The 68,062-nt window shown below is 50.4% G+C and overlaps 6 protein-coding genes across 7 annotated transcripts in view; 3 read left to right on the top strand and 3 right to left on the bottom strand.

The window, feature by feature from the left end:
* LOC146272001 (midnolin-like) overlaps positions 1-4,339 on the bottom strand; it is a 6,681-nt gene extending 2,342 nt beyond the window's left edge. The window contains exons 1-6 of the mRNA XM_084707224.1: positions 3,798-4,339; positions 3,472-3,559; positions 3,061-3,123; positions 2,318-2,455; positions 406-511; positions 1-44 (exon numbers count right to left, since the gene is read on the bottom strand). The exon at positions 1-44 is cut by the window's left edge and continues 241 nt beyond it. Of these exons, the coding sequence (XP_084563350.1) occupies positions 1-44; positions 406-511; positions 2,318-2,455; positions 3,061-3,123; positions 3,472-3,559; positions 3,798-4,021 (663 nt within the window). The 5' untranslated portion in view covers positions 4,022-4,339. The remainder of the gene's footprint in view (positions 45-405; positions 512-2,317; positions 2,456-3,060; positions 3,124-3,471; positions 3,560-3,797) is intronic.
* A 4,425-nt stretch (positions 4,340-8,764) lies between these two features.
* Positions 8,765-20,514, top strand: cbarpa (CACN subunit beta associated regulatory protein a). The gene is made up of 14 exons (XM_084707654.1): positions 8,765-8,838; positions 10,724-10,795; positions 13,768-13,913; positions 14,799-14,860; positions 14,944-15,106; positions 15,275-15,455; positions 15,670-15,792; positions 16,270-16,480; positions 16,620-16,795; positions 17,132-17,191; positions 17,348-18,097; positions 18,529-19,271; positions 19,326-19,420; positions 19,541-20,514. Exons 2-14 carry the CDS (start codon positions 10,748-10,750, stop codon positions 19,708-19,710), a joined length of 2,928 nt encoding a protein of 975 aa, XP_084563780.1. The 5' UTR covers positions 8,765-8,838; positions 10,724-10,747; the 3' UTR covers positions 19,711-20,514.
* A 2,140-nt stretch (positions 20,515-22,654) lies between these two features.
* stk11 (serine/threonine kinase 11) lies at positions 22,655-38,468 on the bottom strand. 2 transcript variants are annotated; one of them, XR_014767075.1, is made up of 11 exons: positions 38,285-38,468; positions 35,818-37,041; positions 31,401-31,484; positions 30,393-30,482; positions 29,303-29,435; positions 28,987-29,123; positions 28,566-28,693; positions 26,895-26,952; positions 25,470-25,666; positions 24,362-24,620; positions 22,655-23,300 (listed from the first exon to the last, which is right to left on the bottom strand). XR_014767075.1 is itself a non-coding variant. In XM_084706552.1 (11 exons), exons 2-10 carry the CDS (start codon positions 36,093-36,095, stop codon positions 24,418-24,420), a joined length of 1,308 nt encoding a protein of 435 aa, XP_084562678.1. In that variant the 5' UTR covers positions 36,096-37,041; positions 38,285-38,467; the 3' UTR covers positions 22,655-23,300; positions 24,399-24,417. The 2 variants fall into 2 exon arrangements, 1 of the variants encoding a protein (XP_084562678.1); XM_084706552.1 differs by having other exon boundaries at positions 24,399-24,620; positions 38,285-38,467.
* A 1,188-nt stretch (positions 38,469-39,656) lies between these two features.
* On the bottom strand, positions 39,657-47,012 carry sugp1 (SURP and G patch domain containing 1). Its single transcript, XM_084706551.1, has 14 exons — positions 46,856-47,012; positions 46,171-46,339; positions 45,807-45,913; positions 45,227-45,467; positions 44,669-44,791; positions 44,451-44,554; positions 43,787-43,904; positions 43,280-43,602; positions 42,857-42,963; positions 42,017-42,194; positions 41,481-41,587; positions 41,225-41,370; positions 40,626-40,755; positions 39,657-40,270 (listed from the first exon to the last, which is right to left on the bottom strand). The coding sequence occupies exons 1-14, from the start codon at positions 46,872-46,874 to the stop codon at positions 40,244-40,246; spliced, it is 1,899 nt and encodes a 632-aa protein (XP_084562677.1). The 5' UTR covers positions 46,875-47,012; the 3' UTR covers positions 39,657-40,243.
* rnf126 (ring finger protein 126) lies at positions 46,901-52,199 on the top strand. The gene is made up of 9 exons (XM_084706550.1): positions 46,901-47,149; positions 48,245-48,303; positions 48,550-48,610; positions 48,926-49,164; positions 49,284-49,352; positions 49,457-49,526; positions 49,861-49,954; positions 50,163-50,278; positions 50,455-52,199. Exons 1-9 carry the CDS (start codon positions 47,075-47,077, stop codon positions 50,614-50,616), a joined length of 945 nt encoding a protein of 314 aa, XP_084562676.1. The 5' UTR covers positions 46,901-47,074; the 3' UTR covers positions 50,617-52,199.
* A 3,206-nt stretch (positions 52,200-55,405) lies between these two features.
* The window catches only part of LOC146271996 (potassium/sodium hyperpolarization-activated cyclic nucleotide-gated channel 2), a 28,155-nt gene continuing 15,498 nt past the window's right edge, over positions 55,406-68,062 (top strand). The window contains exons 1-3 of the mRNA XM_084707902.1: positions 55,406-56,592; positions 59,011-59,434; positions 63,597-63,758. Of these exons, the coding sequence (XP_084564028.1) occupies positions 55,406-56,592; positions 59,011-59,434; positions 63,597-63,758 (1,773 nt within the window). The remainder of the gene's footprint in view (positions 56,593-59,010; positions 59,435-63,596; positions 63,759-68,062) is intronic.

Raw genomic sequence — 68,062 nt, 5'->3', positions numbered from 1 at the left:
CCTTGGGTGGGAGATGCCGCTCTGACTGACCGGAGGCAGGGTGCCTGGGGGGAGGAGGGGGAGGAGAGGAGGGGTGGAGGGGGAGGAGATGGAGGAGAGGAGGGGTGGAGAGGAGGGGTGGAGAGGAGGGGTGGAGAGAGGGAGAACAGACGGAAAGTAGGCAAACGAGAGGGAAGGACAGAAGGACAGAAAAAGAGAGGGACAGAAGGACAGAGGGAGAGAGGGACAGAGGGACAGAGGGACAGAGGGAGAGAGGGAGGCATGAGAGAATCCCAAGATGGGAAGAGGGAGAGAGAGAGAAAAAGGAAGTGAGAACACATTCAACACGCGACTGTGACAATCCCATTCTGTCTCAGTGGAACACCCTCTGGTTCTCCTGTTTTCTTAACCAGTCTGGAGGCTCACCTGAGAAGGTTCCAGAGAAGACCCCGGGAGAGTGACTGACGAAGCTCTCGATGACCGCTCCAGGTTCTCTGCCAGGAGTCAGAGGAGAGGCGGAAGAACAAGACTCCTGCAACACAGGGTCCAAAACAACTGGTCAGCTATGACTGATACAATTGTCAATTGTACAAAAGTGCCATTTAATGAGCACATACTGTATATTGTTGTTTTTACAGTCAGGGTCAAAAAAAGGATTCAAATACAAGAGTTGTAGTTGACTGGTCAGATGAGGTGTGATTTAATCATCCCAACGTGATCACATTTAATTAGCTTGACCCTTTTTTTTTTTTTACAAGCGAAAGCACAGAGAACTTTACATTCGCCAATTTGTGTGTGTTTCCCTGTATTTACATTTACATCAATGCATTTAGCAGACGCTTTTATCCAAAGCGACTTCCGAGAGATGTATGTCTGCATGTGTCTGTGTATGTGCATACATCTGTGTGTGTGTGTGTGTGCGCGCCTGTGTGTGTGTGCGCGCCTGTGTGTGTGTGGCGGGTGGGTTGCAACAAATGTCAGTTTGTGGGGGTGAGAAAACCAGGGAAACATGAGATCCTAGTTTCTGTTTAGGCCTCCTGTGTTCCTGTTTCTGTTCAGTTACAAACCATCCTTCCTCCTAACGCCATGCTACGCGCTATGCTTTACCCATTAATACACATTCACTCTATACTAAAGCACCTGTACTCCTTCCTGAGAAATTACTGTATTGTCATAGGCAGTACTATCCAGTACCATCCAGTACCATCCAGTACTATCCAGTACTATCCAGTACCATCCAGTACCATCCAGTACCATCCAGTACTATCCAGTGCTATCCAGTGCTATCCAGTGCTATCCAGTACTATCCAGTACTATCCAGTACTATCATGCTATCCAGTACTATCCAGTACTATCTGGTACTATCCAGTACTATCCAGTACTATCTGGTACTATCTGGTACTATCCAGTGCTATCCAGTGCTATCCAGTACCATCCAGTACTATCCAGTACTATCCAGTACTATCATGCTATCCAGTACTATCCAGTACTATCTGGTACTATCCAGTACTATCCAGCACTATCCAGTACTATCCGGTACCATCCAGTACTATCCGGTACCATCCAGTACTATCCAGTACTATCTGGTACTATCCAGTACTATCCAGTACTATCCAGTACTATCTGGTACTATCCAGTACTATCCGGTACTATCCAGTACTATCCAGTACTATCCAGTGCTATCCAGTACTATCTGGTACTATCCAGTACTATCCAGTACTATCCAGTACTATCCAGTACTATCCGGTACTATCCAGTACTATCCAGTACTATCCAGTACTATCCAGTAGTATCCAGTACCATCCAGTACTATCCAGTACAATCCGGTACTATCCAGTACTATCTGGTACTATCCAGTACTATCCAGTACTATACAGTAGTAGCCAGTACCATCCAGTACTATCCAGTACTATCCGGTACTATCCAGTACAGTATTAGAGCAGATCCTCAGGTGTCCTCACCTCTGGGTATGGAGCAGCTGGTGTTGGGCTGGGGGGCGCGGGGCTGGAGCCGATGACATGAGGGGGGCAGAGAGGGGCGTTGGCGGGGGAGGGAGGAAGACAGGGAGGGGGGCCGTGTGAGGAGAGAGGGGAGGGGGCCGGGGAGGACGTGTGGGGGTGGGGGGAGGCCTGGGGTTGGGGTGTGTGAGGGGGAGAGAAGTCGCGGAGGGCGGGGCCTGGGTGAGGGCGACGGATGACAGGGGTCCTGTGGAAGGGGGGGAGGTGGTGGGCACCTGGGAGGTCCCAGTGGGAGACAGGGGGTGGGAGACGCATGAGGGGTGCGTAGGGGACGGGTACGGCCGGGCAACCCTGGAGGACCCAGACTTCCCAGAATGCACCTTGCCCCCGTTGCGGTTGCCATGGTGCTGTTGCCCAACGGCGTTCTGCGAGGCCAGCTGGAGCTGCACGTACATCAGGTGAGCTCCGATTCCCAGCGCCAGGGTCAGAGGGGAGCGTCCGGACAGGAAGTCACTGACCTGCAGGCAGAGACAGGAGGAGGTTTGGTTTCAGCGGGTCGTCTTAACAACTCAGGAAGTGGCCGTGGGTGTATTGTGTGTGTGTACACGCTCATGCAGGCTAACCAAAGTGTGAACTGACAGTGGGGCATTTCTAAGAAAACAGCTCCCGTCAGCTCAACCACACACCCACACACACACATTCACTGAAACACACACACACCGAAACACACACACAGCTTTATAGCTCACACAGAAGTGAAATGAAGAACTGGGTACACACACACCTGCACACACGCAAACACACAAACACACTGACTGATACAAACACACACACACACGCACACATCACGGCCACACAGGAAGCAAGCTCCTTCGCTCTTTCAAAATAGCCCCCTGATGTTGTACGAGACAAGACAACTGACCTAGAAAGTCTGCAGCAAAGCATCGCTACAAGACGGGCATCCGTTAAACGTACACAAACAAAACACTCAACACATAGAACCATCTCACCGCCGAGGTGAAATAAAAAACATTGACAGAAAGACTACAATGCAGCTGTGGAGGGGGGGGGGGGCTGCACCCAACATGCAGCTGTGGGGGGGGGGGGTGGTGCACCCACTCACCTGAGTTTCTGTGAGGTTCTCCAGAGCCTGGATCATGGTGTGGTCTGTCCTGGGAGGCTGTGGCTGGAACAGACAAGTGTGGAGGAAAGCACAGATCACCCAGACTGAACTGTGTGTGAACAGACTGCACCCTGCTCTGGGACACTGTCAGAGAGAGAGGCCCTGCACAGCCCAGAGCGGCAGGGTCAGAGAGGCTGTGCCCAGGCCCTGCACAGCCTAGAACGGCAGGGTCACCAGGACTCAGGTCTGACACAGACACCATGTGTATATGTATATGTAGAATACAATTAATAGTCAAATCAATATCCTTTAAACTGTTTGTTTTGTTTTACTGCCTGCCTACCTGCCTGCCTGCCTGCCTGTCAATCCAACCATGCATCCATCCATGAAGTTGTGTGTGGTTCTGTTTACCGTTAAGCCCGCTTCCACGGCAAGCACCAGTGTCAGCTTGCTCCCATCTGAGACTCCCTGGTCCACGAGCTTCCCAGCATTCATCTGCCTGCACGCGCCAGAGAGGAGGGGGAGAACCAGGATTAATAAAATAGCGCCTTACTAGGCGACCACCCCTGCTCGCTGACCAGTCCATTCTCACCACGTCGAGACTGGCGTAGATGTGTGGAAAATACGTGAGGATGTAGTATGTGTAGGTTTGAGTCTCGGATGGGATTGGTATAAAGCGGGTCAGAATTCCCGTCCATACGGCAAGCAGACGGTGATTAATAACGGGGGTAACTCACGTTTCCTTGTGCAGGAACACGAGCCTGTCCTTGGGTACTCTAAGTCTTTGAGAGAGACGTCTCCTCAAGCCCTCGAGCGTCTCTCCTTGCGGCACGGACAGTTCGAACCGGCTGCCGGTGGTCGAGCAGATAGATAGCCTCATCGGGGACTCGCAAGGGACCGATCCGAAAACCGGAGACCTTTGGGGAATGAAGCTCCGAGTGCTGGGTTGGTGACGGTCCATTCGCGGCGCGGGGATACCGGCAGACGGGCTAACAGAGCGGGCGGTACCTAGAATCGTATCTGATTATGAACGACCAGTCGATGGTCCCAGTTTAATGTCTTCTTTTAGGCTACGCTGAAAGACACGGAAGATAATCCTTTCGTCTTCCAGATCGCTGAGGCTATAGCAGGCGAGTGCCTAAACGTTGAACAACGCAATACGATATTTTGCAAGAGGCTTTAATTGAGGATAGTTCACAGATACACAGTGAAAAGGATAGCCATAGACTGCAATACTGTGCCTCTACGTGGCTACCTCTCCCTTCTGTCTCCGAACAATGTAAACTGCACTGCACTGTACAATGCGTAAATGTCCTTATTTAATGATAGTGAATTCAGCCCTCCTACCTAAGTAGCCAATCAGTGAAATACATGAGTAGAGCTGGTGAACTCTGTCCAATCGAAAGCCTCTGTTTGCTTCCCACATGCGGAATGGTATCCGCCCCGTTTTCTGTACCTTGGGGCTCTTTACCATTCATAAAGTATGGTGACGTAATTGGTCGAGCAACGATGTTGTATATTTTATTACATAGCAGATTCAATGCTGCAAATCATTTACAACTACACAATAAGACAGCCTGTCTACATTATGGCAACATCACACATGCTAGCGTCATCCGATGTCGTTTTTGATGTCTAATGTAGGCTATACATTAGTATTAGGGTTAATGTCGTGTTAGATCGTTCATATTCCGTTGGTAAAATCTACCAATCGTGAGGCAAATCCCAATGACAGTACATCAACCATTTATATTCTATTCCATTCTATTCTAGTGTTGTAACCCGTGTCTGCCCGTCTCTGTGATGTTTAGTATGCCGATCACTGGACATCACTGCAACAACCCAGCATCACAGCAGCAGCGGTCACGTGGCGAGAGCGAGCGGCTCGTCAGCGTAGTGTAGGTGACGTAGGCGGCAGAGAATCGCTGCTAGATCCTGTCTCCCATCCTCTACTAAATATAGCTACACCCCCGCCACCCCCGCCACATCCAGACTGCGTCATCCTTCAGTCCCTTCCTACCTGCCTCTCTCCCTCCCTTACAACCATTCACTCACTCTTCTCTCTCTCTCTCTCTCTCTCTCTCTCTCTCTCTCTCTCTCTCTCTCTCTCTCTCTCTCCCCGACACATCTCTATTAGTCTCTCTATCACATCTATTTTCCTCACCTCTTCATCCCTCCAACTTCCTTTGTTATATTTAAACCAACAGGCCCTGTCCTTTTCTGAATCCACTTTCAGTCTGTTTTGGTTTGCTGCCAGGGGTCGTTCTGTGTCTGAGAGTGTCTCTCTCTCTGTTGGAGTCTGGCTATCTTGATCTGATTTCATATCTGTTTCTCTCTCTCTCCCCCTCTATTGTTATCTCTCTCTCTTCATTGAAGCAGGTGATTAAACCAGACATCTCTCTCCCTCTCTCTCTCTCTCTCTCTCTCTCTCTCTCTCTCTCTCTCTCTCTCTCTCTCCCTCTTTCTCAGTGCTATAGAACTGTTTTTTTTGTAACAGGAACAAAGTGTTCTCTGCTTCATCACAATGGTGGGTTATTTCAGTCAGAACAGGGATGGTGGTGGAAATATTTCATAGATGGCGAAATAAGGAACAGACCCCAAATGAAGAAACTAAGCCCTCCTCTTCCTGGTTACAGTACATACTGTGTAAGGCTGGGCCGCATGGGGGAACACCACATTCCAGTCCACCAAGTCTGAGGAATTCAGCAAGAACGAATGCTGAGTCTCGAAAAGGCTGGAGTCTCTTCCTCTCGAGTCATCTCAAGTCGCCTCGCCCTCAGGATAGGTCCTGGACGGGGGGGTTCCAGAGGTATGGGATGTGAATGCCGACAACTGCTCACCTGCACCCTCCCTCCCTCCCCTCCCCCCCCCCCCTCCCTCCCCCTCCAAACCCCCCCCCCACCCTCCCTCCCCCCCCCCCTCCCCACACCTGAAGCTTCGCTGCACCCGACACGGAATGAGCTGGTGTCCGGAGGGCAGGAGGAGACGGAGGCGCGCCCAGAGCGGTTGTCCGCAGGATGTCCTGTTCCCTGGGGCGCGTGAGGACGCTGCTCTGACGTCAGGAGAGACAGAACACACTCCGCACTCCCCCGTCATTCCTCCCATCAGACTCTAACTCCCACAACCCCCCACCCCAACCCACCCCCACACACACACAGCCCCCTTCCCGCCCCTCCCTCTCTCTCTAGCTCTCCCTCCCTCTCTCTTGCTTTCTCTTCCCAGTTTTCCGAACGCCTCATCCCTCAGGAATGTTTCACCTCTTCCCTGGGAATTCCAGAGGGTTCCCGGCAAAACTCAGAGGAATTTTTGTTTGCGTACGAGTCTCTGGTGCTGCAGGCTAACAGCCAGACCGGGAGCTTCAGAGCGTCAGCTAACACGATACCTCAAGGCTTCCACTCTGGATGGAATGGAACTGTGAGAATGTACAGACAAAGAGGTTCTGGAATGTTCTGGAACCTCTGTGCTTATTGTTTACTTTAGCATGCAAACCTGACACTGTCGACCTAGCTTCCTCACTGCGCGGGGAAGACTGAATCAGGGGCCTACACCAGGGGTAAATAGTCTATGACCATAGATGAGTTGAGTACAAATGAAGATGTTAGGTGGCTCATTATTCTGTGTTTCCCTGAAGGGTCAACACAGTTTATAAATACGTTTTTTTTTTTTTTTTTTTCATCAAATGTATTTATAATCTGTCCACTGGGTTCAACCATCTGCTGTGAGTCACGTGCTGTTCACACTACACAGGCCGCAGACCCCAAAATACCACACACACACACACACACACACACGCCTGCAAACTCACTCCCATGGTCATACGCCCACACACGCACACACAACGGTACTACATCGATGTTTGGATTGACACTGACACTTAGTAGGTTGGGAGACGGGTAGTAGCTAGTTGTTACCAGAAAGCATGACTAACAAGTCTGTGGAACAGGAAGTGAAAGTTCATAAAACACACTTGTGAAAATGTGAAAAGTTTTCCTTTTTTTTTTACAATCTCTCAAATTTCACATTGGTTCCCACAAAAATGAGCGTGTGTTCTCTCACACGACCAGCTTCCAGCTGGTGTCTACTCAATGGGCTTTAATTGTTCTATTCTAGAAAGTCTAAAATGTCCTTCTATTAATAGACCTGTAGGAAGCCGAACATTCACGGTGTTTAAATAGGGCACTTGGTGGATGGGGAGGGCGATATCAGATCTAATTCTTCTCTCACAGCTATTTCTGTTCTTATGCTAATTCACGAATGTGTCTATTCTGGTCAAATATATTAGGCTACTGTGATTTTTGGTTCAGCCAAAGGGAACAGTAATCTCAATTGAAAACTGATGACTGCTTTGAGACAAACAAGTCTTATCTAGGCAATGGCGAGCAAACGTGTTCCCATCGAGCAGTGAATCAGTTTGAATATGGGTCTTCACATCTAGATTGTTACAAACCACCGAGACCGAATGTAAACGTAGCCTATACGATTAATCTTTAAATTCAATGATAGACTTGTGTTGGGTTTAGCCTAAACGTAAGAAAATACCCCAACTGGAGCGATTGTAGAACATTGTTTGTGTACGTCACGCTATTAACACGGAGAGGCATGTCTTAGTTTTATCCAACGCACAAAACACCCAAACATTAGATGCAGGCTATCGTAAACATCTCAACAGACTTTGTACACATAATAATTTTCCTTAACTCTGGGTTACGTTTTGTTCCAGCGACACAATACTGACACCGTGTGGCTGTGGGTCAGGATTACATCAAACACTCAGCAACATCCGAGCATCCTCGTGGCGTTGATGAACAGATGCTTGGATGTTGCTGAGCAATAACGAGGATAGACAACGGTGACGAGAAATTATTATTTTTGATAGAAAATGTTGGCACTGTAAACGATCAAGATAGAAAATGTGAATGAAGAAGGCCTACCCATCAAATCTCGCCCCCCGCACCCTACGCCCCCATTCCCTCTCTCTCTGTGCCGCTGTCATATCCACCGTCAAGTTCGGTCAGCATCACGTGGTTTCTCGGTGGCTGGCAGTAGGTGTGTCCTATCGCGTGCAGTTTCATTCATAACTACGATCGGCATTTAAAGCCCAAATCAATGCGGACGAAGGCTTTTGCTATCGGCTCCTGATCCAGCCCCCATCGGCTCCAAATGGACTGTGAAGTGGCCGACAATCAGGTGAGTCTTCCTCTCTCCCTCCGACTTTGTTAACCTACAGCCTCAACGCAGACAACGAACGTTTTGATGTTCTTATAAATTATGATTCTATGGATTAGTTACTAATCTTGCCATGACATCACTGCTTCTCACCGCTGGTAGGCTAACAACACGCTTAGTGTGACACTGTAGTCTACTGTAGCCTACACTGTAAAACACGTTTCCCTTAATCATACACCCTCCAGGTCAGCAGTTGTCGGTAATAACCGAGCGGACGGCAGATACCGCCGCGGCCAAGTTTAACTCATGAATACAGTGCTTACTAAGCGCAAGGAAAATAAGTATTTTAATTAGACTACAGTTAAATGATGACATTTATATTGTTTTCCAACTACAAGTCTTTGCCATTTCTTGTGTAGGGTATCTCTTGTGGAGTGCGCAAAAATGGGACGGTTGTTTTGTGGATCAGCGGTTTATAGAAAGAACGGAAGGATGGTGAGGCGCAACACCGCCTTGAGCGCGACGCTGTAGTCAGCATCTTCAGAACCGGAGGAGAGAGCGAGCTTGCGCCCACGTTAAAGGTGCACCGATTCCAAGACTAACCTGAAGACAGTAAGAAACTTGTCTATGCTGATGACTTTACTTTGACATGCCCTTTTTATTACAATCTGTCCTCGGTTCCGTTATGGTATAGCGCACGTCGTCACCAGTGTCCACAAGGAAAATAGAATGTGCTAGAATTCGAGGAAAGCTTTGACGGTTGCGCTGACTGTCTCGGTGCCAACGGCGCTGCGTCGCCAAACCCCAGGGAACACACACCCAACGTCAGATGTGTCACAACTGGCAGGTTCTATAAAAGCACCAAACGCAGAGGTGTAGGTTCTCTAGCGGCTTTTGGTGTGTTAAAAAAATAAATACAACTATTTTAGTGTGTGTTGATATGAGTAAAAATACGCTAGACAGCCAGTACATTGTCATGGATGAGACTGCGGACTGTTTTAAGAAACCTTCTGTCACAGAGGGGCGGTTTCAGGGCTATGCTTGGGGTGTGGGCCAGTGAGTGGAGGAATCTGATTAAACCTTGTGATTAAAACTCCAGGCTCCACTCTGCTGTTGAACTGGCTCAGAGTTAGAACTCCTACCCCAGGACAAGCTGTCCTGGGGCTGTCCTACCCCCCCCCCCCCCCCCCCCCCCCCCACACACACATACACATACATATACACAGACTCTGCTCTCCATGAATACAGAATGACTTACAGTGGTTAAGCATGTGGTGAAACATCACAGGAAGTCATTAAATGTGTGTAATGTGCCTAATGAGGGGTGCATGCATGAGAAACAACGCTCTGTGTGTGTGTGTGTGTGTGTTTCAGACTGTGTGAGCATGTGTAGGTGTTTGTGTCTGTGTGTGTGTGTCAACGTGAGCGTTTGGCTATGTGTGTTTGTGTGTGTGTTTGTGTGTGTGTATGCGTGCGTGTCCTCCATTCAGCAGTGGGTTTTAGCTTGGCAGCAGCTTATATGAATGAAATAGACGCATGCTAGATGCATGGTTATGTGGGGGTCTGTGAGAGGTGTTACATAAAAGGTGATTCTCACATGGGGTGGGAATGTGGGGCGCTGATTTGAGCATGATTCTGACTGCTGTAAGATTAGAACTGTACGCTGCTTATTAAGGGCAGCTGTCTGTCTGTCTGTCTGTCTGTCTATCTGTCTGTCTATATCTGTCTGTCTCTATCTGTCTGTCTCTCTATTGGTCTGTCTGTCTGTCTCTGTCTGTCTCTCTATTTTTATCGGTCTGTCGGTCTGTCTGTCTGTCTGTATTTATCTGTCTGTCTCTATCTGTCTCTGTCTGTTTCTCTCTCTCTCTATCTGTCTCTGTCTGTCTGTCTGTCTGTCTCTATCTGTCTCTCTCTCTGTCTCTGTCTCTCTGTCTCTGTCTATCTGTCTGTCTCTATCTGTCTGTCTCTCTGTCTCTGTCTGTCTCTATCTGTCTGTCTCTCTGTCTCTATATGTATGTCTTTATCTGTCTCTGTCTGTCTCTCTCTCTGTCTCTCTCTGTCTGTCTGTCTCTGTCTCTATCTGTCTCTCTCTCTGTCTCTGTCTGTCTCTCTCTGTCTCTGTCTGTCAGTCTCTCTGTCTCTTTGTGTCTCTCCCTCCCTCTCTCTCTCAAACACACAAAGCGACACACACACTCACACAATAGCCTATTTCTGATCACTCAGGCAGATTATTTGATGTGAGTGCAGTAGTGTATGGGCCAGATTACTGTAGGCTGTACTGTAGTCATATAAGCAGCACCAGGAGAGATGGTTGCTGTCACAGACACACCAGGCTTACTGCCTCTCTTCCTGGGGAGGCCTCCACACACACTGGCCTGCCTCAGGGAGGCTTTGTGGAAAATGTTGGACCACAGGAAATCAGATTTTAATCCTGTCTCCTCTCATCCTCTCCACTCCTCTCCTCTTTCTCCCTCCCCTTCCCTCCTTTCCTCTATAGAGTTGACTCACCCTGTGCTGGACCATGAGCAATGACTCGCCTGTACTGACAAGTCTGACCAGGAACTCCACTGTGAGTACCAACGCTTCCTCCATACTCATCCATACACCCCTCAACAACTCATCCATACACCCTCTCTCTCTCTCTCTCTCTCTCTCTCTCTCTCTCTCTCTCTCTCTCTCTCTCTCTCTCTCTCTCTCTCTCTCTACCTACACTCACCCTTACACCCTTTATCACCCTCTTTCTACTCATCCATGGCATCTGTAGCTTTTAGGCTTGCAGCTACCTGGCTAGCAGCGTCCTGGCTAGCTGAGTCCTGGCTAGCAGCTACCTGGCAAGCTACATCCTGGCTAGCAGCTACCTGGCTAGCAGCGTCCTGGCTAGCTACATCCTGGCTAGCAGCGTCCTGGCTAGCTACATCCTGACTAGCAGCTTCCTGGCTAGCAGCTACGTGGATAGCAGTTACCTGGCTAGCAACTACCTGGCTAGCAGCTACCTGGCTAGCAGCTACCTGGCTAGCAGTTACCTGGCTAGCCGCTTTCTGGTTAGCAACGTCCTATCTTTCAGCATGTAGGCTAGTAGCTTCCTAGCTATCAGACTGTAGACTAGCCTGCAAGGCTGAACTGCTCACACTGATTACATGTATTGTTCTTACTGTTCAGCTGAGCTGGTAGAAACTGCAGATTGAATCGTAACGCGCGCGTGTATTCTTGTGTGTGTGCATGTATGTGTGTGTATGTGTGTGTGTGTGTGTGTGTGTTCGTGTGTGTGGGGGGGTGTTCCTGGTGTGATAAAAACAAGAGCTCTATAGGATAGATTGTTATTGTTGTTCCATTGTGATTAACGTTGACTGGTTTATACTTATTACACACACACACATACACGTACACACACGTACACACATTCACACACAACCCCTGAGGGCTCAGACTGGGCCAGGCTCTATATAGGCCGCATGTGAACATGACAGGTTACTAATTAAAACTCTTTCACCACCTGAGGTCAGAAGAAGCAAGATCAGGGAGAGGTGTGTGTGTTTGTGTGTTAATGTCCACCACATCATTCAGTGAGGCATCCTCTCGTAGTTAAAGAATAACGACCTGACCTGACTTATGTTCCATTCAAGATATTATCTCAGAGCAGCATGTTGAAGGCAGCTAACCTTTGTCAGCATCAGAAAATGTAGTTTTAAAATGTTTTCCCATCTCTACAGCGCACTAGAACGTGTGTGTGTGTGTGTGTTCCTATCAATGTTGTTGTCCTAGTGTAGCCCTGCTACAGGGCTGGTACTGGAGAGTGTGTCACGGTTTTTCATAATTCAAGCAGCTCTGTGTGTGATTGAAGTTGACAGTTGCCATGGGGTTAAATTGACGAGTCATGTTCTGGAACTCAAAACGTCCTGTTCAAAGCTTGTTGTAAAAGTTTAAGCAAGAGTCCAGAATGCATAATTTTTCTTTGCGCCTTTCTCTCTCTCTTTTAAACACAAAAGATGAGTAAACCGGAACCTGTTGGGTGACACAGATGTCCCAGTATTGAACAAGATATCTGAAAAGAATAAATATTGTTTATAGTATATATGTGTTTCCTTGTCATGTGCTAATATTCACCTATTGGAAAATGACAGATCTCTATTCTCTTTAGCAGTCAAAACATACCAACAGCTGTGCGTTGCGTGGTTAAAAAAGTTACATGAGCCATCTGGTGTCATTTCTTAAGATAACGGTCATTCTTTATCAAGACGGTGTGGAGAGATGGAAGGACACAGGCCAAATATAGGTCGTTATTTCCCCCAAGCGAAGGAAGCCGAAAAGTGTCTTTTTAACCGATAATTCCCTTACGTCTTCATCCTTCCTACGTCATCCCTGCCCTCCTCCTCCCCTCCTCCATATTTAGCCTGTGGAGGCACATTTCCCCTCATTGAGGAGAGCAGGGAAATTGAATTAGGAGTCTCATTGACGTTTAGATAAGCTTTCCCAGGCTCACTTAGCACAGACAGAGCTTATTTATCAGACAGAGCAGAGAGCAGAAATGTAACGTGTGCGTTCATGTGTGTCTGTGCGTCTAGATGTGTGTGTGCGTGTGTGTCTGTGTGTGTGTGTGTGTGTGCTTACAGATGTGTGTGTGAGTGAGGAAACGGGCTCAGATCGTTTCTATGTTAAAGTGGCGTCTTATTAAATACCTTCATGCTGAGCTGACAGTGTGGTGTGAGTGAGGCATCCTTCATCATCCCTCCCACCTCCTCCTTCTACTCATTTTCCTCCTCCTCCTCCTCCTCCTCCTCCTCCTCCTCCTCCTCCTCCTCCTCCTCCTCCTCCTCCTCCACCTCCTCCTCCTCCTCCTCCTCCTCCTCCACCTCCTCCTCCTCCTCCTCCTCCTCCTCCTCCTCCTCCTCCTCCTCCACCTCCTCCTCCTCCTCCTCCTCCTCCTCCTCCTCCACCTCCTCCTCCTCCTCCTCCTCCACCTCCTCCTCCTCCTCCTCCTCCTCCTCCTCCTCCACCTCCTCCTCCTCCTCCTCCTCCACCTCCTCCTCCTCCTCCTCCTCCTCCTCCTCCTCCTCCTCCTCCACCTCCTCCTCCTCCTCCTCCTCCTCCTCCTCCTCCTCCTCCTCCTCCTCCACCTCCTCCTCCTCCTCCTCCTCCTCCTCCTCCACCTCCACCTCCTCCTCCTCCTCCTCCTCCTCCTCCTCCTCCTCCTCCACCTCCTCCTCCTCCTCCACCTCCTCCTCCTCCTCCTCCTCCTCCTCCTCCTCCACCTCCTCCTCCTCCTCCTCCTCCACCTCCTCCTCCTCCTCCTCCTCCTCCTCCTCCTCCTCCTCCTCCACCCCCCCCCCCCCCCCCTACTCTTCCCAGCACATTCCTATGTCCTCTATCTCCAATTAAAACACAAACAGGAGAGATCAGGTGACCTATCACTCCTATCATCATCTAGCTAGCTGGTAAAACCCCCCCCCACAAAAAAAATGTACTTCAGAACGGAGTCACAACACATTACAACCCGTCTTGAACCAGGTCCCTGACTCCCTGTCTACTTGTTTCGAACCCCAGGACTTGCCTGTGTCTGCGGGCCGGGTGGAGAACTATGTGCTGCTGCTGGTCATGCTGTGCGTGTTCGCAGGCGGGACGTTGGTCCTCCTGTCGCTGGTGCTCCTCTTCTGTCATCGCTGCTGCGTGGGCGGGCGGCGCTACTCCAGGTAGGAGGAACAATGTCAGACGAGCACTTAACAACATCGACACAGGAGACACAGTTCTGGTCCTAGCACACCCCCCCCCCGGGAGTGGAAATCGGGGTGCCGCCCCCCCAACCACAACACGGACATATGACGTGGCGCGGTTGGCGCCCTTTGCCGGTAGTGCGGGAGGGTTAATTAATGGATGCACTTGGGAAAATGCCGCCCCCCTCTTCATGCTTCCCCAGACGGCTGCCTATGTCGCCTGTAGGAAGGACCGGCCCTGCACACAGCTAAGATCCAACAGTTAGAGTACAGATTCAACAGGGATCACGAGTAGTCACTAGACCCACACAGCTAAACCCCTCACCCCTGGAAATGTGAGTCCCAAACAGCTCAGTGTGTATGGGCTCAGCCCGGCTAAGTCTGGGAGTCACACAGCATTTCTGTGGGCATTTTCATGAGCATGTAATTTTGATTAATGGAGTCTGCGGAACTGTACGCTCGTTTCCTCGTCTCAGTCCTAATTGAGCTAGTGTTCTTCCACCGGAGGCCTTACAACATTAGCTGGAATGAGCGAGTCTGTGTGAAGGAAGGGATTAAACCCTTGCGGTATTGAAGTGATTATGATAGATCTGGATTAGCGCCCGGGGTAGGAGCACTCTAAAACTGATGTAAGTGGAAAAGGTTTTTTTTTTTTTTTTAAAGGGGAAGGAAACATAGGAGACAGTTGGAAGGAATTCATTTTCAGACCCTTCTCTCTTTCTTCCTCCATCTCCTCCCCCTTTCTCTCTCTCTCCTCCCCCCTTTCTTTCTCTCCCCCTCCTCTTTCTTTCTCGCCCCCCTTTCTCTCTCTCTCTCTCTCCCACTCTCTCGCTCCCCCCCCCCATCCCCTTCCTCTCCACTCAGGGCCAGTGATGACCCTGAGAAGACAAACACAACCTATGTGGAGGACTCCCAGCCTACTCAAGGTAGTGATGGCCTCTGGAGCGGTTCACATCATCACGGGGGAACACGCACATTCCCACACAAACACCTTTTCTTCTTCTCTCAGAAATCACGATACGGCTGGACGAGTCCGACGCGCTCTCGGTCTCCAGTTGCCATGACGGCGAGAGCGAGCGCTTCCTGTCTGCCGGGCTGACGGGACGACGCGTCTCGTTCAACGAGTCGGCGCTCTACGAACAGGAGAAGAAGGAGCAGGACAAGGGACGAAGGTACGGGATGATGACATCATCATAGGGGGACCACATGGCCGGGGTGACTGGATGAATCGATCAACCAATCAATGGATGGATGGATGGATGAATTGACGAATGAGTGAATGAATAAACTACTGGGTGAACTGATGAATGAGTGAGTGACTCATCTTCTTACCGTCCCAGGTACACCCTCACCGAGGGGGACTTCCACCACCTGAAGAAGGCCCGCCTCACCCACCTCCACCTGGCCGCGCCCCCCTCCGCCCTGAAGATCCTCACCATCATGGAGTGCGAGTCTGCAGGCAGCAGCACCGTCAGCATCACCCAGACCCCTCCTCCCAAGCCCCACCTGGACATCTACCAGGTAGCCCAGCTCACTGCTCTCTGTGCAGGGGTTCTCATGGGTAGTCTGTGGGCTGGCATCTCTGTGCAGGTTTCTGTAGGGGGTCTGGGAGTAGCTTGGTGGAGTGTTTGCTTGCAGAGGAAGAGACTCCTGGTGCAGTCTTCAGGGAGGAACAGAGGACTCATTTTCTTGTTCCCCCACCTCTCCCCCGCCCCCTGTGTCCCCCCCCCCCCAGCCCACTGAGAGGGGACTGTTGTGGAAAGGCCAAAGTCCTAGTGGAGGCCTGCCTGGAGACCCCCACCACTCCATCATCATGGGCCCCACAGCCCTCAGACCACAGGCACCTTGCTCCAGAACTGTGAGTCTGTCTCTCTCTCATACACACAAAGTGTGCAAGCGCTTTCACAAAACACACACATTCCACGACAGCCGTCTGCTGCAGTGGTTCCACTGAGTGGCAGCTGGTTGATTGATGCGGCCCCTAACACCTGTGGTCTCCTAGCATCTGCCTCCTCTACCCTCCCTCCCTCCCTCCCTCCCTCCCTCCCTCCCTCCCTCCCTCCCTCCCTCCCTCCCTCCCTCCCTCCCTCCCTCCCTCCCTCCCTCCCTCCCTCCCTCCCTCCCTCCCTCCCTCCCTCCCTCCCTCCCTCCCCTCTCCTCTCCTCTCCTCCCCTCCCCTCCCCTCCCCTCCCCTCCCCTCCCCTCCCCTCCCCTCCCCTCCCCTCCATCATATCTCCCACCTGCCGTCTTTCCTCTTTTTATTTTTACATTGGATCTTCCTCCCACCTCCTCTCGTCTCTAAATCGACTCCATGTCCCCTGATCTCTTCTGACAGTTGGGGACCGTTGGGGCCAGCAGGGTGGTAGAGGGGGAGAGGGAGAGGGGAATGAGAGGAGTGAGAGGGACGCCTCTCGCCCCCGGCCAGACGTCCGTCCTTCAGTTCTTCTCCAAACTGCGGCGCCACGCCAGCCTGGAGGGGGCGGGGCCTTACTTCAGGAAGTGGAAGTTTGACAGCAGTCATCGTGCCGCCAGCCTGGACGCCAAAGGTCAGGAAGTGTCCTGTCTGCTCAGTTTGTCTGAGGCGGCGAGGGGGTGGCGGGTGTCTCATGTAATGTGCATAATGCATCTGACAGGATGAATATTTAATTATTTGTGTGTGTACATGTGTGTGTGTGTTTCTCCCAGGCTCTCCTAAAAGGAAGCCGTTCCACAGACAGAGAGCAGCCAGCGACACAACGGAGCAGACTGGGGAAGACTCCTCACCCCTGGGGGAGACGAGGCCCCTCCCCCCTCCCCTGCCCTCCAGGCTGGGTCCAGCTGTCGCCCCCCGCCACCCCGCCCTCACCCTCTATCTCCAGCAGGTACCACACACACACACACACACACACACACACACAGTCTGCCTCTCTGCCTTTCATCTGGGCTCTGGAGCTCTGTCTGAGTAACAGAGTTCTGAGTTCTAAATCTTACTTTTCAGTCTTTTACTGACCTAGCGTTTGAACTGGGTTCTAGTTCTAGAGTGCTGTAATCTATTAAATCCAGTGGTAGAATGAACTGGGAGCTCCTTAGAGATGTTTGATTGATGTCTCTCTCCCTCTCTCCCTCACTCCCTCCCTCTCTCTCTCTCTCTCTCTCTCTCTCTCTCTCTCTCTCTCTCTCTCTCTCTCTCTCTCTCTCTCTCTCTCTCTCTCTCTCTCTCTCTCTGCAGGGTGGAGGTGGAGGCGGTGGTGGAGGCCGAGAGCAGCTTATCCAGAGCAGTGAGAGAGGGCCCCCCTCCAGGGCTGGGGGGAGAGGTTGGGGCAGGGGCTGGGGGAGAGGCTGGGGCCAGGATAGAGCTGGGGGGAGAGACTGAGACAGACACAGCAACAGACCCTTCAGACACTGTAGAAGTCTGGGTGGGGCCTGGAGAGAAGGGGGTAGAGGAGGACGGGGCCACGGCCGGGCTGGAAGGCAGGATGGAGACCAGCAGGAGGACGGAGGAGAAGCCAGCGGAGGCCCTGGGGGCAGGATGGAGGTCTGAGCCAGGGCCAGAGCCAGGGGCAGCCGGGGGTATTTCTGACTCCGGGGCTGGGGCTCCCGCTGGGCTGGAGGAGCCCAGGACGGGGGCCAACCGAGGGGAGGACGGGGGAGCGGAGGGGGGCCTGGGGGCCGAGGCCAGGAGGGGGTCGGATTCCTTCTGTCTCAGTCGTCAGGAGAGCTCGTCGCTATACCGGGACATCTGGAGCCTGCGGGCCTCTCTGGAGCAATACGCCTCCTCGGACCAGAGCAGCACCGACAGGGAGTCGGTCCGCAGCGACGCAGACAGCATCTGCTCGCTAGGGGGCGCCGGAGCGCGGGCCGGCCTGGACAGCTGCCTCTCCCAGGACCTGGACGACGAACCCGAGGGGGAGCCGGGAGACGGGGGAGACAGAGGGGCTGATGGCAGGGAGGGGGAGGCAGGGAACGGGGGAGGGGGAGGGGGGGGGGAGGGCGAGGGAGGTGGCAGGAAACTTCTTCAGATGGACAGTGGCTACGCCTCCATCGAGGCGCCGTCGAGGGCCCCGGAGGAGATGAGGTTGTTCGGGGCCCCGGGGGGCCCTCGGGGGAAGACGGCGTCCGAGGGGGGCCCTCGGGGGAAGACGGCGTCCGAGAGGAGGCTGTTCTTCACCAGCTCCGGCAGGAAGGTAGAGCTACGTCTGTTACTGTGCCTCCCTCTTCCTCCTGCTTCTCTTCCTGCTCCTCCTCCTCCTGCTTCTCCTCCTCCTCCTGCTTCTCCTACTTTTCCTCTTCCTGCTTCTCCTCCTCCCGCTTCTCCTCCTCCTCCTGCTTCTCCTCCTCCTCTTGCTTCTTCTCCTCTTCCTTCCACTCCTTCTCCTTCTCCCCCCCCCTTCCTTCTCCCCCCCGTCCTTCTCCTCCTTCCCTCTCCTCCTGTAACTGTACCAAACTCTACTGTCGCACTTTCATCACTGCACAGACTGTCACAGTGTTTTGTATTTAATCTTACAATTCAACAACGCAAAAAGTTATGCCAGTGAGCGCTGCCTTGTAGTGTGTCCCAGCGCGTGTGAAAACACGCGGGATCTGACGGACCGACGTGATGTGTTTTGTCCTGAAGGGTTCGGTGTGTGAGAGCTTCGAGACGCGGTTTTTCCAGGAGGAGCTGGAGGACGAGATCTCCCTGGGGGAGGGAGCCCAGATCCCCCCCAGGGAGGGAGCCTCTGAGCGGGGAGACCAGCCAGGGACGAGGCCCCCTCCTGGTTCTGGACAACAGACCCTCACTCTCCACACCCCCTCTCCCCCTCCTCTCGGACAACCCCAGCAGGCTCAACCTCAGCTGGCCCCCCCCTCTCTGATCAAGCCCCTCTCCCCGGCCTCCCCTCACCGCCCCCGTCTGCGTCGCCGCGACTACAGCATCGACGAGAAGACGGACGCGCTCTTCAACGAGTTCCTCCGCCACGACCCTCGCTTCGACCAGCCCGACTCGCCGCTGCGCTCACGCCATCGCTCCCGCGTGCACCTGAGGAAGCAGTGGCAGAGACACAAGCAGTACAGCGACCCCGGGGCGGGGGCCGGGGGGCCGGGGGCCGGGGGGGGCAGGTACTCCCCCTCTCTGGAGAGGCAGCGGTTCACCCCACTCCGGAGGGGGGAGAGCGCAGGGTACCCCCTGGACACGCGCTACCACAGCACCCTCTCACGGATCGCCTCCGCCGCCGATGAGGAGGCCAATGAGGGGGGGGCTGGCGAGGGGGCAGCCAATGAGGGCGAGGAGGGAAAATCGCTAGCCAGTGAGAGAGCGACGGGCGAGGCCACAGGAAGTAAAGGCTTGGAGGGTGAGGGTGTTTCAAAAGATGGTCGTGAGTCAACCAATGAGGACAGAGACCTTGGGATTTCAACCAATGACGACCGAGCCAGGGGGCCACCCGAGACATTCATTGGACAGGCTGGTGGGATGGACCCCAGAGTGGACAACAGAAACAACAACAGCAGCCAAGCCATCCTATCAGAGAAGGCCTTTACCCCGACCCGTCCAATCACACAGAGCCTCCCTAGAGCCCTCTCTCCAACAGACACTCATTGTCACTCTACCAGGCTCCCTCACCTCCCAGGGGGCAACCGCAGGCCAGGCTTCCTCATTCAGCGCCAGAGCAGCCTGGAAGACAAGCTGGCTGGTACCCTGGAGGACAGGCTCTACGCTGGGCTGAGGAGAACAGGCCAGAACCAGGCTCCGGGCCTAGGCCAGCGGGAGTGCGTAGGGGTTGTGACCATCTCCTCCTCCCCAGACCACAGCCCCGTGTGACCGACACCTCTCCCCTCAACCCTCTCTCCTCCCACCTCTCCTCTCAACCCTCTCTCCTCCCACCTCGACCCTGCCCCCTCAGCCTTCCCCTCAATTCAAGATGTTTTGTTTTTCTACGGCATTTGAAACTCGTCCACAGTGAGACCGTAGCCTTGTGGTGTTCCAATAGACCGTAGAAGCAGCAGAGACAGTACACTGACTGTGTGGTTCATAGAACAGCATAGGACTCCCCCACCTTCATCACTGCCCTGCACCGACCACCTCTCTCCCCAACCCTTCTCTCTATCTTGCATCTTCCAGTGTGTTCCATACAGACTTTTGATTTCACTGTGACGCCAGGGAGAGATGCCAGCCTTCTCTTCTGGATGTTGAGGATTCTTTACCGTCGACTTTTGTCTGCTAACGCTACAGTTACTCTTCATAAGACAGGGAAACCAGCCCATGCTGGCTATCCCCCTGGAGATTTCTATGAGATGTAGAGAATGTTTTGTTGGGCTTCTTCTTTCCCTGCTTATGACAGTCTGAGTTCTCTCCTTTTTGCACCCCACCCCCTCCCCCGCCGCACTAGCGTACTTATACGGCATGCTGTGTGTAAACCATGTGAGTGACTACTGTACAGTTTTAATCAAGCAAAACAAAGCACTTTGATGGGATTGAAGGTTACGTGACATTTGTCTCATTCGTTCTCCTGATTTCTCATCCTTTTGTCGTCATCCTCAAGTGTCCTTCAACACCTCAATCATCATTCATGAGTATCCTCATCCATGAAGTACAAAAAATGATTAAATAAAAACATGTTCAGTCATACAACTGTGGTTCCTGGGTTGTAGGTAGCTTGTCTCCTTGTCTTTCTTTCCTCCTTCCTAGTCTTGTTTCTGTGTTTCACTATCTTAGAATATCAAATATATAAATTGTATGTTTATTTTGTACTTTTATTATCCAGCCTGCAGGCTGTTGAAGTCTTTAAAGGACTGAGGACTGTGGTAAACAGTTGGTCCTTGGAGATGGCCTCAGGTAAATGCAGATAAGATCCAGCCTAATAACAAAGATATTAATCAGTTTTGGTTTGATATTCACATATTAATTTTGGAGCTTCGTCATTCACCTCTTTCTTGATAGTTATGTTATTGTGTTTTATAACGTGGCCTCTTTGGCCTCTTCAGCTGCGCTGAGAGGCATGTCAGCTCTGATTTGTGCTGGTCCACTTACCACCATACCCAGGGGTTCTCCTCGTGCTGCAACTCCTGCTCGTGGAGGAGGGGAACTCCGGAAGCTTCCATCAGCCTTGTGTGTGTGTGTCTGAAGTCTGATGTCACTCCAGTAGGCTACGTCAACGACACCCCCACCACCACCTCCAGATCGATAAACACATGACGACACTGCGTGGACAGGGAGTTTGCACACGCGATCCCCCATGAAGTGAGAAATGAGAGTTGGGTTTAAAAATCATTTAATTGATTGGTTGAGGCAATTTATCGATCTTCCGTGCAGTGCACCAGTTTTTATGGTTTTATTCTCTGTTTCATTCTTTTCTGACTGGAACTTTAATGAGCAGATGTTTTATAGCCTAGGCCTAATTGTAAACGAATGTAGCTTAGGTCCTACTTAACTTTTTTGTTGCGTATCCAATTAATAGGGTTGAAATGGTAGGCTACAAGGTTCATTAATGTCTTATTTGAATTTAAAAAGCGTTTCATGCAAATATTGTATTCAATGTTAAACCTCTACATATTCCTGTGTGACTTCGCTTTGGAGTTGTGCTCGTTGTTATTTTACCAAATTTAGATTCTGTCGTGTTTCCTCTGTTCAAGGTGTCGGCCTTGAACTGTCATACATCAAAAATAGGCTATCTCATATAAAATCTTCAGAATAAAAACACCTTACAGTTGCTTGAACGGCTATAAAGGCCTATTTCTTTCAAATATTCGGACAAAATTAACCCCCATCGTAATTTGTGTTGTGTAAATTCAAATCCCACGATGTATGTGGTAAATCATAATTTGTAAAGAAAAAATGTCATACGTAGGCTATTAGGCTACACAACCTCGAGGTCCCAGATGTTTCATAAAGCCTTGATACGCCTAGATCCTGTGAGACCAACCAGTGTACACAGGGAAATCAATTTGAAAGGTTAAAAAACTATGTAAATTGTGTGTGGGTTGTCTACACACTGCTTCAAAGGCAGCCATAACCTGGAATACATCATCTTTTTTTTTTTTTGGAATACATCATCTGACGTGGCCTTTTGCTTGGTATCTGCGTAGGCCACCGTCAGGCACTGGTCACCGTTATTCACCATAAACCCAGTTATCATTTCGGCCTACATATTTGACCTTCTCAAAGGCAGCGCTTCTTTAAAATACATTTCACACAGCATCGTCTTCCACGGTAGTTCTCTTTGTTATTCTTTCTGACGTGGGCAGCGTTTATCTCGCGCCCTCCCTCGTCGGTGACTCACCTGCTCTCTGATCTATTTTCTGCCACTGGGCTGACGGCGAACTGCGTAAGGAGGGGGGGCGGGGCTCGCAGAGACATGATTGGAACAACAAAGGGCGTCAGGGAAGCGGTGATTGGTCAGTTTTGCTGATGAGCTAAGTGGTCATCAGTGGCACTGATTTCTGCGCGTTCCAGCGCCGTCAGCGCTCAGGGGCTCGAGGGGAAACGAGTTTGAAAAAACAAAAAGGAAATTTTCGACTGAAATGTTATTCCTTCCGAATAATCAGGTAACCGTTTTGTACACAAATATAAAGAATCAGTAAGTCCTAGTGTCTTGTGCTGCAGTGTTTAAATTTGTCGCAGTTATGGGTTTTCTCCCAAACCTTTGAGAAACCAAGTGCTTATCTCGGTCAAGCTAAACTACCCAAGCCCCGTTTATAACCTGCTCTTGTCACACTGCTACATCCGTATGTCAGAAATGTAGGAAAGAGGCAGACATCTAGAATGGTTTGGTTGGGATGTGTTTTATATAAATAATAGTTAAAAAATATTTATTGGAAAGGAAAAAAACAAAACAAAAAAACTAAACGGAAAAAAGATAAGGAAAAGCCCAACTCATAAGAGGTGGACGTCAAGGCAGTCTCACCTTCAGTTCCCTTTCCCCAAACTCAGTACAGCATGCAGGTTCCTACATCAGCTTCATCACCACCATCCTCACCACGGTTTAAATATAGAATTATTCATATTCTTTATCGTTATCAACATCATTCTTTTTTACACATCACAATGTGCGTCTTTTAAAACTGCAGTTAGGCAACTGTAAAAATTAAAGGTAGTCTAAGAACTAGGAAGGGAGGAGGGAGAGGGAGGGAAAAGGGAGGTTGACGCCACAGCACAAGCCCATGACTCCTTGTTGACGCTTGGAAGGAAAAGGAGGGGAGAGAGGTCAGACAGTCTCTTCACACCCAGTGTCTTCAGTCTTAGAGTAAACACGGTACTCCTTTCCTCCTCCTTCCTTCCTCACCCTCCCTCTCTTTCTGTCACCAGTCTTTCCTCCTTCTAGAGTTTGTGTGGTTCAGGAGAGGTGGGCATGAGGGTAGCAGGGGTCTCTCACCACAGCACAGACTCCAAAACAGAAGGACGGGAATATATACCTGAGGGAGAGAGACAGAGAGAGAGAGAGAGAGAGAGAGAGAGGGGAGAGAGAGAGAGGGAGAGAGAGAGAGAGGGGGAGAGAGAGAGAGAGGGAGAGAGAGAGGGAGAGAGAGAGAGAGGGGGAGAGAGAGAGAGAGGGAGAGAGAGAGAGAGACAGAGGGGGAGAGAGGGAGAGAGAGAGAGAGTGAAGGGGTGGGTTAGTTTAGCAATGTACAATTAGTGAGTAAAAACATGTTTATGATTTACAGAGAAAGCGATAAGCTATTTAGGAGGACCCTCTACCATTTCACAGCCTCAAAGCTTGTGTGATGTTTCAAACTACACACACGCACACAGTAATTAGACGTCCCCCAAGCCACCTCCTAGATAAAACTGAATAATGTACTCTTCCGTGGAAAATAAATAGGTGGTTGTATAAAAGATGGATGGGTAGGGAGGGAGAGAGCGAGAGAATACAAGAGAAATGCACAATTTGGCATTCGGCAAAAAAGAGAAATGGAGAGAAAGAGAAAGGAGAGGGAGAGAAAGGAGGAGAGAGAGAAACAGAGATTAAGTAGAGGAGAGAAAAGAGAGACTATATCCTGCCTGCAGCCCCCTCATCTGTACAAGGGTGAGTCATCACTACAACACATGAATACAGAGCCTCTCCCCAGCACTGCAACTAGCAAGAACATCACCATGTCTGTCTGACTGTCTGTGGGTCTGACTGTCTGTGGGTCTGACTGTCTGTGGGTCTGACTGTCTGTGGGTCTGACTGTCTGTGGGTCTGACTGTCTGTGGGTCTGACTGTCTGTGGGTCTGTCTGTCTGTGGGTCTGTCTGTCTGTGGGTCTGTCTGTGGGTCTGTCTGTGGGTCTGTCTGTGGGTCTGTCTGTGGGTCTGTCTGTGGGTCTGTCTGTGGGTCTGTCTGTGGGTCTGTCTGTGGGTCTGTCTGTGGGTCTGTCTGTGGGTCTGTCTGTCCTTGTCTTTCCATTTTATCGGTATATCTGCATGAGAAGAGCTTGCAGAGCACAACTGTCTCATTAATAATTCACTATCACTCAGGACACACACGCACACACCTGGAGGTTAACAACCAGTCCCCCTCCCCCTGCTCACCAGGTGGGGTGAGGTGGGGTCATTGCTGCTTGCAGGTGGAGAGCTTGCGGATCTTGCTGGCGGTGGAGCCTCCTTTGCGTGAGGGGTTGGAGGAGGAGGAGGAGCGGCGCTCCGTCTTGGACTTGCTGTGCGGCGAGCCGCCCTCGGTACCGTTCACACACACCGGCCTGGCGGCCGCACGGCTCCGCTCCACCTCCACCAGGTCCTCCTCCGCTACCTGACCTGCATGCACACACACACACACGCACGCCATACGTGTTCAAACACAGTTTAAATACACACAGGTATGTTCTATTTCTGTGGAAACACACACGTTAAATACACACAATGAGAAACTGAAAACAGGCAGATAAACCACATATCCTCTCTAGATGAAAACATGGTTCGTTGGTAAAAACATGTTTTGAATGAAGAAACGTTCTAAAGAAAGAGGCCCTCAAGGACAGAGCACAGACTCCAACTGCCGTGTGCGTTTCTCTGCGTGTGCGTTTACGTGTGTGTGTGTGTGTGTACCTGGCACAGTGAAGTCCTGACTGTAGATGATGTGGTGTGTGTGTGTGTGTGTGTGTACCTGGCACAGTGAAGTCTTGACTGTAGATGATGTGGTGTGTGTGTGTGTACCTGGCACAGTGAAGTCCTGAGTGTAGATGATGTGGTGTGTGTGTGTGTACCTGGCACAGTGAAGTCCTGACTGTAGATGATGTGGTGTGTGTGTGTGTACCTGGCACAGTGAAGTCCTGACTGTAGATGATGTGGTGTGTGTGTGTGTACCTGGCACAGTGAAGTCCTGAGTGTAGATGATGTGGTGTGTGTGTGTACCTGGCACAGTGAAGTCCTGAGTGTAGATGATGTGGTGTGTGTGTGTGTGTGTGTACCTGGCACAGTGAAGTCCTGAGTGTAGATGATGTGGTGTGTGTGTGTACCTGGCACAGTGAAGTCCTGAGTGTAGATGATGTGGTGTGTGTGTGTACCTGGCACAGTGAAGTCCTGAGTGTAGATGATGTGGTGTGTGTGTGTACCTGGCACAGTGAAGTCCTGAGTGTAGATGATGTGGTGTGTGTGTGTGTGTACCTGGCACAGTGAAGTCCTGAGTGTAGATGATGTCATCCTCCGTGTCGTACAGGCCGTCCTCGTCGTCCTCCTCGGTGTAGCCGTGCAGATCCTCCAGGTAGGGCACCACCGTCATGCTGCGCCACGCGTCACGACCCTCCGCACTCGCAGGGATGGGCACCGGGGGCTCCGAGGGGGGATGTTTCTTACGCACCCAGCTGGGGGGGAGGGGGGGGGGGAGGAGGTGGAGAGGGGGGGTGTAGGAAGAAGGGAGATGGGGGGGAGGGAGAGATGTAGGAGGTAGGTGAGGAGGAAGAGGAGGAGTGTTGGGAAGTAGGAGAGGGGACAGGAAGAGTGGTGTGGAGAAAGGGTGAGGGGGGTAGGAGAAGGGGTGAGGGGGGTAGGAGAAGGGGTGAGGGGGGTAGGAGAAGGGTTGAGGGGGGTAGGAGAAGGGGTGAGGGGGGTAGGAGAAGGGGTGAGGGGGGTAGGAGGTAGGAGAAGGGGTGAGGGGGGTAGGAGAAAGGGTGAGGGGGGTAGGAGAAGGGGTGAGTAGGAGTCACTGTCTTCTCATTTGTCCACCCAGCTCTCACTCCCTCCGTCACTGCATCAATCTCAATTAACTTCTGTGAAGCTTCTCTGGTATGAATTTCAAAAGGGACACGCATTTGTTCAGTAAACAGGCAAGTGATTGAAAATCTCTTTTTCATCCCCCTTTCCCTCCCTCCCTCCCTCCCTCCCTCCCTCCCTCCCTCCCTCCCTCCCTCCCTCCCTCCCTCCCTCCCTCCCTCCCTCCCTCCCTCCCTCCCTCCCTCCCTCCCTCCCTCCCTCCCTCCCTCCCTCCCTCCCTCCCTCCCTCCCTCCCTCCCTCCCTCCCTCCCTCCCTCCGCAGAGGAAGGTCAAGCATCTCTTCCTGAGAGGACGCCTCCATCCTATCACCATGGTAACTGGGGCCAACCACAGCCCTCAGAACTTGTTCTCAAACACTCTCCATCTCCCCCCGTCTGTCTCTCTTCATCTCTTTCCCTCTTTATCTCCCACTCTCTCAATCCTACACAGTAATGAAGACAGAAAATGGATTTCAGCCATTCCTCTTCTACATTGTTCTCCCTCTCTTCCCTCCCTCTTCTACTTCCCCTCTTCTTCCCTTGGTCTTCTCCCTGTTATCTCCCTTCCTTCCTTACTCCCCCCTCCTCTCCCCCCTCCCCACCCATCTCTCTCTTTACATTGTCATTTAGCAGACACTCTTATCCAGAGCGACTTACAGCAAGTACAGGGACATTCCCCCCCCAGGCAAGTAGGGTGAAGTGCCTTGCCCAAGGACACGTCCCTTGGCACGGCCGGGAATCGAACCAGCAACCTTCTGATTAATAGCCAGATTCCCTAACTGCTCAGCCTTCTGACCCACTCTCCCCCTCCCCCCCGGGAGTGGAAGTTAGCCCTCCTTACTTGTGCTGTCTGATGTGCTGTATGGAGAACCGCTTGACAGGGTCGTATTCAAGCATTCCTGGAGACCGGAAAACACAAACATCAACGTCAATTATTTACACAATGATTTATCAGACCCTTTCATCCAGCGACGTAGAAATATATATGTACAAATATGTACAAAGGACAGCAGATCTAGAAGTGCAAGAAGTGCTCCCCAGGTCTCCAGTATATCGGTCTGTAATGCAGAAGCTTGGACAGGAGAAGACAGAAGCAAACAGCAAGACTGTCAACCTACTCTGGTCCACTGGGCTCTCTGAATCTCACTCTCAGCCATCATTAAGAAACCACTACAAAAATATACACACACACACACACTAGGAAATTGAAGGAAATTGAGTGTTAACGCACAGCTGTAAAAACCCTTCACTCAATGATGTGATATCAGCCAGCCGTCGAATGGGTTAGACAATGTGTGTGTGTTTGTTTGTACCACCCCGGAGAGCTGGAGATAGAAGGGCTGGGAAGCGGATGAGATAAACCCACTGTGTGTGCGTGTGTGTGTGTATTCTCCGTACACCTTCTGTGCCGACTGCAGCCTATTTTAGAGCCTGTAATTATGGTCTGGCTGTCTCAGGTGATGCGTCACCACACACAGACGTCATACACACATCGAATGCTGTGTGTGTTGCTCTTACACACACACACACACACACACACACACACACACACAAATCACTGACCTCAATAAACTACTGGATGTGTGTTCTAATGTAATAAGTAAACGAGGACAACACTGCTGCTGCTGTGTGGGAAATAATAAATAGCCCGCAGATGTTTGGTGGAATTTTCTAATGCTGACACTCACACGGAATCATGACGCCACCTACTGGTCACTTGTGGAACCACAAGACATCGCAACGGTTACGGAACAGTTGGTCTTAATGATGCACAGCAGTGGTCCTCAACCCTGGTCCTCAGGGACCTCCTGTCCTGTATGTTCTAGATGTTTCCCTGCTCCAGCACACCTGATTCAAATGAATGATCATTACCCAGCTTCCACAGAGCTTGATAACAACCCATTCATTTAAACATGCAGGACAGCGGCCCTCGAGGACTAGGATTGGAGAACCCTGATCTAGAACATGCAGGAAAGGGGGGCCCTGGCAACCAGGGTCGGAGACCCCTGCCGAAGGGAAACATCTCAGAGTCCTGGGGGACACTGAGTAGGACACAGGAGATTTTGTTTTCCTTCAAATAACCGAGGCAGACTTCTTGTTCAGTCCCTCACCAAAGCCCCCAGGGAGAATCTCCATCGCTACAGTCTCTGTTAACAGTTACGTTACATGACCGGATACGGTGAACACATCATATTTTTTTTCTCCCCCTCATTGAATGGTCATGGTGAGGTAACAAACATGTTCTCTTATTAGTTTTGTAGGGATAACAATCTTTTGTAATTGGAACAATTGTAACTGTAAGGAACAATGGTGGCTGGTCTTTTGTAACTGGATGCTTTGCGGTAACAATAGCGGTAGGTCAATTGTAATTGGTGTCTGTTGCGGTAACCGTGACGGCAGGTCTATTGTGATCGAGTGCTTTGCAGGCAACAACAACGGAAGCATCTCAACAGCGATTGGTTGCTGTTGCGGTAACCGTGACTGAGGCTGCAAAGTGATTGGTGCATTTCACCTCTCAGCAGGTCTGACAGAAGGGGCCCACACTCCTCCGGGACGCTGTAGTCTCCCTTCCCGATGTTCTCAAACAGCTTGTAGATGTTGTCCCCTTCGAACGGGTACAGGCTCGTCGTGATGTTGTAGCTGGACAGGAGAGGGACACACGGGGAGGGGGTCAAACACAGGCACTGTTCTGGGGAAGGAAACAGGGGCGGACCAGGGCTGTTGGTGGAGCTGTCACGAACACGGCAGCAGGCTCAAAAGCAATTCTGATTTGAACCGTTCAGCTGAATAATAGAGGATTGTGATTGGTTGTGAGCTGCTTGACTCTACAGGAGAGGGAGTGGAGGGACCTGGGTTGCACTTCTTCCTGTGTGTGTGTGTGTGTGTGTCCTACCTGGTCAGAGGGAGGATGTGTGTGTGTGTGTCAGACTCACAGCGTCACTCCGGCCGACCAGATGTCCACCTTGAAGCCTGAGAAGGTGTCCAGGCCGTTGGCGATCTCCGGGGGCTGGAAGGCCGGGGAGCCCTGGCTGGTCCTGCACGTGTCATCCTCCGCAAACGGATGTAGAGCCTGGGGGAGAGAGAGAGGGTGAGGGGGTGAGGGGGGTGGAGAGAGAGGGGATGTAAAGTGACGAAGGGTTACTGCGTGTGTGTACACGTGTGTGTGTGTACACGTGTGTGTGTGTGTGTACACGTGTGTGTGTGTACACGTGTGTGTGTGTACACGTGTGTGTGTGTGTGTACGCTCACCTCAGCCACCCCCAGGTCAGAGATCTTGAGCGCTCCGTCCGTGGTGAGCAGGAGGTTCCCAGGTTTGATGTCTTTGTGGACGATTCCCTGGCTGTGCAAATACTCCAGACCATCTAACAGCTGGCAGAAGTACCTGGGAGCATGAGATCAAGGGGGAGAAGGAGGGAGAGAAGCGGTGAGTTTGACAGAGAGTGAAAGAGAGAGAGAATGTGATTTGGGATGACAGGGGGCAGAGCTATGAGGGTTCATATTTCTGTTTGATTTTAGAAGAGGACTGAATGATAATGAGCTGCTAAAGTCTTGCAGTCCATGCTGCCCTGTCTGAGCACACGCTCACTAAGGCCCAATCCCAATACTCCCCCTTCCCCCTTAGTTTACCCTTAGCCCTCGAAACTGAGGGGTAAGGGCTACATATCCCAAAGAAATGGGACGCCACTTGGTTACAGGTACGTCATCTAGCACGTATCAATATCTCCAAAGCAAGTAGTGTTATGCACTGATATTAAACTAAATTCGCTACTAATGGAGTTTACTTAAAACTGTAGACATGCTAGTCAGAGAAATGCAGGACTGTTGTGCAATTCAGCACTGTAACATTAGCGTACCAAACTAGCGATTTTTAGAAACATTTCAATTAGGAAAATGGTTGCAAATATATATGTTCAGGACTGAGTATAACACAAAAAAAGACTGTCAATTTTTTAATCAATTAATTAAGCCAAAAATATTACATTTATGGGACTCTGGATGATCTGGCCGCCATTGTTGCCGGTCGCGCAGTATTCACATAGCCCTAGGTTTCAAGTAAGATCCTGATCTTACTTGGTTTTAAGGGGTGTATTCCCCTTAGTCTTAGCCCTACCCCTAGCTCAAAAAGAGTATTGGGACACCACTAGCTCTCACAGGAACGTGCAAAACTAAGGGGAAGGGGTAAGGGGGAGTATTGGGATTCGGCCTAATCATAGCTCAGGAGGGAGGGAGGGATATGGATGTTGAGAAAGAGGGAGGAAGGGAAGGGGGGTAGAGGGAAAGAGGTGTAGAGAGAGAGAGAGGTGTAGAGAGAGAAAGAGAGGAGTGAGAGATGACTTACCCATGAGCTTGAAATACTGGAAACCTTTTCTCTGGGACGCTGTCCAGCATTTCTTGCATCCCACATACGCAATACTCCATCACCATATACGTGAGAAGTAGAGTCAAGGGAATACACAGCTTGACACCCATAAAGAGCACAGGCATGTACACACGCACAAACCAAACAGACGCGTGCGGTATGCGAGAGGTGGGGTTCTACAGAGGGAGCAGACACTACAACACAGGCTCCAGGAGGGAGCAGACACAGGCTCCAGATTCAGGGGCTGGCGGGCGTGTCATCTCAGCCACTGTAAAGGCGGCAGGAGAAGAGGCTTGATGAAGACTACTGAAGGGTCGGGGGGAGAGGGAGAAATGAATAGAGAGAGAGGACTGCACAGGATGAGTGTTGCAACGAAAAGACAGAGAGAGGTTGACGGGAATAAGAAAATGAGAGAGGAGGGGGCGCTTGTAGAGAGGTGGGGGACAGGCTTGCACAAAGCAGAGAGACAGGGGATGGAGACAGAGAGACACAGACAGAGAGAGAGACACAGACACAGACAGGGAGACACAGACAGAGAGACACAGACAGAGAGACACAGACAGAGAGACACAGACAGAGAGAGACACAAACAGGGAGACACGGACAGACAGAGAGACACAGACAGGGAGACACAGACACAGACAGAGACACAGACAGAGACACAGACAGAGAGAGACACAGACAGAGAGACACAAACAGGGAGACACGGACAGAGAGAGAGAGACACAGACAGAGAGAGAGAGAGACACAGACAGAGAGATGCCGACAGAGAGGTGAAGGAGTGGGGACAGTGGAAGCGCGGGGATGACGCAGTTCGAGCTGCTTAGTCATGAATGCGTCAGAGGGGGCTCCACTGATGTAGGGGTTGAGAAACACACACACACACACACAATCATCTGCGTCAGAGGACGCTCCACTGCTGCACGGTGAGAAGCAAACACACACACACACAAAGAAACTTGACTGGAATGGTAACATTAAGGATATATTTTCTGCTTCTCCTCGTTATACAGCACATCCACCAGGTGGATAACATTTTTGTGCTGGAGTCTTCTTAGCAGCTGAATCTCCCTGGAAGACACACACACACACACGGTTACACATGATCGATCGACAACAACACATGATTCAATGACGCACTCGTGAGCACATCCTGAGTGATGTCCTGGGGTCATATAAGTGTTCAGGGTGACCCAGGGGTTTAAATCAAAGTGCCATCTTCACCGCCAAGCCTATACAGAGCGATTGACACCAACACCGTCACCACACCACCAGGTTCATCAAAGCCTCATAGCTGATTGGGTGGCTGAGTTAAGCTTCCAGCTCCTTCCAGGGAATGATCCATGAACCAGGAGGATGACGGAGGGGGTATGGAGTGCTGGGCTTGCCTGCTCCCCGGGAGAGGAGGGTTTAAATCAGCCTTGTACCACGACAATGCCCCCTCCCTCCCCCTGCAGACCTCCATACATCCACACCCACTTGACAGCTTCTGCTAGACCTGCACAGTGCACACTAATAAAGTTGACTACTGTACTACACAGATAACATGGCTGCAGAACACACAGTCACACACAGACAGGCTGGGAGCCGGGGCTGGATAAACGTCCAGGGCAGAAAAACTTCCGTTGGTCTCTCTTCTTCCTTCTCTCTCTCTTCCTGACATTTTTGTTGATGGTTCAGTGCACATGGTTGGAGTGTCTGGCCTAGCATAAAAGCCTTGCAGTCCCTGTCTGTCTTTCACTCACACACACGCACGGCTGTGCCTTTCTGCCGTCTCAGTCTGCAGTCACATGCTGGCCTGGTCCTCTGCTTTCTCCCCAACGATTACTGCATCACTTATGACAAGAGACACACTCAGCCGGCACCCTGCTACACACACGCCGGCCAGCTACATCCCAGGACTGATAAAAAGACATGCCACAGGCTAAGACAGGCCCCAGTAGATTATATCCAAACACAAAAAGCCTGAGAGAGAGACAGAGAGAGAGATACACAGAGAGACAGAGAGAGAGAGTGGAGAGAGAGACACAGAGAGAGACAGAGAGAGAGAGAGAGAGAGAGAGAGAGACACAGAGAGAGAGAGTGGAGAGAGAGAGACACAGAGAGACAGAGAGAGAGAGAGAGAGAGAGACAGAGAGAGACAGAGAGAGAGAGTGGAGAGAGAGACACACAGAGAGACAGAGAGAGACAGAGAGAGAGAGAGAGAGAGAGACAGAGAGAGAGAGTGGAGAGAGAGACAGAGAGAGACAGAGAGAGACAGAGAGAGAGAGCGAGAGAGAGACACAGAGAGAGACAGAGAGAGAGAGTGGAGAGAGAGTGGAGAGAGAGACAGAGAGAGACAGAGAGAGAGCGAGAAAAAGCATTCCAGTTTGCTTTCACCACAGTGTTCCCAGAGTTAACCCCATCCAGTGTGTCCCTGCAGTCTGTCTGGAGCTGGCTGGATCACATATCACCCTGCAGCAGGATGCGGGCCGAGGGCCAGAGAGAGGGAACCTCGACTGGAAGCACAGGGTGTTCCTTCTGCTCTGCTCCACCCCCACCCGCTGAGGCCTCCCGGGCAGGGTTAGTGGTCTAAGCCAGCGCTGGACAGGTAGTGGACGGCTGGGGGGCTGGGCAGGTGCTGGTGAGGCCTCTTGGGAGCTGCTGAGTTGGGTCATGTGACCCCCCCCCCCAGGTCAGAACCGTCCACCTGCTTAGAACTGGCAAAGTGCACATGCTCCGCTCAACCTCCAGCACCCAGACTCAGGTCATACCTCGGTGTGTGTGCGTTTGTGAGAGGGTAGTCTCTGTGTGTGTGTGTAGGTGTGGTCTCTGTGTGTGTTTGGGTATGTGTGTGGTCCGTGTGTGTGTGTAGTCTGTGTGTGTGGTTTGTGTATGCTTGTTTGGAATTCCAAACAAGGTCTCGGCATGCTGGAGGCGTTGCCCGGCAACAAGAGAGGCATGGCTCAATACTAGTGTGAGCATGCCCATCTCCGTGGCAACGCTTTGAAAGCAGGAAGTGTTAGCCAGACAGGAATGCTTTGCTGTGAAAGAGAGGAGATGAGAGCCTTTATAAGGCCGGGACACCTCCCAGGAACAGAGACTTGGGACCTCCACAGCCCTGTCACACAGAGGGTTCCCTGATACTAGCTCCACCAGGTCCACTTCTCTAGCCTGGTCCCATCTTAGCTCCACCAGGTCTGAGACAAGCAGGTCTAGGCGTATACCCACCCTAGGCCCACATGGTCTGAGGGCTCAGACAAGCAGGTCTAGGCGTATACCCACCCTAGGCCCACAAGGTCTGGGGGCTGAGACAAGCAGGTCTAGGCGTATACCCACCCTAGCCTCACAAGGTCCTGATGCAACAACAGTTCCTAGAAACACTCCTGAACCTGTGTCAACATTTCTTTGAAAGGAACACTCAGACGGAGAGAAAGACCAAATGTGAGAGACAGTTATAAATAGAAACAGACAGAGACAGACAGAGAGAGACAGAGAGACAGAGAGAGAGACAGACAGAGAGAGACAGACAGAGAGAGGGGGGAAGAAAGAGATGGAAAGTGAGAGGAAGCTCTGAAACTGCAGCAGAGCCCTCTCTAAACAGAGTCTGTGTGAGTTAATTTGACAGTTGCTAAAGCTCTCCCTCTCTATATATAGCTGAGCGCTGGCCTGGGGCTCGTCACTGAAAAATATTTAATAAAGTTGATTGTGATTAAAAACTCTGCAGCTCCTTGGGAAGAGACCGGGAGACGGAGAAAAGATGACGACGCCTGTACAGGTTAAGACCAGGACACACAGGTGAGACAGGACAGAGAGAGAGACAGGACAGAGAGAGAGACAGGACAGAGAGAGAGACAGGAGAGAGAGAGACAGGAGAGAGAGACAGGAGAGAGAGAGACAGACAGGTGAGAGGACCGAGAAAGAGAGAGACAGGTGAGACAGGACAGAGACAGAGACTGGTGAGACAGGACAGAGAGAGAGACAGGACAGAGAGAGACAGACAGGTGAGACAGGACAGAGAGAAACAGAAAAAAGACAGATACAGAGAAAGACATATGCGTAGAGAATTTGACAGGAATATGAGAGAGGGAGAGAGACAGAAAGAGAGAGGGTGAGATACAGAAAGAGAGGGAGAGAGACAGAGAGAGGAAAATGGAGAGCCACAGTCAGAGAACTACTTAATCCTCCCATTAGCTGTATTGATTTCATAGGACCTGCTCAGACAGTTATGGTGACGGTCAGTCCTCTAGAGAGAATAAACATTAACATGGCGCTAACTCATCCATCTGACAGGACAGCATGCGAGCACCAGATGACTTCTAGACTAGTCCAAGCAGCAGGAAACACATTTAAGATCCAGGAGCCAGAAAACACACAACATGTAAACAAAGCAGAATGGTGAAAACTGTTTTTCTAGTCGAAGGACAGAGGATGATAAAGAGAGAGAGAGGTGGATGTGGCGTGTTTAAACAGGAATTAAATGTAAACACAACCAACGGCCATCAGTTGTTGTTGTGTACTTAAAACTGGAGCATGATGGAATAACCTGTGATTGGACAGCACACAGTGACCCCAGAGCAAATACTGCCGAATGACTGTCTCTCTCAAATCGGAGAGATGTCTGATAAGTATCTTGGGTAAGTTGTAACTTCCTGTTTGGATAAGCAAAAACTCCTGTGATTTTGGGCTGCAGCGAGCTATCAACTCCTCTTACGACATTAGTTAAAACGCAGATTATAAAAACCAGATTTGTCCTTTAATCTAATCTGATGCTTTGTGGATTGGGAGTTAATCCAACAGTTAAATCACCTGGGGCAGTCATCTGAGACCAAGTGGTAATGTCCTGTTTTGATCACCGCAACTCAAATGCACAGAAAAATCTGCATGAGTTAGCTCCTGTTTGCTGACTTGTATCTGTTGTACTGTGATCTGAGAGATGTCTACAGGCTGTCCACACTAACCTTTAAAACAGTGTCAAACCCAGTACTACCACTGTGTATAATTGAGCACTTGTGCTTGGCGAAGCGTGGCGGTCTGGTCATGTAGACAGACAGAACTTGTCAGAACCGTGAGCATGGAAAACTGACAGAGGAGAGGTAGAGAGAGAGAGAGAGAGAGAGAGAGAGAGAGGTAGAGAGAGAGAGAGACAGACAGTGAGAGAGAGAGAGAGAGGTAGAGAGAGAGAGAGGTAGAGAGAGCGAGCAAGAGAGACAGACAGAGTGAGAGAGGCCACAGGGTGTTGATACGACAATCAGAGATGATTAAAAAAGATAAAGGGGAGAAAGGCAAAACTGAGATGACCAAAGAGACAAAGACCTCAGACAAGAAGACCACAGTCCACATCGATCCCTCCCTCTCATCATCCCTCCTACCCCCTCCCTCCTACCCCCTCCCATCATCCCTCCTACCCCCTCCCTCTCCTCACTTCTTGACGTTGGCCTCTCCGTTGGGGATCCTCCTCAGCTTCTTCTTCTTCAGGATCTTGACGGCCCGTCGGCAGAGAGTCTCTGAGTCCAGCATCTCCTTGACCTTTCCGTAGGAGCCCTCCCCCAGCAGGTCGCCCATCAGGTACTTCCCAATCAGCTTGGCCCTCTTCCTGCGGGGCTGGTAGATCACCTCCGTGGAGTCGATGCGGTGGATGAACGTGTCCATCCCCATCAGTTCGTTCTCCGTCAGGTAGTCCAGGTGTTCCCCCATACTCATAGTGCTCAGGTGGGGAGATCTGGGGAGTGGTGGGGAGATCTAGGGAGTGGGGGTGAGGCCTGGGAAGTGGTGAGACCGGGAGGGGAGGGACTATAGGTGCGGGGTGACTTGCTGGGGGTGACTGGCTGAGGGTGAGTAGATGGGGGTGGCTAGGCCTGGCCTGCGCTTCCTTCTGGGCAGGGTTGAGGAGATGGCATGTGTGGCGGGGGGGGGGTTAGGGCAGTTATCTCAGAACAGCAGGTGCAAGTCCAAGTGATGCCTCTTATCTGAGCTGGGACTTAATCTTGTCCTTTGATGGAACCGGGACAAGGCGGTTCAAGGGAAAAGCCCCAAGGGACATCAGAGGGGGTATAACCAAAGTTTAGTGTCAACACACACACACACACACACGGTATAGGGGACTTCTGGTCACATGTAAACATGAGGGCAACCCGAGGTGGGCTCACAGTATGTCTTCCACAGAACTCTCACCAGCCAATACCCCGTAGGGTTAGGACCAGTCAGTGCAATAGTCTGTCTGTGTTTCTCTCTCTCTCTCTCTCTCTCTCTCTTTCTCTCTCTCTCTCTGTACTGCTGACAGGACAGGTGCAGAGGAGAGGATGGGGACTGTTGCCTAGAGATTACACGTCTCCACTTAACTCCATGTAACCTCCATCTGTGATGTGATTGGAGGAGACTGTGTCTGGCCGAGGTAGAGAAGACCAGTCCTGCTTCTGAATCCAGCACAGCATTTCTGTCGAAGGTCCTATCCGCAGTGCATAGTCGACTTCAGGGGCACAGCTTGGTGCCAACGGCTGGCTTGATCTTTAGTCCAGATTCAAGCAAAGCAAAACATTTTTTTTTTTTTTTAAGAGTTCATGAGATCCTGAAGTTCTTGTGAGGTGACTAGAGTGACCAATCGTTAGTCATTCTCCTAGTTTGTCACCCGCCTTCTGTTCCTCACCATCTACGATGAAGAATCACACCGTTAGAAGTGAGATACTTATTCGACACGCTTTAATCCTTAACACTGCTACACGCATGAATTTCTCAACAAACATGTCCAACTCGTCCATTGAAAATAAGACAATTACAACAATTGCATTTCCTAATGGTTGTGTCGCAAGCCAAATGCTGGCTGCTGTGAGACACCGCTCGTGTCGCACATCGAAAAGACTGATGCCATTCTAGCAGCTATCCAACTACAGCACTCGCTTATAAGCTGTGGCCAGCTAGCTAGCGCTGATTTGCTGGCAAGACAACGTAGCTAACACATGAACTATCAGCTCCACGAAATTAGCTCTAGCTAGAATATAAAAGAGCCGTGTAGTGTCGGTGGAAAAAAAAAAGACAGAATCGGTAGGGCATGTGGATGCACTCATCAGTAAAGCGTACTGAAAGCTAGCCAAACCCAGCTTCACAAACAAGCCAGCTAGCAACTACTGTAGCACCAGGGCTTAAAATATAACCCAGCAACCAACGTTAAGACTGCTACTTGCTTTTAACTCCTAGGCTGAAGTTAAGAGTAACATCTGCTACGCTAGCGGTTAGTCAATCACATGTAGAACTATGTTGCCAGAAAAACACAGTGACAGTCTTCCGACTTGGCAGCAATTACTATTTCAAATATAATCTGTACCTCGGCGGTGGCAATCGGCCAGTTGGCATGGAAGCTCGCTACTTGTACGTAGTAGCTCGACCAAGGCTAGATAACATTAGTTAGCCAAGTGGCCGTGCTAGCTTCGGCTCAGTACTCGTAAATCAATTTGTTTTAAGTAATTTAGGCTGTACCGTGAGGGCCCAGCGAGAAAGTTCGTACAGTAGTAGGGACCAATCGTAGGAAACACACCGTTTCAAGCTGGCCAGTACAAATTTCAAACCTAGCAAGCCTGAATAGCCGTGAGACAAATCTACACTGACTATTTATTATATTATTCATAAATGACACATTTTAAACATTCAGTTAAGATTAGGGGGAGCCTACAATCGCCCCTCACATAGACTTAAGAAACCCCGACTAATTAACTCGGAAAGGGTGCCCACTTATTCATAGCAACACCGGCAACGCAGTACACCGCGGGGTGGCCGTGTAACAACATAAAGCATTTCACTTAGCTACACCAGTACTGACTACCCTGGTCGCTAACTAGCTAGCTCAACTAGCCTATGTAGCTAGCTAGCTGTCGGCGTTCTATTGCAGTGAATCTCACCTAGCCACCCAGACGTCTGGAGTCTTCGAAATGTGTAAAAGTCCTTTTCATTATCATATATTTTTGTGCAGTGTATTTGTAACTAGCTCGGTACTGATATTAGAGGTCTGCTATTCTGGTTTCAGCTGCTACTCAGGTTGACGCCATCTTGTTTACCTCCCCCCTAAGCTTCGCACTGAAAGCCAACCTCTCACGTTAATGCGTCAACAGTGAACCGAGTTTTTTTCTTCCTTAACACACGTTGGCCCTATCAGGGGGAAGTTGATGATCTTTAATTTAATACAAAGTTTATACATTGTATTACGTTCGGCGATCAAAACTACCACCTCTTAAATTTGACCACGGTGTTTAAAACCGTAAAGCAGTTATTGTAAAACTGCAGAACGTTTAGCTAACTAACACTGTCGCAGGTGACATGATTCTTGACACACAGGTGCAAACAATTTAGTCAAGTTGTAGATTATTTGATGACACAAAGGGTTGTCCTACTTTGGCATCTGAACTGTAGCATTCGTTTTTTTCCTCGAATAGTGAATATTTGCTTATAGTATAGCCCATTGATAACGTCTCCCTGCCTCTGTAATATATTTTAGGCCGTTTAAATGGTCATTGTACATGCTAAAGAACTGGGCCAGATTTCAAAACCCTTTCAGGTCACCGGTTGCAGTGACGCTGGTCTCTCTGCCAGGCAACTGCCCAAGCCTAAATTATACTAATTTCAAATTAGCTTCACACACTAAAAGCATCCTGCTATTCCCCCGGAGTCTTCACATAGCCAAGAGTAAGGTTGTCATTGAATGATGTTGTGCTTAAGGGAGTGAGAGGGGGTGGATATCTTTTGCTTAGCAGTGCAATCAGGGTTATATTTAGCTGGTGTAAAACCCTATGGCAAACTAAAGGCCTTACTTGACAGATCTGTTACTCTTCAAGAGGCTAGAACTAGAGAGAGAGCTGGAGCGAGCGAGAGACATAACCAGAGAGGCAGAACTAGAGAGAGAGCTGGAGCGAGCGACATAACCAGAGAGAGGCAGAACTAGAGAGAGAGCTGGAGCGAGCGAGAGACATAACCAGAGAGAGAGGCAGAACTAGAGAGAGCTAGAGCGAGCGAGAGGGGTGAATTGATTGGCATGTTTTTTAAGCAACCCTCAGAGGTTGTGAACTTTGCAACCCTGACCAAACTATAATAAGCATTGGATTGTCAACGCAATACATTACAGCAATCCCTCATACCTTCATAAATCCATTCAATCAAATATTTGCACTGGAACAATTGATTCATACCGTTTTTCCCCCCCAGTTGTGATCAAATGTAAAAATACATTTCTCCACTAGTGAACACATGCATATCAATTAAACTCTCTAAACTACATAATTAAGACATTGGTTGTTTTTATTGTTCACAGATAAGCATGTTACATTCATTGCTTGAATTTTGGGATGTGAAACACAAAAGTAAGCAAAGTTAACTGTATAATAACTATCAACCAAAAACAGAACCACTTAAAGCGTGAGAAAATTAAAATACAGATCCTTCACAAATTAGCATCGACAACAAGTGTATTTTGGTTAGGAATACGTTGGTATATCGGTGGAGAAAACATTAAAAATCCAACTCACAAATAAAGATGGAAGTCACGATGCAGTAAAGAACTTCCACAGATTGTTCTGTGCTTTTCAGTTGCAGTGAACGAGGCGATCAGAACAGTGCATGACCACTCTACCTCGGATGACTGTTCAGATAACTGTTGGATTGCTTCCCAATCCACACAACATCTGATTAGATTAAAGGACAAATCTAGTCTTTAGGCCTATGATGTGCATTTTCACTCCTGTGCCTGTGACCTCCACAATATTCCTGTGGACGCTGTCTGTTTTCACAACACAGGAAGCAGCAGTGGCCTTAACAAGGGGCTGCTGGGAAGTGTTGACAAGTGAGAGGACCAGGAACGAGCCACTCCCTTAGTAGTAAGGTCTTCTTGGGTTATTCTGAGAAAACAAATGTGGTCAAAATAAAACTCGTTCCAACAGCTCCGGCGATGTGAACGTTGTTCATAGTCACGTGAGCGTTATAATTATATCACGTTGAGCAATAAATAAAATCATCACTAAATGAAAAACAGGTGTTATTACTACAGCACATGCATCTACCGATGGCATTAGGCAGGGTGGAAACAGGAAGTGATGTTTACCAGTCTAGTGTTATTACTACAGCACATGCATCTACCGATGGCATTAGGCAGGGTGGAAACAGGAAGTGATGTTTACCAGTCTAGTGTTATTACTACAGCACATGCATCTTCTGATGGCATTAGGCAGGGTGGAAACAGGAAGTGATGTTTACCAGTGGGTTGGGCCTGAAACGATAGGCAAGCATCATCCTCTTCCTGAAGGCGTCAAATTCGTCATCGTGACCTGTGAGCACAGCCGGTCTCTCCACCCCGAAGCCTGCTCCGTCCACCGCTGTGGTTCCCCTGAGGCACAGCAAACACAGAAGACACCGATGTGTGAGTGTGTGTGCCAGAATGTCTGTGCATGTCTGAGATCCGGGCGCTGTGAAGAGAGTGTGCCGTAGTACGTTTGTTTACGGACACAGGCTTCGCTAATACGCGCAGACTGAGGTTGAATGTGGACATGTGCTTATCTGAGGATCGTATGTGGAGACTGCTGTTGTGTGTGTGGAGACTTGGTGTGTGTGTGTGTGTGTGTGTAGACTTGGTCTGTGTGTGTGTGTGTGTGTGTAGACTTGGTCTGTGTGTGTAGATTTGGTGTGTGTGTGTGTGTGTGTAGACTTGGTGTGTGTGTGTGTGTAGACTTGGTGTGTGTGTGTGTGTGTGTGTAGATTTGGTGTGTGTGTGTGTGTGTAGACTTGGTGTGTGTGTATGTGTAGACTTGGTGTGTGTGTGTGTGTGTGTAGACTTGGTGTGTGTGTGGAGAGCCCACCTGTGGACAGGAGCTTTGATGCCCTGTCCGTCAGAGCCCAGACCTTCCCCATCCTTCCAGCCCATCTTCATGAGCATCTGGAAGCCCAGGTTCTCCACCGTCAACTTGAACTCTTTGTACTCTGAGTAGTCAGGGTTACGGCCCTCCTGAGAGACAGAGTCAGGCAATGAATCCACCAATCAACCAATCAAGGGACAGTAAGGTGTAGAGGAAGGATGCACGTCTGCAGTATTGAGACTGGGCCCCTCACACTGACCTTCAGGGCCTTGAAGGTCTCCATGAACTTCTCCAGTTCCTCAGGGGGCAAGAAGTCTCCGATGAAGTGCTTCCCCTTGCCCATGTCCGTGAGAGACTCCGCCCACTCTGCAGGCAAAGCAGAGACCAGTGGCTGGTAACAACACAACAGGCAGTATAGATAGGGGAGGGGCATAGCTCAGTGGTACAGAGTTTGACTGAAGATTGAGAAATCGCAGTAGACGTGACTCAGATCTGGAATTAATAAATCCTTTCACACAGGAAAATCTCCATCAATTGTTTCAGACTACACATCACAGCTACCCTGTGCTGTAACACTGGGATTACAGATTGAAAGTCACTCCTCAGGTATGTAAGACGCCACACGCGTCAAAGAAAAGCTAGCTTTTCTTTGACGTAGTTGGTAGCGGTCGCGCTTGGCAAGTCGGAGGCCGAGCGTTCCTATCTCATGAGTGGCGAACTACCGTGTCAGACGGAGCGTGACTACGGCTCTGACAGACCCGTCACATGGGGTTGATCTGTGTGTGGGCGTCTCACCCCGGGTTTTCTCCATCTCCATGTGGCGGAGGCGGTGCTCCCAGGTCCCTGCCTCCTGGTCCACCTCCTCGTCGCTGTCGTACTCGTGCTGGTGGTCCCTCAAGGCCTTCTCCCACATCACCTGCATCTCCGCCATGGCGCGCTTATGCTTCATGATCATGTCGAACATCTCTTGCATCTGGGCGCACGTGGAGTGGCACATAGACAGACAGACAAAACCAGAAAAAGACACACAAACACACGTGCACAAAAACACACAAACAAGTTCTGGACAAATACTTCAGCGAGAAGGTTGAGGATGGATTCTGTGAATTCTAGACAGTTGACATTAGGTCAACATTAAACTATTCAAACACCAGTCTATGCTGAGGCATGTAGAATACCTGTAGTCTACCCCCCAGATGCTGACACACACAGAGACATGCTGACACACACAGACACACACACACACACACACACACACACACACAGAGACACACACACACACACAGAGACACACACACACACAGAGACACACACACACACACACAGAGACACACGCACACACACAGAGACACGCTGACACACACAGAGACACACACACACAGAGACACACACACACAGAGACACGCTGACACACACAGAGACACACACACACACACACAGTGACACACACACACACACACACACACACACACACACACACACACACACACAGAGACACACACACACACAGAGACACACACACACACACACAGAGACACACACACACAGAGACACACACACACACACACACAGAGACACACACACACACACAGAAACACAGTGAAACGTGGATGGCTCAGTGTGTGCTGTTCGTACCTCTTGCTGTTCCTTCAGCTGTTTCTTCTGGTCGTCAGAGAGCTCACTCACGCCCACCAACCCCACCGGCTTGCCCTTCGCATAGCCCAGACCCTGCAGCTCAGCCACTGAACACACACACACACACACACACGCACACGCACACGCACACAAACACACACACGCACACGCACACACACAAACACACTCATTTGAAACTATACAACTTTTGCGTGAGTGCATGGAAAAACGTGTGTGTGAGAGTGAGTGTGTATGCATGTGCGTGTGTTTGTATGTACGGAGTCAGATGGCTGAGCGGTTAGGGAATCGGGCTTGTAATCAGAAGGTCACTGGTTCTATTCCCGGCCGTGCAAAATGGTAAATGTAATGTATGTTGTATGAGTGTGAGTGCATGTATGTGTGTGTGTGTGTGTGTGTGAGTACCAGAGAGCGAGGCCTTGCTGGTGTCCAGGTACTCCTCTGGAGGGATGATGATGGGCGGCAGGGGCAGCTCCACCTTGTCATCCTCCGACCCCCAGCGACTCTTCCTCTTCCTCTTGACCGCTGGGCCCTGGGGCTCCAGGTGGGGGGGCTGGGGGGCCCCGGGGAGCGGGGCGGCCCCGGGGAGCGGGGGGGCGCTGTGGCGTTTGCCCCCTCCCGGCTCGGCTGAGGGGGAGGGGGGGGTCTGGCAGAGCTTGGCTCGGCGGTACGCCTCGATTCTTTCTTTGTAGAAGCGGTGGGCTGGGCTTTGATGTTCATACAAAAAACTGAGAGGGGGGGAGAGGGGGGGGGGATTAACACCACGGACACAACAAATAAATAAAAAGGACATAGTCCAAATACATTGACATAAAAATACATTAAAATCACATCTCCACTACACAAAAAGGTAAACAGTTAGTTTAGAAAAGAAAAAAAAGCCGTATTGCCGCGGCAACAGCTCAGACTGACCTGAAGGCGGGGTTGTCCCGGTTGTGCTGGGCAGCGATGGCCTCCACCTCCGGGCCGTTGTCGGCCACAAACCTGGCCAGCTTCTCAGCCACCTCCTGCGTGTCCTCTGGGGGGGAGACTTTAAGCAGCCTATCAGTACTGGGGCTCAACTCACACCCTACTACTGTACCGTACTCAACTGGCCCTCCCACCAGCCATCTAGTTAGCAGAGGATAAGAAGAGGAGGAGACGGGGGAGGGGGGTTGGAGGGGGAGGGGGGGGGGTTGGAGGGGGGGGGGGGGGTTGGAGGGGGTTTGGAGGGGGGACAGGTGGTTGGGGGTAGGGGAGGGGGAGGTGGTTGGGGGTAGGGGTATGGATGTCTGAACTTTAGTGTTAAGAGTTTAAGAGTTTTCCTAGCAGCTTGTGAGCACATGGGGCCAAACGCCTCGAGGAAGGTACCGGCCTCCTGTTTTCAATGTGACGTGCACGACATGAATGTGAGAGCTGGTGCATGACCGACTCAAGTGATGCGTGTTGTCTGGTAAACATGGCTGTGTTGTATGACAGAAAAAATGAACACTGATCTTTAAGTCCAAAGAGAGGAAGAGAAACACAGAGACAGAGAGAGAGACAGAGAGAGAAAGAGAGGGAAAAGGAAAGTCAGAGGGCTGATGGGTAATCTTACCATTAGCCTGCGGGGTCGTCTGAGGTCGCGGGTTAGCCTTTCTTAGCTCGGCCACTCTCTTCCTGTAGTACAGATAATCTCTGCTGTTCTTGTCATACAGAAACCTGCGAGGGCGTTGAGAAGGACAGGCTGTGTTACAGACCCAGGCAAGAGAGGCACCAAACTGTGTTCATCCTCCTACTGCCAATACAGCTCATCACCGTGGCCGCGCGACTTACGAGAAAACAGGGTTGTCCTTGTAGTCTTCCATGGCCTTCCTCTCCAGCTCGGACCCACCCTCGGCCACAAAGGCAGCCATCTTGTTCAGGATGAGTCGTGTGTCTGGGTCCTCTGGGGAGAAACTTTAAGCAGGCTATGAGTACAATTACTCTACGCGCACCTATGAGAGAACGAGCAGTGAAGGAAGAACACTTTGCAGTCACGCCGTGTCCACCAGACCTGGGCCAAATGATGATCCAATCTGTGCTCGGTTGCTCATGTCTGGCACGATGTAAACCATGAGCCCTTAACCATGAGCAAACTCGAGCGTCTGATGGAGATCTCGAACTGTGTTTTGCCCCAAGTCTGATGCCTACCCTGCTCTCAGACCGCAGCAGTGGTAGTACGGCTGACAGGAGCAAGGAGAAAGACAGTGGTTGGATGTGATCCATAACCAAATTCATCTAAATAATCAATGAAAAAAAGATGTCATCTCCTCATAGCGACGACAGCCTGACAACCAGCTGGCTGTGGCTCATGTCGCGGCCGCCCCTAGCCTGGTTAGCACGGACCACGACTTACCCTTCACTTCCAGGAAGCTGGAGTCGTCCACCTCCTCCTCCTCGTCTTCTCCGTCCGGGGAGCAGAACACCGTGGGCCGGCTGGAGACCACGGAGCTCTTCTTGGACTGGGAGTAGTTCTTGTACTGGCTGAGCATGCTGCTGATGCCCAGGCCGGGCCGCTTGCCCACCAGGATGCTCCTCTTGTGCAGGGGAGACACGCCGGGGGACGCGCCGGGCTTGGAGTCGCTGTCGGGACCTGGGAGGGGGGTGGGGGGGAAGAACAGGCTTCATTGTTGTCATGTGAACGGGCATTTTCATCACAATTGCCCCCCGTTCCGATTGGCAGCACTGTTCCTCTACGACTCTCCCTCTCTCCCTGTGTGTTGAGGCCATGCAGCGATTAAATCTTACTTGGCATTTTTACACGCAATGCCACAGATGTGCTTCACAGATGTGCACAGACCGGCACCTGTAGCCAAGCTAAACCCTCAAGGAAGACAAGGAAAACCTCCCAGGAATCCCTCTACAGGCAGCTGTCCGTGTCAGGGACAGACAGCTGTGTGGCGCCGTTGGACGGAGGGCAAAAGGGACTTACTGGAACCAGAGCTGGGTTTGTTCTTATGCATCTTCATGAACTGCTGAAGGAAGCTTCCGTCGTTCACAAACTTGTTGGAGGAGGGTCCCTCCTGGGGGCTGGGGGAACTAGGAGGAGACGAGAGAGGAGACGGGAGAGGACACAGGAGAGGAGACGGTAGTGGAGACAGGAGAGGAGACAGGAGAGGAGACAGGAGGAAACCAGATATGTGGTAGCTTCTATGAGATGGGATGAACCACGTCATACGGTGTGACATGTTACATAATATGTATTATGATAGTATTTTTTTTTACTATATTGTAGTGCTTTCAGTTCAAGAAAGGTGCATTACAAATAACTATTATTATTATTTTATGACTCATACCTCAGTGGTATAGGCTTGGCTGGTGTCTGAAGGCTCTTTTTCGCCTGTTCTGCCATCTTTGCTTCAATCTCCCTCTTCTTCTGAGCTATCAGCTCTTCCTGACGGATGATGTTAACGCTCGTCATCTTGCACTTCGGAGGTGGAGGACGAGACTTCCAGCCCGGCCGCCCTGTTGGAGAGGAAAGATACCGACCACGAGACACATTACAGCGTAGTCAAATACCGCAGCTCGAAGATGCGGCTTGTTCACTGACAACTACTGCTTTCGTATTATAAGGACGTGTGCGACTGAAACACCATCCATCATCATGAGTCTGGCTGTTGGTTACTGATTTTAGCAATGGTGGTTCGATAACGTTTTACATTAAGATACAAGTACTACTAAGACTAATACAACTAATCTTGCCATAGGACACAGCACACCAAAACCCGTTATTAAATGTTGACTATGAAAATACTCAATAAGTTAGAAATCCGTTTAACAGCAGTAGCCATCACAAACAACAATACTGTATATTCTCTGGGCTTGGTCGCTAGCCTAGCAACACTAGGCGATGGGAAGCGCTAGTTAGCTTGCACTTGAGATTCTCTCCTTAACGTTTCTAGATAGCGAATGTCCCACTCATTAAAAAACATTTGATTATATTAATGATGGATTGTATTGTTGGACATTTTAGTTATTTACCTGTGTCGCTAGACTCCATTGTTGTGGCCAACAAATAATACTAGTAGAGCAATTGTTCAAATGACTCTTCTTAAAAAAGCTAGCTAGCTTCGACTCCGCTGATGACCAAAAGTAGTAGTAGTGTGTTTCCGCTTCCGGCCGTGACAGCGGAGGACGCTGTGTCCCTGGCAGCTTTCCGTACACGTTTTATCTCTCGGTTGTTTCGCAGTGAACCAGAAGATGGCTGAAGCTACTCCACGGCCCTGTCGGTTTTTCTGTCACAGATGTTCAGCAGAGATTAGTCCGCGACTCCCGGTAAGCATTGACGAGGATATTGCCTTTATATTAAATGTGCAGCGCTCTTGCTTGACATCGTTCGTCCGGTGGAACTGACTAGCTTTCGTCATCATTACCAGCTAGCCAACGTTAGTTAGCTCAGCAGCAGCTAGATCAACAATGCTAACCAGCTGCTGGTACATCGAACGTTGACAAATAGGCAGTTGAGACCTGGTTGATAATAGCACTAGCTATGTTTTTAATTGATTTGACAGTCGCGTAGGTAGTTGATCACTGTAACGGCATGTCAAGCCGCCCTACCTGCCTCTGGCTGGCTGTTCAGTCACCAGTACCAGGTTTCTCACTGTCGTTTCCACCGTCGAGAACATGACAAGTCTGTGTCTCTCGTGTTTAGATGATTGGTCAGTTGTAACTGGGATTGTAAAGGAATCATTGACCTGAGAACTGGCATACTTTGTGATTCACTTCCCAATCAAACCTTTCTCACTAAAATATCGGGCATCGATTTTCCTTGTAATGATATACTTAACAAAATCATGCCTCAACAACTTGTTGTTTGGGCACCAACACAGGAATCTTCGTGAATAGTACAGTAGCTTTCAAACGGCTAGCTACCTATGTGACAGCTCAAAAGAGCCACCTCCTGAGTTCTCTCAATCAATGGCGCTGTTTCAAGCTATTGTTGGCGAGCTTACGAGTTACTATTGTAGCTACAGTAGTTTGGTCAGCGCATGTCGCGTTGAGAGATTGATTTAATTCATCTAGCTGTGACCGTGGCGATACATAGTCAACCAGAACAATCAAGATTTTCCTAAAACATGCCACACTTTTCTTTTATACGACCGATCAGAGCAACGGAACGGAGAGTGTGTTGACATCACCGGAGACCAAAACAGGACTCGGTATTAGTGGCTTGATTCTGGATAACAAAAACATAAGCTGAGCGCTAACTCATCTTGATTCAGGCTGCATTCTTCAGAGCTTCACAGTTCATGTAAATGAATGTATTTCAGGATTAAGGCAAAACTCTGAACTTGGCTGTTATTTAGATGTTATTGGAACTGTGTGAAGACCTTTTCATGATTCTGAGATGAACCTGTGTGTTCCCTGCAGGACTACACCTGTCCCAGGTGTGAATCCGGCTTCATTGAGGAGCTTCCAGATGAGAGAAGGTATAGTGGAATCTGTAAAGGTCAAAAGTTCAGCCTGTTGAGGGGTATGTGGCAGTATTGAGGCTCTATTTACACTGCCTCAAAGCTGGTGGCATGCTTGGTGAAACTGAAACTCATGACTGCGTGTCACTTATATAACTTTTGATTCAGGTTTCAGTATTGACTAAAAACATCCTGTAGCTGGACTGGTTTGTTTTGACTGTTGTATGTGTGTGACCGCTTCTGTTCTGGTTTGCTTGTGTCCAGCTCTGAAAATGGGTCCAGAGCCAGCGCCTCGTCCAGCGATCAGAACCGTCCGTCCTTCGAGGTAAACGCTTCTTCTTTATTAGCGCCCGTCGCTAGGTTATCTGTGACTGCAGACGCTAGTTGTAGAACATCTGCCTTGTTGTCAAATCTCCCTGTAAAGTTTTTCCATACGTGGAATCTTGAAAACGTCAGTATTAGAACATCGCTGACATTCCGAATTCCAAATCGTCTCTTTAATCGAAACAACCGTTTGGGTAAAGTCAGTGTGAATCAGGATGTGGTCTGTCTGGATTTAGGGGTACAAACAAAGTAGGCCTAGTGTTTCCTCCCTCCCCCCCACCGCCCAAGACAAGTTCCTCTTTACGCTTCATCCCAGAATATGGATCACCAACACCTTTTCACGTTTCCGCCCGGCTACGGGCAGTTTGCCCTGGGGATCTTCGACGAGAACTTCGACCTGCGGACGGGTCTCCCCCCCGAGGACAACCGCGAGGCGGAGAACCGTCGGGAACGGGAGATGGCGTCGCGGCAACGGTACAGCGCCCGGCAACCGCGAGGACGTCACATCCCCCGGCGACAGGGGCCGCGGCAAGAGGGCGTGCCCACTCTAGAGGGGTGAGGCTTTTCATTGGCTGACGACACACAGGAAGTGACACCTCTCCCGTGCTGTGGCACGGTTCCCTCAGGGGAGGTGTGACAACAGGAAGTGACTCTGGTGTTTTCTGCCCCTGCAGGATCATCCAGCAGCTAGTCAACGGCATCATAGCGCCCACAGCCATGCCCAACATGGGGATGGGTCCATGGTGAGTAACTGGGAGATCTTCTATTTCAATGAAGTAATCTAGCCCAACGTTCTCTCTCCCGAACAAACAGTGAGTTGTCTCTGTCCTGTTCCTTTTCTCTCCAGGGGCATGCTGCACTCCAACCCCATGGACTATGCCTGGGGCGTAGATGGCCTCGACGCCATCATCACTCAGGTACTGTGGCCCTCTGAGGCTGCTTTGGATGAGACAGCAGAATGTGTTGCTGATCATCACATCATCCTCTCTCGGGGAGGGGGGGGGGCGTGCGAGTCAGGTCACCTGCACTGACCCCCAAACGCTGTTCTGCAGGAGTTCGTTAATAACTGGTGTTTCTCTCTCTTCCCCCCCCTTCTCTCTTCCTCTCCTTTCTCGATCTCTTTCTCTTGTCTACCCCCTTTTATCTCTCTCCCTGCCTCACTTCCTCCCTCTCTTTCTCATCTGCCTCTCTCCTTCCCCTCCTCTCTCTCCCCTCCTCTCTCTCTCCTCCCCACTTTTCTCCCCCCTGAAGTTATTGAACCAGTTTGAGAACACAGGTCCACCTCCGGCAGACAGAGAGAGGATCAAGAGTCTGCCTACGATCAATATCACAGAGAGCCATGTGGGTGAGTACTCTGTCTCTCTGTTTGTCTCTGTCTACCTTTGTCTCTCTTACACACACTCTCACACAAACACACACACATGGTCTCTCTCCCACACACACGTGTGGTCTCTCTCTCACACATGCACGCCCTGTCCTCTCACAAACACACACACACACACACACACACACAGAGCCTCTAGGACTAACTTTTGGTCTGTTTCCTCCTGCAGGCTCGGGGTTAGAATGTTCAGTATGCAAGGAGGACTACAGCGTAGGGGAAAACGTCAGACAACTTCCCTGCAATCACTTGTTTCACAACGACTGTATAGTACCGTGGCTGGAACAGGTAGGCCTTGCCCCCTCCAGCACCCTTCTGAGAAGACTATCTGTCTCTTTGACCTTTGACCTTGTTTAGAATTGACACAGAATGGGACGCCCCGGTATCTCACCGGATAGCCGTGTTGTTGATACTAAACTGTGTTCTTGCTGTGTCTGTCGTCCCCGTCCCCCCGTCCCCTTCAGCATGACACCTGCCCGGTCTGCAGGAAAAGTCTCAGTGGACAGAACACAGCCACAGACCCCCCAGGACTGTCAGGGATGACCTTCTCGCCCTCCTCCTCCTCCCCTTCCTCCTCTTCCTCCTCCAGCTCCCCGAGCAACGAGAACGCGGCCAACAACTCCTAGACCCCCTCCATCATCATCATCGTCATCATCGTCCTCATCATCGCCTCGGACACAGAGCCAGAAGCTCACCGGCCCCGCCGTCCAAAACGCTGCGGAGACCCCCCCCCCCCCTCCCCTCACAGGCTAGCTACTGACGGCTCCTGGAGAACCGGAGGAGAACTGGAGGAGAACCGAGGGAGGCTGGGGAACCTCATTTGGACTGTCTGACACAGTCCTTCTTGATTCTTCGTCCTTTCGAGGAACTGTTTTCGAACACGCGATCACTCCTCCTGCGGAGAGTGTGAATGTGGGCCCAGAGGGTGAGGGGTTGTGGGGGGGACGTATGGACTGGACTGATGAAGCGTTTTACACAGGCATCACTACAAAGGCCGGACAAAAGGCTTGGAAACGGACATGGCTGCTTTAGTTTTATTTTATTATTATACGTTTTTTTTTTAAATTATTTTTTTTACTGAAAGCTGTTATGTCTTATTGCCAGAAGGCAGGTACACATTTTATATTTAAAAAACAATTTTTTTTCTTCATTGTTATTTTTTTCTTTTTCTTTGAACTTACGGTGGTACGGACTTTGTTGCAGGTATGTGTGTACATAAGGGATTGATATTTAACGACAGAGCTAACAGCTCCACTGTACAGCCTACAGATCAAACTATATCCTGTGGAGGAGAGACAAGTGTCTCTGTTCCTACGATTTATTAATTTATTGAATGTTTTGTATTTTACTTGGCTCAACATTCTGGTTTGGTTTGGACCAGATGTGGCTACTAGGTGGTGCTGCACAGTAGTTCAAACCTAACTCACCCCATCCTGCTCATCACAAGGGAGTCTAGATGTTGTGCTATATAAGCCTGGTTACAGTAACGAGCCTAATGCCACCAGCTTGTTTACTGTTTGATGGACAGGAATGCAGTGGCCAATCAGAATGGCCGGGCAAGCACGGTATTTCCTGGTTCTGGGGGAAGATGTTGAAGAAGAAGAAACAGGATTTGGGGGGGGGGGAAACTATCAACTATCAACATAATCTCACACACTATTATTTATTTGCTGTGCTGCTTTAAGGCTCTGTGAATCTTACATTAAATATTCAGTTGATCAGCATTTTATCCAAAGTATTCTTCAGCATTCATTTTACGTTATTATTTAGTTGATACTGCATCCTAAGTAGCCAGAGAGAGAGACAGAGAGAGAGAGACAGAGAGAGACAGAGAGAGAGAGACAGAGAGAGAGAGACAGAGAGAGAGAGACAGAGAGAGAGAGACAGAGAGAGAGAGACAGAGAGAGAGAGACAGAGAGAGGGACAGAGAGAGAGAGACAGAGAGAGAGAGACAGAGAGAGAGAGAGAGAGAGAGAGAGACAGACAGAGAGACAGAGAGAGAGAGACAGAGAGTGATACTGCGTCTTAAGCAGCCAGACCCTCCAGACATCAAACTGGCTTGTCTACGTGCGTGTTCCACAACACAGACCTTCATACCTCACAACTTTCACTTTACTCTTCTTGTTTTTGTCCTTTTTTTTTTGTTTGTTTTTCAAACAGTCTGAAGTTACAGATCTTTTTCACAAAAATAATAAAAACGTAAAGACTTGATGGAATGCATTTCTAACCATTTGGTTTTTCCCGTATGACTTGGCATAAGGGTTAAAAAAAAGTTTTGAAAATATATATATATATATATTTAAAAAGAATGTCGAAACTTAATACAAGGATATGTAACTTATGTCAATATAAAGATACTGTATGTTAGTCTCTCACCCTCCTCAGTCCCAGCAGAGCAGAGGGTTGAACAGGGGACTTGAAAACACCCAAGAACAACTAAACTGATATTAAATCCAACGAGTAGGGAAGTCAAAGGATATCAAAATGTTTTCTAGACAAAATACACTGTCATGCAGTATGCAGCTCACTGTACCAGTGAGCGATATACACCCTGTCATGCAGTATGCAGCTCACTGTATCAGTGAGCGATACGCGTATGAACAGTTCCAGATTCAAAGAGACAGAAAATAATGAAGTCATTTATTTGACACTTTTATCCAAGTCGACATACAGGAGGGAATTTGAACGTTTGACATATTGATGTCCTGTCAGATGCTTTAACCACTGACCGAACCACAGAGGTCAGATCACGTATCCCTCCACACCAATCCTGTCAAATCCAAGCTTTACGTCTGAATTTCTGACTGACTATTCACTTAGCAGACGCTTTTATCCAAAGCAACATACACTGGACAGAACAGCGCACTACGTAAACACAGCAGGTTATCCGGGATCAGAAGCTCACAGGTCTATCAGGATCTGTCAGGATCTGTCAGACAGTTCTGTCCGGACCTGTCAGAGCCACAAGCTGTTCACCCGTATACACAGGGCTCTTGCAGATCCTGTCGCGGAAGACAGGAAGTTGCATTGTTAGGGGATGTTTGAGCAGGACCGTGTTCTATTTGGATGTCCTGCCCTCCATCTCCTTATCTGTCCTGCAGAGGAGACATTTGTGTCAGCGCTCTGTGCCTCCCCCTCCTCAGCCCCTCCCCCTCCTCAGCCCCTCCCCCTTCTCAGCCCCTCCCCCTTCTCAGCCCCTCCCCCTTTTCAGCCCCTCCCCCTTCTCAGCCCCTCCCCCTTCTCAGCCCCTCCTCAAACAGGAGTCATAATGACCCATTTACACAGCTCATATCTTTTTATCTTTCCCTCCCTCTCTGCCTTTTATCTTCTCTCTCTACCTCTCTATCTACCCCTTGCTCTCCTATTCTCTTTCCCTCTCTCCCTCTCTCCCTCTCTCCCTCTCTCCCTCTCTCTCTCTCTCCCTCTCCCCTCTCTCCCTCTCTCTCTCTCTCCCTCTCTCCGTCTCTCCCTCTCTTCTTTATAGTCTTCTCTTCCTTCCGTTTTTAATCCATCCTTTCTGTTCATTCCTCACTTGACCGAAGAAGAAGAATACGACTACAATACGCACAACTTCACATCTGGCACAAGCAACAACTTGACCCTTGGGGGTCAGTTCTAACAGGGCATCACCCTGCTACCCTGTAGGCCAGTGTTTCCCAACCGGGTTTCCGTCTGATAAGAGCAGGGGTGCCGTGTAAAAGTCCTTCAACAAAATGTTCCTTGCAGCTGGACGAGTTGACTGACATTAGTGGGTATGCTCAGCTCAGGATGGGGGGGTGCCACAAAATGAAGAAACCTTTCTAAGGGTGCCATGACTGAAAAAAGATTGGGAAACACTGCTGTCGGTGACCGACGAACACCAGGGAAGTGACGAAGAACAGATCTTAGGGTTGTTCACGTCACTCATTATGGGCACGTGTTCACCTGGGTGAGAATGTCGGTCATCATTTCGTCTTCGTCGTCTTCTATGTGAATGCCTCCTTTTATGCAAATTATTTTGAGAGCATCATTATCAAACCAGGAAGTGATTTGGAAGCTGGATGTTTCTACGGGCGGAGGGGAGGGAGCGAAAGTGAGTGAGCGCTGGGGAGAGAGAGGGAGGGAGAGTTTTGTGACAGGCACTCGTCCAGGTTAAGTGGAAGCCGACTGGTCCTGCAGGAGAGGAGAGAGCAAAGTCAATGAGATAATGAGAGAGAGGGAGAGAGAGAAGAGAGAGAGGGAGAGTTAGTTGTGTGACAATCCTTAGTCCAGGGTCTGTTAGCCAGCATCACAGCGGAGAGGTAAGGAGCCTGTGACAAGGAGACTCGGAACATTGATGACAACTCTGCTGGAAACTGGGATTTGTAGTTTAACTGATGACAACCTCAATGACACCATGGTAACGTAGTTTTTACAGTCGCTCTGCCGTCTTTAAAAAGCTCAGTGAGCGTGTACAACCTTTGAATGTCATTGGTCATACCGCATGCCATCAGTGTGTGTGTGTGTGTGTGTGTGTGTGTGTGTGTGTGTTTACATGCGAGTGTGTATCTGTCCTCTACTGTAGATCCCTCTGGAACAAAGATGCATGCTCTTGATAGATGTAGTTTCAACACAAGTCATTTTTTATATAGTCTCTTAAACTGGATCTAGTTTAATACTGTTGACTTTGCTCTTTCTGTCAATTGCTCTTGCTCCGTCATCAATCCGTCCGCCAGACTGCTGTAAGTCAAGTTTAATTTAAAAGGCTTTCCGCACAGATATTCTTTACGTTTGGAGTAGGACATGCATTGCGTTCATTTGGAATGAACGTTCAACTAAAGTTACAGGCGGAGAGAAGATTTTTGGTCGTTATTCTTAAACCAGCTAAAGTATATTTGTTAATGGCCCGCATAATACCCCAATCAAGTTGGCCCGTACTTAGTGTGACGGTATTTCACCAGTGTGGACACTAGAGTGCGCTAAGGCGCCGTTATTACCGAGTGCATTGTGGGTGTCATTGAGAACACCCTCTAAAAACAATGACATCTTCGGTTCATCATCCTTAACTCCTAATTGAACCGTGGTAAATGATGAAGTGTCACTAATAGTCGAAGAGAGGCTGCTTCTATTAGCTACTAGAGTGTTATACTTGACTGCTTTGTGATTTTTTGGGTTAATCGGAATCCGAATTAGAATCCGATGAAAGGTGTGAGGTTGTAAATTAGATCAATGACCCTAATTAGGTCGGGGCTGTAATTAGATGGTTGGATGGGATTAATCGGAGCTGCAAGCATCTGTGACACCATGAACCCAGTAAAAGTATGAGTCTTTAGTTTGCAAAAAAGTCACGTCCACCCCTCCCTCTTCTCTCCTCTCCCCCTCTCACCCGGCTCCCTCCTACACCTGATTGGTTTTCTCTAAAGATAATTGGAGGCAAAATTTGATATGCTCAATGTCATGGACAGGAATGAGGTTTCACCGGCGTCTGCTGCGACCATGAAAAAGAAGGCGGCGGGCGGCAGCGGATGTAGCTACATCAGCGCGCCCAATGCTGCCGCGTCCAACTGTACGAGGAGCAACAGCAGCAAGAATTTTGTTGACTCCGTTTCCACCGGTGCTGGCAGTCAAGCCGCTGCCGGTGTAAAGCAGCCCGGGCTGGCCAGCAACACCGTCATGGACGAGACGGAGGACGGGGAAGAGGAGTCTAAGTTTCAGCATCCACGGCTGCGCCGTGCCGGGGGGAGCGGCAGTGGTGGAGGAGGAGGAGGAGGCGGCGGCGGCAGTATCAGGATGAAAAACTTTACGCCAGAAGGGGGAGCCGCGTCCGCATCTACGGCGACTAAGAGGAGGTCCAACAGCTGCCTTGTACAAGCAGATAACGCTCGTGCCGTCTCCGAACCCATTGTAGCCTCCAGAGCGACCGAGAACAACCTGACAACCTGCCCGGGAGATGCTGTCGGGCGCGGCGAGACCATCAGAGCGACAGGGGCGGAGGTGTCTGGAGCAGCGGTCGCGGTTGAGGTTTTAAACGCGACAGCAGGTGATGGTTGCAACAGCGTCGCTCCCATTTCCAGCATGAAATGCAACAAAAACGGAGAATGCAGGCGGGACTCGGGTACCGGGAGCCTGCGCTCGATCATCTCCAAGCAGGAGAAGCAGACGGGCGGTCCGGGGAGGGCCGAGGACGGGGGGAAGCGGGGAGCGTGTAACTCGACCACGGCCAGCATGGACGGCTCAATCACGCCGGGCGGGTCCCTGACCCAGGGCCAGGGCGGAGACCACCCCGGCGTCACCCCGGGCTCGTCAGCTTTCCCCGAGAAAAAGGACTCCCGAGTGTCCTTCTCCAACGCTCCGAGTCGGAAAGCCTCTTCCTCGATCCTGGGCCAGACCCAGACCCAGACAGGGCAACCCAGGAACTCTGTCACCTTCCAGAAGCCCGAGGATGGACCCCAGATTGTGGCCGACGATTCGGAGCCGCAAGGCAGCCAAGCCAGCTTCATGCAGCGCCAGTTTAGCAACATGCTACAACCTGGAGTTAACAAATTCTCCTTACGCATGTATGGCAGTCAAAAGGCGGTTGAGAGGGAGCAGGAAAGGGTTAAATCCGCTGGAAACTGGATTATCCATCCCTACAGTGATTTCAGGTAAGATATTGGTTGCCATAGGTGTGCATGTTGAGTCACACAGAGCCGGTCTGGGCCCTCACGACCATCAACAAGTTGTGATTGAAGGCGCTTATAGTGTCTCCACCGTCTTTTAAAAACAAGGGCTCTAGGCTATGTTTAGGTTTACTACGATGCTACAAATCTTTTAGAAATGTAAAACAAGAAATGACCCATGTCTACGTGATCTGAAAAATAGAATAATGTTTATTTCTAACAATGATTTCGCCTTATGTCAATGAAATATTGACGGAATGATGTCGTGTGTTTGTGTTTAATTAAATGGGTTGACCCTATGGGCTACAACCTTGGACATCCTCCAGAGATCTAGACTAGGTCTGTGTCCTCTCAAGGTTGTAAACAAAGACGAGCCGTAGCCTCAGCCCGCCTGCAGCTCGTCTAGGACCCCTGGCTCGATCCTCGCGCTCACACTGTCACATGGCTTTCGTTAACCGGAATCGAACGATCAGTGGGCACACAATTATACAGCCGCACCACAATAATTTATTTACAAGGTGGCTGCTTTAACGGGTTTGATCGAGCTGAGGGTGACTGTAGAGTAGTGGGCTACGCGCCAGCCCCGGGATGACGGAACGTGTGCGCGTGTGTGATGCACTCAGTAATGGAATGTCACCTTGAGCCAAGTGTGCAAAAAGCTCAAGCATAATCACTCGAGACGTATCCGCCGCCTCGACTCCAGGATCATGCATTTTAATGACGGGGTGGGCTCACATACACAGATTTCCTACACGATAAGGACAATCTGATTCCTCAAGAATATTTGACACACATTTAGGCGTCCTCGTCCATTTCTAGGCCCCTGTGACGGTTGTGCTCAAATTAAAATGTTGTGTGTCTGTGCAGAAATAGTTTACCAAATTCCCGCTGGACATGTCACACAACACGTAGCCGGTCAATCTGTTTTCAGCATCACGGACAGCAATCTGCTCCCGCCGTTTTCATAGTACAGACGCACGCGCCCACAGTCGATTAAGCTACTCACCGTGCCACACAAAGCTCGTGCCACAGAAAGCTCCTTTTTATCTACTTGTATCGAATTACGTTGACTCTGTCTGGAAGGTTTCATGCGACACCAAATCAATAGTGGTGCGTAATTGGACCACACATTAGGAGAATTCAAGCTTATGTTTGGCCTATCATGCGAGCTTCCTCGCGGTGAGCTCAACCTACAGCATAGGTCACGACTCTCCTTAACGCCTCGAGCAGACCACGTGTGGCTCAGTCGTGGCTTCGTCTCAACAGAGGTGGTTGTTTTTGTTGTAGCAGGCCCGTGGCGGAGTTCTGAGCTTGTTGCGTCAGTCGCAGTGTAATGACTCAGCGCTGCACCTGCATCAGCCGCTCTCTGACTGCGCGCGGCCTTGGAACACTCAACCCTCTCCCCCCCACCACCACCTCCACCTCTCCCTTCTCTTCCTCTCCACCCTCTCTCTTTCCCTTTAACTACACACAGCCCTCTGTATTGCTACCCACCCACCAATCTCTTTGTCCCCCGTCCTTTTTACCCCTCTCTATCAGTTCCACTCTCTCTCTCTCTCTCTCTCTCTCTCTCTCTCTCTCTCTCTCTCTCTCTCTCTCTCCTTTAATCTGTTGTCTTCTATCTCTCTCTGCCTCTACTTTATCCCCCCGCCTCACGCCTCTCATTAAAACCACTTAGTTTCCAACCTGCTCTGCTAACTGCCACGACATCACTTACCTGATGTGTTTTAATGGACCAAACATTCATCCAGCCTTTGTTGAGTCCCCCCCCCACACCAGTTTGACAAAATAGAGTTCCAGCAATCCCCTCCCCCCCACAGCTCCCCCCCCCCCCCCCCCCAACGGCCTCTCTGTAAGCGCCTGATAGTGAGACGAGGCACATCGAGAAATGGCAGAGGGTCGACACCCTCCTCGCAGCCTCTCGAGCAAACTTCAACCCGGTTAGGATGTGTCTTTGACTTGGGCTGAACTGCTCTCCTTCCGCATCAGTGCAGAGAGCCTCCCTCAGTCTGCCTCCTCACTGTGTGAGGTGTTTGCATCCTCACGGGCCTCTGAGAGGAAGCCTCTAGTGTCTCTGTGTTTTCTGTGTGGAAGCTTCTCTCACTTCTCTCACTCTATTCCTGTCCTCCTTTCTCCCCTGTTCACACAAACAATTACTCACACACACACACACACACAAACATGTACGTCCACACACACGCTAAAATCCACATACATAAACACACACCCATCTACACATACACACGTATTTACATACATGCACAAAATCACACTAACATGCAACCTTTCCAACACACACACACACACAACCTCTCTGACACACTAACACACACACACACCCAACCACACACACACACACACACACACACTCAACCACACACACACACACACACTCAACCACAGGTTCTACTGGGACTTCACCATGCTGATGTTCATGGTGGGGAACCTGATCATCATCCCCGTGGGCATCACCTTCTTCAAGGATGAGACCACCACGCCCTGGATCATCTTCAACGTGGTCTCCGACACCTTCTTCCTCATGGACCTGGTCCTCAACTTCCGCACCGGCATCATCATAGAGGACAACTCCAACATCATCCTTGACCCCAAGACCATCAAGAAGAAGTACCTGAAGACCTGGTTCATCGTGGACTTTGTGTCATCCATCCCTGTGGATTACATCTTCCTCATCGTGGAGAAGGGGATCGACTCGGAGGTGTACAAGACGGCCCGGGCGTTGAGGATCGTCCGCTTCACCAAGATCCTCAGCCTGCTGCGCCTGCTGCGTCTCTCCAGGCTCATACGCTACATCCACCAGTGGGAGGAGGTGAGGGTTGCTTGTGCCGCACTCACATCTGGGGGACGAGGATAGGTGTTTGATTGAGTCTGTCTGAAGTCCCAGGGTTTAGATAAACCCCATCTGGGTCTGAAAGACTGGGTCTGAAGTCCCTCTGGTTACTGAGAAAAGGTGTTCGATTGAGTCTGCCTGGAATCCCAGGGTTAAAAGTGTTCCAAAACTGTCACCAAAAAACTGATCCGAAATCCCACTGGTTACTGAGATAGGTGTTTGATTGAGTCTGCCTGAAATCCCAGGGTTTAAAGTGTTCCAAACCTGTCACCAAAATACCGATCTGAAATCCCTCTGGTTATTAAAACAGGTGTTTGATTGAATCGCCGTATGTCTTTCTGTATAAAAGAGAATGAAATGAGTACATTGTGTCTGATTAGAGTCCCGGGTGGATGAGGTTGGCAGAACATAGGTGTCGTTGTGCCAGATGAGGCTAATCTAGCACAGATAAGTCACTGAAATGATTCCAAATGGTAGGTTGTCTAACAGCCCACTGCTATGTAAGCCTTGATTCTTGTCCCTACCGACCTGGAAAACCCCTTACAGGGCCCAATAAACGCTGCCAGCTGGCCCCTGCATTGTTATTAATGATTAAAGAAAGGTTAATATTGTTATTATAAACTGCTATCTCACCGACAGAAACACATCATTTAATAGAATCTTACTCCAGGACTCTAGAATGCTAGAAGGAACCATGACATTCTGGAATAAACCGTCAAGATTAGAACGTGGGAAAACTTCGCCAAAGACTCTTACTGTTATCCGCTGCCTCTGTGAGTTCACATACAAGGGCCTGTTCGATACACAGATTCAATTTCTGTGCTGTGTACTCCCACTCCTGCTGAGCTGTCTGCCTCTGACTTGATCATTAGATGGATTTCCAAGAACGCCCTGGAATTAATTGTGTTTCGAGGTCAAAGGGTTCCTTCCGGAATGTTTGTTTGTTTTGTCTCTTGGCCCGTGCCCAGGCAGGCCGGCAGCCCGCTCCTCAGCTCTTCCCCTGAGCCATGAGCGTCTGTGTTCCTGTTTGTTGAGTGTGACGCCGGGAGGCTAGACCTAGCTGTTCTCACCTGTCTCCTGATGAAATATGTGTAATGTTGTTGGCAGAACGTTTTGAGTGTGCCACTCTATCCATACTAATCAGAGACAGCATAGTTCCTCCCCTCTGTCTCCCATCACTCCCCCCGCCCCCCCCCCCCCGCCGATATGTCCCCCCCCCCTTCCCCCCCCCCCTTCCCCCCGCTCACCCACAGGCAGTGTCTGTCTCTCTGATAAGCAGCCTATTACAGCAGCCAACACACTTAATCAATTAAGACTCCAGAGGAGGAGCAGGTGGGGTGAGGGTGGAGGATGCTGGGAGAGGGGGAGGGGGGAAGAGAGGGGAGGAAGAGGAGGGGGGGGGAGATGGGGGAGTTAGTGATGATATGAACCACCAGGGGGGAAGCTCTCCATGATTACATTTCTGTCTAATTGTGCTGCTGTGAGGCAATAAAACAATTACGCAAGGCTAGGCTAGGACAGGCTAGGGCAGGCGAAGCTACGACACGCTAGGCTAGGCTATGACATGCTAGGCTGGGAAAGGCTAGGTCAGGCTAGGCAAGGTCAGACTAGGCTAGGATTAGAATAGAATATAGAATGTGTTTTACTTAGCATTTGGAGAGTTCCTCAAGGATTAGGGTGAAGCTTCTCTCTGTATAACTTAAGTTCTTCTGTGTGGAATGTGCTCTGGCAGGTCTCTGGTTCAATCTATTCTCTCTCTCTCTCTCTCTCTCTCTCTCTCTCTCTCTCTCTCTCTCTCTCCCTTCTCCTCTCTGTCTTTCTCACACACACTTTTTTTCTTCATCTTCCATCCCCCTCCATCTTGCGATCTTTCTCTAAGGCTGTTTATCAATCCACGTTTTTCTCCGTTCCTGTGCTCTTGCAAACTCGGTTTCAATCCAAAGAACACAAGTCACCAAGAACTCCAAAAATACCTTGAAGCGTTCTTGATCCCCCTTTTATATCAAGGATGTATCAGTTGGTGACTTGGCCAGCGAGAACGCATCTGATTTCCCAGAAGTCATTGCAAGAACACTTGCAAGACCGTTCTCGCAAGTACGCTTGGCAAGAATGTTCTTCTCAAGAACACAAGTACGTTCTTAGCGTTCTTCGGATTGATACAGCCAATCTATCTCTCCTCTCTCTCCTTGTCCCTCCCTCCCTCCCCCTCTCTGTCATCCAAATCACATCAGCGAGAGGAGCTGCCAGGGAGACAGAGGGTCCTCAGGTACGATGAGATCGGTCTGTGTTGCTCTCTGCTGCTCGTGCTGGCAGGCCGGCCTTGGCATTTTGCAGTGGTGCGCTCCCTGTTCACTGGGCCCTGGCTGCTCACTTGACCTTTGGATAATTGGATTTCTGGAGACATGATGCGACAAACACACAGAGTGGTGCATGATGGGAAAGGATACTTGGCATGCAGGGAAGATGAGTGGCGCCGAGATCTGGTGCTGAGTTAAAGAGAGGAGCTGACAGATGGGACGGGCAGGCGGCTGATCCAAGGGCCCCCGTTAAAATGCACAAGGAATTACTGCTCTGATGAGACTGATCAGGGAAGGAGGCAGGGAGGGAGGGAGGGAGGGAGGGAGGGAGGGAGGGAGGGAGGGGAGGGAGGGAGGGAGGCAGGGAGGGAGGGAAGGAAGGAGGGATGAGGGAGGGAAGGAGGTAGGGAGGGAGAGAGAGAGAGAGAGAGAGAGAGAGAGAGAGAGAGAGGGAGGGAGGGAGGGAGGGAGGGAGGGAGGGAGGGAGGGAGGGAGGGAGGGAGGAGGGGGCAGGCTAGGAAGGAAGGCAAAAGATGGATGGATCTGCCAGGAAGAAAGGCTGGGAGGAAGATAAAAGAAGGAATACAGCTTTTCTATGCTAAGTGGCAGAGTGTCTCATTAAGATCAGCTGTGGTATTCTGCTGCTGGTCCTGCTCCAGTGTCACACATGACAGAAACTCTTAAAAGGTTAAAGCCGACAAAATAGCGTTTAGAAAGATCAGCTGATGTGATTCATGTGCCGTCACATCCCTTGTAGAGATAGGCTACCGCGGACTGTCTCATCGCTCTGCTCGTCTGAGTGACTGAATTAGCCCTAGTCAAACCTCACATGAGTTAGCATTCTGTGTTGGTCAGACGTAGTTGTAAAGGTCTGAGTTAACGCTCTGCGCTGGTAAAACCTAATATCTGTGTTTGCATTCTGCGCTAGTAAAATCTAATTTCTGAGTTAGCATTCTGCGCTGGTAAATCCTAATTTCTGAGTTAGCATTCTGCGCTGGTAAAACCTAATTTCTGTGTTAGCATTTTGCGCTGCTAAAACATCACTCCACAGTTAACATTCTGTCCGAACAGAAGCTCACTTCTTACTGTAATGTGCATTCTGTCCAGATCCAACCTTGTTATAAACTTTACAGTGACTATTCTGTCCTGGTCAAACCTCAGGTCTTGATCGCTTTCGGCGTGGTCGTTTCAATCATGTGCTTATTTCAGGTTCAGTCAAGGCCGGTATGAATATTTTGTAGAAAATGTGTCATACGTTTTGATAGATTTGGATATATTTTTTTGACCAGTGATGCGAACCTGTAACCCTGGTGACGGATGGCTGTCTGTGACGACCCTGAAACTGACGATGACTGATGTGTGAGAGGTTACCTGTCCATCACTGTGTGTGTGTGTGTTATGATCTGTATTTCCGCCTATGTTTGAGAGACTTTACTTTTATTATCTGTATGTGTGTGTGTGTGTGTGTGTGTGAGAGAGAGAGAGAGACTCCCAGGGTGTCTCCTACAGGACTGATTGATGTGCGCTATCTCTGTGTAACAAATATCTAGTCTGTTCCTGTTGTGTCTGATGGCTGACTGATGCGAAGCTGTCTCCCCTCCTCATTAATCAAGATTGGTACGCCCCAAGAGTGATTGGTACAGCCCAACAGCCATTTAAAGACTGTATTGAAAACCTAATTCACCATTGATGGTGTATTCTGTTCTGGACTCTATATTGTTTATGAATATAATTGTTTATTTCTCTCTCTCTCTCTCTCTCTCTCTCTCTCTCTCTCTCTCTCTCTCTCTCTCTCTCTCTCCCGTCCTTTCTGTAACCCCCCCTCTATTTTCATCTGGTTGCAGATCTTCCACATGACCTATGACCTTGCCAGTGCGGTGATGCGTATCATCAACCTGATTGGTATGATGCTGCTGCTGTGTCACTGGGATGGGTGTCTCCAGTTCCTGGTTCCCATGCTGCAGGACTTCCCCGCCGACTGCTGGGTGTCCCTCAACAAGATGGTGGTACGTACCTGACCTCAACCACAACATCAGCGTTAGTACCCTAACCTCAACCCCTAGCCTTCACACTAACCCTAGCCCCCATCACTAGCTCTCACTTCAGTGGCCTCCTTAAGACAGCTGACCTGAAACTTCGTGGGAGCCGGTATCACAAGATGTGCGTCTCTCTCGTCAATGAATTCAATTGGATTTCTGTTTGTCTAGTTGCGTTATTTGGGAATTTTGGTCGGCGAACGCATCACATTTATTTTCATTTCGTCATCTGTGAAAGTGGGTGCCAGTAGGGCCAACCTGGCTGGTCCTTTGATTGGCTGTGTTAGGGCTGGTCCTGTGATTGGCTGTGTTAGGGCTGGTCCTGTGATTGGCTGTGTTAGGGCTGGTCCTTTGATTGGCTGTGTTAGGGTTGGTCCTGTGATTAGCTGTGTTAGGGCTGGTCCTGTGATTGGCTGTGTTAGGGTTGGTCCTGTGATTAGCTGTGTTAGGGCTGGTCCTGTGATTGGCTGTCTTGGGCTGGTCCTGTGATTGGCTGTGTTAGGGCTGGTCCTGTGATTGGCTGTGTTAGGGCTGGTCCTGTGATTGGCTGTGTTAGGGCTGGTCCTTTGATTGGCTGTGTTAGGGTTGGTCCTGTGATTAGCTGTGTTAGGGCTGGTCCTGTGATTGGCTGTGTTAGGGTTGGTCCTGTGATTAGCTGTGTTAGGGCTGGTCCTGTGATTGGCTGTCTTGGGCTGGTCCTGTGATTGGCTGTGTTGGGCTGGTCCTGTGATTGGCTGTGTTGGGCGGTGAGTCGATGTTTCAGAGTGATAAATCACCAAGGTGACCAGGAAGAAGCGACTGCTGTATCCCCTGATCCAACCAGACGCACACAAAGCCATCTGTGGAGGAGAGGGAGAGAGAGAGAGAGAGAGAGGGAGGGAGAGAGGGAGAGAGGGAGAGAGGGAGGGAGAGAGAGGAGGGAGAGAGGGAGAGAAGAGGGAGAGAGGGAGGGAGAGAGGGAGGGAGAGAGAGGAGGGAGAGAGAGGAGGGAGAGAGAGAGAGAGAGAGAGAAAGAGAAAGAGAGAGAGGAGGAAGAGAGAGAGGGAAAGAAAAAGGGGAGTCTGGGTGTGAGAGAGGGAGAGAGGCGGAGAGGGTGAGAAATGTATGCACACCTCTGTATCCCCTCCCTTGCTTTCAGTCTGTGGAACGGGGGGGGGGGTGAGGGGGGGGGGTGAGGGGGGGGGGGGTGATAGAGGGTGACTGGAGAGATAAGAGCTGAAAACGTAGGAATGGGAATGTGACAGGACAGCTGGGTTCTTTGTTCTTGTCACTCTCTTTGGTTCTCTCTCTCTCTCTCTCTCTCTCTCTCCCTCCCTCCTCTCTCTCCTCCCTCTCTCTCTCTCTCTCTGTCTCTCTCTCTCTCTCTCTCTCTCTCTCTCTCTCTCTCTCTCTCTCTCTCTCTCTTCTCTGTCTCTCTCTGTCTCTGTCTCTCTGTCTCTCTCTCTCTCTCTCTCTCTCTCTCTCTCTCTCTCTCTCCTCTCTCTCTTCCACTCTCTCTTTCTTCCTCTCTTCCTCTCCCTCTCTCTTTCTGTCCAGGTCCAGCTCTTTTATTCCATGCATCTACCTCTCTCTGTTTCTCCCCCCTTCTTTCAGTTTTCAAATCAACACCCTCCATTCCTTCTCTCTGTACCGTGAGATAAAAGCAGTGTGTTTTTGAACCCCTCCATCGGGCGTTTCTTCTCCCGGACCAGAGGAAAGCAGGCTCCAGGCTGCGCTCCAAATGGTTCTTTAAACGGGTTCTGCTCCACGCCACCGCTGCCAACCACCTCGTCTCGTAAATTATCCGTCCTTTTGAACGCCTTCCCAGAGGGCAGATGTTGACGATTGTTTTTCCTTCTTGTTTTTATTTTTTATTATCGACAAACAGAAATAACCCTCATCACAGAGCCCCCCCGTGTGGCTTAGAGAATGATTGGAATCAAAACGCATCGTCTTTATTTCCCCGTGCTCCTTTATGCAGCGGTAAGCCAGTGTGGAAGTGTGTATTATGGAATGGTTTGGTTCAGTGCGTTTGCAGCAAATGACCCTTCAGTACAGCCAATCACCACATGGGGCTATCGATGTATGGATCGAGGAGGAGACATCTGGGGGGGGGGGGGGGGGGGGCAGGTGCTCATGTGATCAGGGGGTGGTGAGCTTCTTAATTGAGCATGTGAACAGCCAAACTCCACACACACACACACTCATGCAAGTGTACAGACAGGCTTTATGGGACATGATAGAAAAAGTTGTCTGCTCACACATGCGAGCACGCGCACACTCATACACGCACACATAGTCGCGTTCTGTCAGGTCCTATATAACTCCTGTAAATATACAGCCATGCTAGACATACATTTGATGTAATCTATCACTCCCTGTAACACCCCCCTAACCCACCCCCTTCGTATCGTGTCAAGCCAATCTCTGTATTGAAGACGGGGTCAGGGTTGACAGGCCAGGTCTTTAGACATCGTTTCCCACAGGACAGACAGAGGGAAAGGATTTTACGGAAGTATATTATGTACTATTGATGTACAGCCTAGGACCCCTGCCCCCCTCCCCTCCCCTCCCCTCCCCTCCCCTCCCCTCCCCTCCCCTCCCCTCCCCTCCCCTCCCCTCCCCTCCCCTCCCCTCCCCTCCCCTCCCCTCCCCTCCCCTCCCCTCCCCTCCCCTCCCTCCCTCCCTCCCTCCCTCCCTCCCTCCCTGCCAGTCTGTTGCCACCTGGGACCTCCCCCCTGTAGAGTGGCTGACAGGTGGTAACATTAGCCAGTGTGCAGCAGCCAGGCCATCCATCACGGCAGGGGCCTGGGGGAACAGCAGGGTAAGGCAGGCGGGGAGAACACTGGAGAACCCAGGCTCCCGGAGAACCGGCAAGGCTGTGTGACTAGAACCGGACTGTGCGAGGTAGAAAAGCGCTAATGGAGATAAATGAAAGGCACTTATGTGCTGGACTTCCCTGCTGACTGTAGATCTGATATCGGGAGCCCCTTCTGTAGCACATTGCGCTTGTTTAGTGTTTGGATATGAGACAGAGAGGAAGGTTGCAACGTGTGTTTGTCTGTGTAAGTGTGTATGTGTGTGGTTGAATCTGTGATGCTGTAGATGAACAAATGCAAGGCAGGCAGGCAAGCCTGTAGACAGGCAGGCAGAGGTGTAGGGTCTGTAATTACACGACTGTTTACCTGTTTACTCAGCCTTGTTTAGGACCGCATGCACTCACATCAAGAGATGTCTCTCTCACTCTCCTGGCTTGTAATTAGCTTGCTAATTACTGTGTCACTTCCTGTATTTACATCGATACCTGCTATAATTACATGGTGTTCATCTCCTGGTGTAGTATTATGTGAAACAGAGCCTTTCTCTGGAATTGGAATTGGAGTTTGGAATGCGTAACTCACTTGGAATTGGAGTGTTTGGATCGCTGCTGATCGTGAGGCTGGACCTCGACAGGAAGTGAGACGCAGCTATCTATCATCTGGGATCCTTAACTGGATCACGCATCCTAATACGTTTGTGTTCACGGCCCCACAGAGGAGGGACAAAGCAAAGGATGATCTCATTCCTGTTTAGCAGAATTCGGGCTCTGTTCTTTTTGTTGAACGATCCTTTTCCAAATTCAATTGGACTGGATGCGTGTGCCTGGAACTACAAACAGTCCCTCCCTCCCCCATCCCCCCCACGCCCCCTGTACCCCCTCCCCTTCCCCCTCCCCCCCACGCCCCCTGTACCCCCTCCCCTTCCCCCTCCCCCCTTCCCTCCCTCCCTGACCTGGAACCCTTCCAGACGGTCAGAGCCAGATAGCGGTGGGAAGCTGATGTCCAGCATGTTGTTGGATCTCAGGATGTCTGGCCTTCTGCTCTCTGATTAAACACATCTATTACAACCCTGCCCAGCCCCCTTCTCCCCTCCTCCTATCCCATTCCTCCCCTCCTCCTACCCCCTTCTCCCCTCCTCCTACCCCATTCCTCCCCTCCTCCTACCCCCTTCTCCCCTCCTCCTACCCCCTTCTCCCCTCCTCCTACCCCCTTCTCCCCTCCTCCTACCCCATTCCTCCCCTCCTCCTACCCCCTTCTCCCCTCCTCCTACCCCATTCCTCCCCTCCTCCTACCCCCTTCTCCCCTCCTCCTACCCCATTCCTCCCCTCCGCCCCTCTTGGTCTATTCCTCCCCTCATCTTCCCCTCATCCTCCCCTCATCCTCTCCTCCTTATCTCTTCCTTCTCTCCTCCTCCTCTCCTACTCTAACTGGAGACTGGGGTCACTGAAGCATGGAGAGAGAAATTCAAGGAGCGAG

This window comes from Hypomesus nipponensis, chromosome 10 (assembly GCF_054491055.1).
Source record: "Hypomesus nipponensis isolate SF chromosome 10, ASM5449105v1, whole genome shotgun sequence".
Lineage (NCBI taxonomy): Eukaryota > Metazoa > Chordata > Actinopteri > Osmeriformes > Osmeridae > Hypomesus > Hypomesus nipponensis.
Note: the sequence above shows the minus strand (reverse complement) of the source record. Positions and strands in the feature narration are given on the sequence as shown.

What these genes read in the sequence shown, in the direction of transcription:
- cbarpa (XM_084707654.1), top strand. Translation starts at nt 10,748, where the DNA reads ATGAGCAATGACTCGCCTGTACTGACAAGTCTGACCAGGAACTCCACT. An exon ending in AGGCACCTTGCTCCAGAACT is followed by an intron (nt 15,793 to 16,269) that starts GTGAGTCTGTCT and finishes CTCTTCTGACAG; the next exon opens with TTGGGGACCGTTGGGGCCAG. An exon ending in TCACCCTCTATCTCCAGCAG is followed by an intron (nt 16,796 to 17,131) that starts GTACCACACACA and finishes TCTCTCTCTCTC; the next exon opens with TCTCTCTGCAGGGTGGAGGT.
- stk11 (XM_084706552.1), bottom strand. Translation starts at nt 36,095, where the DNA reads ATGAGTATGGGGGAACACCTGGACTACCTGACGGAGAACGAACTGATG. An exon ending in TGGTCGGCCGGAGTGACGCT is followed by an intron (nt 28,694 to 28,986) that starts GTGAGTCTGACA and finishes TCTCCTGTCCAG; the next exon opens with CTACAACATCACGACGAGCC. An exon ending in TCAGGACTTCACTGTGCCAG is followed by an intron (nt 24,621 to 25,469) that starts GTACACACACAC and finishes GTGTGCATGCAG; the next exon opens with GTCAGGTAGCGGAGGAGGAC.
- sugp1 (XM_084706551.1), bottom strand. An exon ending in CAAACCCAGCTCTGGTTCCA is followed by an intron (nt 45,468 to 45,806) that starts GTAAGTCCCTTT and finishes CCCCCCTCCCAG; the next exon opens with GTCCCGACAGCGACTCCAAG. An exon ending in ATCAAAGCTCCTGTCCACAG is followed by an intron (nt 40,756 to 41,224) that starts GTGGGCTCTCCA and finishes GCTGTGCCTCAG; the next exon opens with GGGAACCACAGCGGTGGACG.
- rnf126 (XM_084706550.1), top strand. Translation starts at nt 47,075, where the DNA reads ATGGCTGAAGCTACTCCACGGCCCTGTCGGTTTTTCTGTCACAGATGT. An exon ending in AGATTAGTCCGCGACTCCCG is followed by an intron (nt 47,150 to 48,244) that starts GTAAGCATTGAC and finishes TGTTCCCTGCAG; the next exon opens with GACTACACCTGTCCCAGGTG. An exon ending in TAGTACCGTGGCTGGAACAG is followed by an intron (nt 50,279 to 50,454) that starts GTAGGCCTTGCC and finishes CGTCCCCTTCAG; the next exon opens with CATGACACCTGCCCGGTCTG.